This window comes from Eschscholzia californica, unplaced genomic scaffold, assembly GCF_041429995.1.
Source record: "Eschscholzia californica isolate CP2 unplaced genomic scaffold, dmEscCali1.0.p SCAF_2, whole genome shotgun sequence".
Classification (NCBI taxonomy): Eukaryota; Viridiplantae; Streptophyta; class Magnoliopsida; order Ranunculales; family Papaveraceae; genus Eschscholzia; species Eschscholzia californica.
This window is the reverse complement of record NW_028238309.1, coordinates 26,592,158-26,664,246: the sequence shown is the minus strand read 5'-3', so window position 1 is coordinate 26,664,246 and position 72,089 is coordinate 26,592,158. Positions and strand designations below refer to the sequence as shown.

Below are 72,089 nucleotides of genomic sequence, written 5' to 3'. Positions count from 1 at the left end.
GTTTGTTGTTTCTCAACCTTTATTTGATTAGTTTTTTTGTGTTTGTAGGTTTAAGTTGCGATTTTTTCTAGAAATTGATTTCAATTGCTCAATAGTAAATTCACTACATTCAAACTATCTGTTTATTCAAATCCATTAAAGATGCAGACAACAATATTGACCATTCATTTTATGAGTTCAAATGCTCAACAATAGAAAGTATCCTCAATTAATTTGTTTATGCAAAAAAAATTATTTCAGAAAATTATGTTGCGACTAAATATGCTAACATTACAGATTGCCTGCATAATTTTCTGGGTCAATTATAACAATCTGGGTATACACTATCACAGTGAATGGTTAATACAATTTGAAATACAATTGATCCGATTGTTGAGGTTTGTACTGGATAAAAGAACAAGTATAATAACAATTGGAAACAAAATGAGATCTCGAATGAATTTCAAAGATATAAAGTCATTCTTATTAAACATAAAAATGAGTCCACTTCTTACCGTCCATATCATAAGTTGAAACCAATGCTCTAAACAATTTCTAGAATCAACCTAAAGTTAAACTTCTTAAGGAAATTGAATTAGTTGAAAGAGAAATTCCACTAAGAATTTTGACGTAATGTGAACTTACGGAGATAACATAGCGCTACCCAAATGTAATGAACTTACTTAAATTCAATGTCGTAATATAGCTCTTGCAGGCTAAGAGCCAGACATTATATTTCTGTGCCAAACTGTAAAAGCAGAATATCGACTTAACCCCTTCCTTTTTCACCAGACGAATATAATTTTTTTAATTCCTTTACGATGTTTCTTCTTTATAAAAACAAAAGAGAGAGTACAGAACTATAGCCACAAATCAGATAACATCTTCAACAACATTCGCATGTCCATCTCATACCATGCTAAATATTTATGTACTTTCGTAATTAATTATGGAAGTACCCCTAGAAGATGGTGCAACAACTATGTCGCCTACATCCATCCTCTGTGAATGGTTGAGGTTGGCACAAAACTCCCTATATTGAATAGACCCTCAATACTCTAATACACAATAATACGCTATTGGTATAATAATAATAATCACGAAGTGTCCAATAATCTATAATCACATAAATATAAAAAAGATGTCGTAAACGGTAGATAAAGCAATTACCTTTGCATAGGATTGTCATGTTATATATCTTTAATTGTATGCACAGTCACAAAAGAATCGTTGGTTGAAATTGATTAGGGTTAGGTTATAAGGTTATAAGCTCCACAATTGTTTTTAAGATATACATAAATAATTAGAAATACATATTTGATTCAATCACATGACCGAGACAATTGTTTCTAGTATCTTTGTTTCTGAAGTTGATTAGTTTCAGTCCTTTGCTCCACTTTAGAAGAGGTTGGTTGCTGAATACATAATGAAGTTCATCATCGATGTAACAACATGTATCAAATTAATACACAAATGCTAAATAGTGATGTTACAAATTTAGAGACAGTGTAAATTACCTTTAAAGATGGGGTCGAAAGATGGAGACTAATCCATTCCACTTTGAAAGAAAAAGTGAGAGTAAAAAATTCAAAGGCACACCCAACATATAGAGTTTAATTAGTGCGAAACTGAATGATAATCTTTAGGAAACCACATATCACATATCCGTCTGCTTCGCTACCTGGACAACTCTAGACGTGATTGCTTGATTTCAAAATTCTGATAACAAATAGAAACTAAGTTAGGAACTTAAGACAGAGAAATAAACCAGGAAGTCATTGTATAAGAAATTCGAAGGAAGAAAAAATACCTAGTGCGGGAAGAGTTGAAGTGATGTTTATTGAGTTCAAATTGCTGGAATTGGGTGTTATTTTCGATTATGATTTATGTTTATTGAGAAATAATTCAGGAAGATATAGTCTTCACTTGTACTTTTTTTTTTTCAAGAATTCCATATGGAAACACCATTCCATGAGGAAAAAAAAAGAAGTTCAAAATCTTCACCATAATGTCAATGTTCGTTCAAAATCTTTCTACTCCTCTAAAGGAACCTTCGCAATTCAAGACACCTTCGCCCTCGCCTATATTATGAGTTTGATCATCCAATCACATGCAAAATACCTGGTTCTTCGTAAGAAGATGGGAAACTGTTAATTGCAATTGCAAATTATGAAAAAAATAATGATACGCACAGGCAATAATTTAGAAAAACTTTCGTTCCTAAATTTGATACTTGTTTTGAAGAGATTTGCATATTCTTCAGAAAACTTAGTTGAAATGCTAATCAGTTTATTTCAAAATCAAGATTATAAGTTTCTCCGATAACACATTGACAAACAAAATTAAATAATAATGATGCTCACCAAAAAAATAAATACATAGCGCATTATAAGAGATATAGCGAAGATTTCAATTAATTGACATCCCACTTACAGATAAGAGGTTACTTGCGATGTCTTCATGGTAAAGGAGCCACCTTATGAACCGGTATTGGCTTATTGCCCTTTGTGGAATCATCCCATCTTCTTCATCGTCAACGAACTTCAATAAGTAGCTACAAAACACAAGTTAGACTATAAAACTATCTTATTTTAGTTTGGAAAGAAAAATTATAAAAATATTTTTGATATTTATTCAAGATCTAAAATGAGATTGCTTTAAGAAGAGAAAATAAAGAAATGATGAAATTCAACATTCCAATATGCAAGGTTGTATGGAAAGGTTCATGATTGAAGGAGTGAAGCGACTCACTCTTCGTGCTTCTTCTGAAAAATCAGATACATTTTGGAGTGTCACAACAAAATAATGCAATGATGTAGACACTTTGGTTGTGGATATGCCGAGCATTACTTTGTAAATATTTTAGTTTCGGTTAAGGAGTATTCAGATATATGTATATTCCCTATAATGAGGATTACCTGCGATTGCTTTGCTTATAGGAGAGCTATCGGGGTAGAGCACAAAAACATGAGTGTCAGTTCGGAAAATCCGACGTCACAAAGATCATTTCGCTTTAGACAAGAAACAATATGCGAAAATGTTGTGTTGTGTGGCCTTAAATTAGAAACCAATGAACCATAATCTAAAACATGTATGATGTACTTAAACTGAAGAAATAAGATGGAATAAATTGGCATCGCTTTGTTCGAAATAAGCACCAACCCAAATCATCTAGTTTTTTTGTCAAAAACTATAATTTTGCAGAATAAGTTGATGATTTATTTAAAACCAGGGAGAAAGAACATAACCAAAAATGCGATTTTTTTTCATGGAACGGTAAAGAAAATTTGCTAATTTGATAGCAGAGGACTTACTGTTTTGATTTTGTACCATAAAGAATTACTTTTACGATAAACCACTCATCTTTGTCAGCATCATCAGGTGTGACCTTAGTTGATACCTGAGAATTATTTGACGAAGACGGAGAAATACATTCATCAAAAAACAATTTTGGTATTCAACAAAAAAACGAAAATGAGTTCCTAATATTGGACAATAATACACTACGAAAATCAAAACATGTTCACCTATCAATTTAGTAGCAGCAACTTCTAGGTGGGTTTGTATAGAAGAACTTGGGGATGTCTTTTGAATTTTGATATCTAAACAATTACCCTATTAGAACTTAGGGGATGCCTTTTGAATTTTATACCTTCCCTTACAACACATATTTTGATCGACATGAACATTCAGTTTTAGTAGTGTCAAACCAGATCAGGCAAAAATCACTTAATTAAACGATATATTATAGCTTCGAAAATGGAGTACCTGTCTTTTGTGGTTGTTTTGCATTTAGTTTAGTTTTATCTAGAATATCCACTTGAACCATCAATGTGTTTGAAAGACTGATACAAAAGTACAACTACGTTAAAGGTGAGAAAGATTAAAGAGTCTAGTGGAAGCATAATGCCTCGAAGCAAATATGAATACCTCTATGCATTCTCCAAAAGCTCATTTTCTTCTCTAAATACTGAGGGAGGGCTTCAAAATCATAATAATTCTTTTCTGTTGTACTGCACTTTCTTTGTATTATTAATTATACAAACTATTTATATTACAAATTTGATCCAAAAACAAATTTATACTATTACCTATATTCGATGATTTTGTTCCAATAGAGAAACTATACAAGTTTACATATATAAATTCTATGAATATGTTTTATTAAAGATTTGTTCATTGAATACACCAGATGCAAATCTATTATATGCGCATATATATACAATACTACAGGCTTTATAAATTAAGAGTAAAAAGGGGAAATAAGTACCTTGAGTTAGAGGATTGATCGACTCCAACCTAAGTTGTAGAACAGAAATATAAACAAACTTAAAGGAAAACAGGAAATAGGATATTGTGTCATGAATACGATATTCTGTGATGAAGATGGTAACAGGAAGAGATGATATTCTGAAGTATTTTTAAATAAACTGAAATGAGAACAAACTCGTAAAAGCCAGACCCATGAAGTAAAATTTTGCACTATATGTAACTAAACAAAGAAATGTACCTCTATATAGCTGCCAAAAATCTATATTACAAAACTTTTTTCATGCTTTCAAAAACAGTAGCTACTTCATCACTTTTAATTTCATTTCCCTGGAGATCATCACTAGTTAATTCAGTGTGCTCAAAACATAACTACATAAGTCTATGAAAGAGAATTCCAAAGAAATCACAAGCAAATACATTTACTAACTAATAATTTTCATGGTAGATTAGTGTTGTTAAGCTTCTAAATTTGGATTTCAGCACGGCCATAAAAGAGTATAGCAGTAAAGGTAATAAGGAAACAAAATTTCAGAAAATTAAAATACAATTGTGTGAGGAATTTTCACAAACAGGTTGTGTGAGAAATATGAAAATACCCTGGATTATTAATGGGTGATAGTCTTCAGTCAATAATAACAATTTCAGCTTTGCAAGGACATAAAGATTAGGAGAAAACTTCGTAGAATTGTAATGAAATAAAAAAACTAAGGGATTAGTAAGTTCATAGAATTGAAACGGAAAAACTTTACAGAGACTGAAACATATACATTAAAAAAACGACATCAATGATCAAACTTTACCTTCTTACGTAAATCGTGCAATAAAGTAAATGGGTGTGTCCATGTTTGATTCGACAACACAATGTTGAACAATTCCCTAATAGCAACCTTGTCCAGATTTGTACCTAACTCATCTGAAAATTTAAAAAAGATAACAAAAGGATAGTGACATTAACAAAAAATAGCAATTCCCTAATACCCATATGAGAGTAAACGAAGAAAGATAAATCATGAATCAATCACTTAAAATCAATCAAACTAACATGTTTCTAACCCACAATTGTGATTTTGGAACTACAATTATAACACTTAAAATCAATCAAACTAACATGTTTCAATTTCACTAATTGTTGATGCAAATAATTTTTTCCTCCTTATTTTGATAAATTTCTTATAAGATAAACAAAAACAATTATAGAAGTCAGAAAAAATTTAAAGGGAATAAGAAAACAGTTGACTTCATACCTCTATGAAACATTCTCTCAAACAGTTTGTGTGTAGATAAAGTTTAGTGGTCAAAATCCAATTAACATGTAGAATTTTGATACCTTTTTTTTTTTTTTTGTTGAGAGAGAATTTTGATACCTTGAGACATAAATTCAAGTTGAAGAACCGTTCTTTCAAGTTGAAGAACCGTTCTTTCTCCTGGGAAATGAGAAAAAACACTTATGAGTTTGTTTGCAATAATCAAATCTTTGACATATTATAAATTCTCAATATATCTTCCCTCTTCGTGTAACCAAAATTTTAAAATCTCCCATAAATCACGACTACAATTATTAGTTGTAACGGCAAACAATGAAATCAAATAAACATAAAAATTAAACAAATTAGATTCAAATAAAAAAAGATTAATAAAAAAAAACTCTCTAATTTGAACTACAAATTAAGGAATTCTAAGATTATTTGATTGAGCCCTTAAGAGTTTGATTTTTAATCCAAACCAAATCGACTCCTACTTTAGGGAATGTTGGAAACTATATGAAAAATCAGCCCCATAAAAACTGAAAACAATAACTCACTAAAATCTATGATTTCGTTTGGATATTCAATTGCATAAATAACACAAAAAAAATCTACAACAGAAAAAACAATTTGACCTTGAAATTATGAGATAAAAGACAATCTTACCTTCAATTTTAGAAGACATGAGACAGAAGAAATGGAGAGAGAACGAGTGAGGATGATGATAAGTTGTGTATTGCATAATAAAGAGAAGAATAAAGTTGTAGAGGGAAAGGGAAAAGGGAGGGTCTGACGTTATGAAATAATTAAAAATAGCAAGTGAAGGGACATTGAAGCATGAACGGACAGATTCAGTCTTGGAAAAGAAAATGGATGGCTGGATTTATTTTGTACAGTGGTTATCCTTCTTGGCTGGAAAATGTATTAATTTTATTGATATCTACGTGGACGTCCAGTCACCTTATTGTTGTCCTAGTCATATTTGATGTAATTATTGTGTCCTAGTCACAAGGATGTGTTTTGTATAATATATTTGATGTAATTATTGTGTCCTAGTCACAAGGATGTGTTTTGTATAATAGATATATATATATATTTATATAGTAAGTAGCCATTGCACATATGAGAATAAAATAGGCTTAACAAACCATTTTCATAAACCAAATCTCTTGGTTATCTAGCCAGTCGTTTCTGGTAGGCTAATAAATAAGAAAAATCATATTTGTAGATTCTGAAAAATTTTGTTTGGCGGTAAGTAGCTAAAATTTTTTCCTTTTGCATACAACATGTAACAAGCGGTTTTTGAGAAAACAGGAGGCGTGAGTAATAGTTTTAGAAAACCACTGCTCGGATTATCTGCCTATATAAGAGCCACACAAGGCCCTCAAGTTTAACTACTACAATTTAAGCTATTGTGATGGTTTCCGGTTGAAATTCTCAATGGCAAATTATGAAAGGAGGGACTACATCTAGGAAATAGTGGGAATGTTTGGTTGGGAACATTTAGAAAAATGTTTCTTTTCCTTTCCAACACTTCTGATGATGAAGAAGAAAAGGGACTCATAATCTTCCCATACCACACATTCCTATTATTTTCAAGATTTTCTCTCTTTTCAGATTATGCTTCGACCCCATATACTATGCATCCAATTTTATGTGCAGGTGATGGTAACCATTTCATACCTTTCAAATATTATTAATGTTTTTTTTAGACTGTTAATTAAATCTAATCATGTTCTCGAGTCATGTTTATTTTCTTGTTGGTTCAATCATTTTTTTAATATAATCGTCCCAGAGCAAAATGAGACAAAAAAAGATCCGAAATGGTGGAAAGTGCCATTACAAATTTAAAATGATGAAAGAACCTCTAGAGGTAAAGATACCGAAAGGAATTATTTTCACTACAAATCACGAGGTTTTTGTCGACACGAATCACCGTTGGTGTTCAAAAAACTCGTCAAAGAAAATCATATTGGCGTCGAGATATCTAACTTTCTCGCTAATAATTCGTTGTAGTGGCAGCGTAGTACCAGTTAAGGGTAGCTTAAAAGATAACAATATAGGTCGAATGTTAGTGGTGACAAGACTCTTTCCCATAGTTATAACATCATCAATCACAAACGAAACTAACTAGCTAGTCGCTAATGATTCGAGGACCAATTAATTTTTGGCAGAAAAAATCTAGTTGGATTTGGAGTGAAATTTAACGAAATATATTCAATTTATGTAGTTTCCCTTTTTTGTTGATCTATTCCCCCATACTCGTTGTATATGATATAAGTCGTCTTAAGATTGTTGGTTACCACTTACCTACTAAGTGTCGAACAAAGAAATCTTTCCAATACATAAAAACAAGGAAAAGACGAGGCGAGATACCCTTAACTTAAGACGAACTACGCCCATTGTGTACTCACAGATCAACGACGTTTCGCCTCTAGAATACAACGGCTTCGTTTTCCTTCCATGTACGTTAAAGAAGAACAGGCGAAGATTGACTAGTATCATGAACTTCGGGATTTTGAAATAATCATAGAGCGAGTGGAATTTATGGGTAAACTTTTCAAGAGTAATTTGGCAATTTTGGTGTAATATCATTACTCTAAAAATTCATTCTATCTACGCTTTAAACACAAGAAAAAACGAGACTGACATCGGATTTGATTTGAGATATTTATAAGAATCGAATAGGTGGGACATATTGGGACGTGTCTGATCATTTTGGGGCAGATTTGTGACCATTGGGGTCAAGAGGCGCGACGCCTAGGTGTTGCAAATGTCGGTTGCCTTTTGGGCAATTAGACTTAAAGGAACTCGTGAGACCACCATACCTTGGATATTTTCACGTGCTCGAAAGAGATCCCAAATCGGGACCAATCTTGTCTGTCAAAATGGGGCGCTAGGGGCCTTTTAGAAGGTTGCCGAAGTGCGCCCAACATATAGAACGTGAGCCGTCAGATTAGTTCATCTGCGTGCAACAAGATCCGTCTGATTTGGACGTCGGATTATTGCGATTTCGACTAGACGAATGCGATTGCGTATTTATCTCTTAAGTTTGACAAGTAGAACTATTCCTAAATTTGTTCCGTTGTAATAAGTCGAAGAAAAAAATTAGATAGTCAAGAAACGAGCAGAGAAAAAGAAAAAAAACTATTTTGCCATCTTTTTAGGGCTTTTTAAGTTTACTGCCGAAAACACCGAACAACCGTTAGTAGTAGATTTTTGCGAAAAGTTTTCCTGTTTCAATGAGAAACTAAAACTTCTGGTTTTGATATTAGAATTATTTTCACGGAGCACAAATTTGTCTACAAAAAATATTCACGCCGATTCATTACCGAAAATATTGAAACACTATCGGCAAAAGAGTCACTTACGACGGTAATCAAAGTTGTTGGCCAAGCTACCCTTAAAGTAAAACATGGTTTGTTCACCACGACAAGATATGTTGATTGCTTGCCAAAGAGCCGTCGGGCATATAATTACTATTGACGGTTCTCGCTAAAGTCATCGACAGTAACCCATGTTTTTGTAGGGATTTTGTTACGAAAAACTTTAAATGTATAGAATCCATAAGGTTTCCTTCGTTATCGTGCCGATCTTTTCTACTTATATATATATAAATATATAGTATGTAGCGATTGCACATATGAGAATAAAATAGGCTTACCAAGTCATTTTCTTAAACCAAATCTATTTGTTATCTATCCAGTCGTTTCTGGTAGGCTAATAAATAAGAAAAATCATATTTGTAGATTCTGAAAAATTTTGTTTGGCGGTAAGTAGCTAGAAATTTTTCCTTTTGCATACAACATGTAACAAGCGGTTTTTGAGAAAACAGGAGGCGTGAGTAATAGTTTTAGAAAACCACTGCTCGGATTATCTGCCTATATAAGAGCCACACAAGGCCCTCAAGTTTAACTACTACAATTTAAGCTATTGTGATGGTTTCCGGTTGAAATTCTCAATGGCAAATTATGAAAGGAGGGACTACATCTAGGAAATAGTGGGAATGTTTGGTTGGGAACATTTAGAAAAATGTTTCTTTTCCTTTCCAACACTTCTGATGATGAAGAAGAAAAGGGACTCATAATCTTCCCATACCACACATTCCTATTATTTTCAAGATTTTCTCTCTTTTCAGATTATGCTTCGACCCCATATACTATGCATCCAATTTTATGTGCAGGTGATGGTAACCATTTCATACCTTTCAAATATTATTAATGTTTTTTTTAGACTGTTAATTAAATCTAATCATGTTCTCGAGTCATGTTTATTTTCTTGTTGGTTCAATCATTTTTTTAATATAATCGTCCCAGAGCAAAATGAGACAAAAAAAGATCCGAAATGGTGGAAAGTGCCATTACAAATTTAAAATGATGAAAGAACCTCTAGAGGTAAAGATACCGAAAGGAATTATTTTCACTACAAATCACGAGGTTTTTGTCGACACGAATCACCGTTGGTGTTCAAAAAACTCGTCAAAGAAAATCATATTGGCGTCGAGATATCTAACTTTCTCGCTAATAATTCGTTGTAGTGGCAGCGTAGTACCAGTTAAGGGTAGCTTAAAAGATAACAATATAGGTCGAATGTTAGTGGTGACAAGACTCTTTCCCATAGTTATAACATCATCAATCACAAACGAAACTAACTAGCTAGTCGCTAATGATTCGAGGACCAATTAATTTTTGGCAGAAAAAATCTAGTTGGATTTGGAGTGAAATTTAACGAAATATATTCAATTTATGTAGTTTCCCTTTTTTGTTGATCTATTCCCCCATACTCGTTGTATATGATATAAGTCGTCTTAAGATTGTTGGTTACCACTTACCTACTAAGTGTCGAACAAAGAAATCTTTCCAATACATAAAAACAAGGAAAAGACGAGGCGAGATACCCTTAACTTAAGACGAACTACGCCCATTGTGTACTCACAGATCAACGACGTTTCGCCTCTAGAATACAACGGCTTCGTTTTCCTTCCATGTACGTTAAAGAAGAACAGGCGAAGATTGACTAGTATCATGAACTTCGGGATTTTGAAATAATCATAGAGCGAGTGGAATTTATGGGTAAACTTTTCAAGAGTAATTTGGCAATTTTGGTGTAATATCATTACTCTAAAAATTCATTCTATCTACGCTTTAAACACAAGAAAAAACGAGACTGACATCGGATTTGATTTGAGATATTTATAAGAATCGAATAGGTGGGACATATTGGGACGTGTCTGATCATTTTGGGGCAGATTTGTGACCATTGGGGTCAAGAGGCGCGACGCCTAGGTGTTGCAAATGTCGGTTGCCTTTTGGGCAATTAGACTTAAAGGAACTCGTGAGACCACCATACCTTGGATATTTTCACGTGCTCGAAAGAGATCCCAAATCGGGACCAATCTTGTCTGTCAAAATGGGGCGCTAGGGGCCTTTTAGAAGGTTGCCGAAGTGCGCCCAACATATAGAACGTGAGCCGTCAGATTAGTTCATCTGCGTGCAACAAGATCCGTCTGATTTGGACGTCGGATTATTGCGATTTCGACTAGACGAATGCGATTGCGTATTTATCTCTTAAGTTTGACAAGTAGAACTATTCCTAAATTTGTTCCGTTGTAATAAGTCGAAGAAAAAAATTAGATAGTCAAGAAACGAGCAGAGAAAAAGAAAAAAAACTATTTTGCCATCTTTTTAGGGCTTTTTAAGTTTACTGCCGAAAACACCGAACAACCGTTAGTAGTAGATTTTTGCGAAAAGTTTTCCTGTTTCAATGAGAAACTAAAACTTCTGGTTTTGATATTAGAATTATTTTCACGGAGCACAAATTTGTCTACAAAAAATATTCACGCCGATTCATTACCGAAAATATTGAAACACTATCGGCAAAAGAGTCACTTACGACGGTAATCAAAGTTGTTGGCCAAGCTACCCTTAAAGTAAAACATGGTTTGTTCACCACGACAAGATATGTTGATTGCTTGCCAAAGAGCCGTCGGGCATATAATTACTATTGACGGTTCTCGCTAAAGTCATCGACAGTAACCCATGTTTTTGTAGGGATTTTGTTACGAAAAACTTTAAATGTATAGAATCCATAAGGTTTCCTTCGTTATCGTGCCGATCTTTTCTACTTATATATATATAAATATATAGTATGTAGCGATTGCACATATGAGAATAAAATAGGCTTACCAAGTCATTTTCTTAAACCAAATCTATTTGTTATCTATCCAGTCGTTTCTGGTAGGCTAATAAATAAGAAAAATCATATTTGTAGATTCTGAAAAATTTTATTTCGCGGTAAGTAGCTAGAAATTTTTCCTTTTGCATACAACATGTAACAAGCGGTTTTTGAGAAAACAGGAGGCGTGAGTAATAGTTTTAGAAAACCACTGCTCGGATTATCTGCCTATATAAGAGCCACACAAGGCCCTCAAGTTTAACTACTACAATTTAAGCTATTGTGATGGTTTCCGGTTGAAATTCTCAATGGCAAATTATGAAAGGAGGGACTACATCTAGGAAATAGTGGGAATGTTTGGTTGGGAACATTTAGAAAAATGTTTCTTTTCCTTTCCAACACTTCTGATGATGAAGAAGAAAAGGGACTCATAATCTTCCCATACCACACATTCCTATTATTTTCAAGATTTTCTCTCTTTTCAGATTATGCTTCGACCCCATATACTATGCATCCAATTTTATGTGCTGGTGATGGTAACCATTTCATACCTTTCAAATATTATTAATGTTTTTTTTAGACTGTTAATTAAATCTAATCATGTTCTCGAGTCATGTTTATTTTCTTGTTGGTTCAATCATTTTTTTAATATAATCGTCCCAGAGCAAAATGAGACAAAAAAAGATCCGAAATGGTGGAAAGTGCCATTACAAATTTAAAATGATGAAAGAACCTCTAGAGGTAAAGATACCGAAAGGAATTATTTTCACTACAAATCACGAGGTTTTTGTCGACACGAATCACCGTTGGTGTTCAAAAAACTCGTCAAAGAAAATCATATTGGCGTCGAGATATCTAACTTTCTCGCTAATAATTCGTTGTAGTGGCAGCGTAGTACCAGTTAAGGGTAGCTTAAAAGATAACAATATAGGTCGAATGTTAGTGGTGACAAGACTCTTTCCCATAGTTATAACATCATCAATCACAAACGAAACTAACTAGCTAGTCGCTAATGATTCGAGGACCAATTAATTTTTGGCAGAAAAAATCTAGTTGGATTTGGAGTGAAATTTAACGAAATATATTCAATTTATGTAGTTTCCCTTTTTTGTTGATCTATTCCCCCATACTCGTTGTATATGATATAAGTCGTCTTAAGATTGTTGGTTACCACTTACCTACTAAGTGTCGAACAAAGAAATCTTTCCAATACATAAAAACAAGGAAAAGACGAGGCGAGATACCCTTAACTTAAGACGAACTACGCCCATTGTGTACTCACAGATCAACGACGTTTCGCCTCTAGAATACAACGGCTTCGTTTTCCTTCCATGTACGTTAAAGAAGAACAGGCGAAGATTGACTAGTATCATGAACTTCGGGATTTTGAAATAATCATAGAGCGAGTGGAATTTATGGGTAAACTTTTCAAGAGTAATTTGGCAATTTTGGTGTAATATCATTACTCTAAAAATTCATTCTATCTACGCTTTAAACACAAGAAAAAACGAGACTGACATCGGATTTGATTTGAGATATTTATAAGAATCGAATAGGTGGGACATATTGGGACGTGTCTGATCATTTTGGGGCAGATTTGTGACCGTTGGGGTCAAGAGGCGCGACGCCTAGGTGTTGCAAATGTCGGTTGCCTTTTGGGCAATTAGACTTAAAGGAACTCGTGAGACCACCATACCTTGGATATTTTCACGTGCTCGAAAGAGATCCCAAATCGGGACCAATCTTGTCTGTCAAAATGGGGCGCTAGGGGCCTTTTAGAAGGTTGCCGAAGTGCGCCCAACATATAGAACGTGAGCCGTCAGATTAGTTCATCTGCGTGCAACAAGATCCGTCTGATTTGGACGTCGGATTATTGCGATTTCGACTAGACGAATGCGATTGCGTATTTATCTCTTAAGTTTGACAAGTAGAACTATTCCTAAATTTGTTCCGTTGTAATAAGTCGAAGAAAAAAATTAGATAGTCAAGAAACGAGCAGAGAAAAAGAAAAAAACTATTTTGCCATCTTTTTAGGGCTTTTTAAGTTTACTGCCGAAAACACCGAACAACCGTTAGTAGTAGATTTTTGCGAAAAGTTTTCCTGTTTCAATGAGAAACTAAAACTTCTGGTTTTGATATTAGAATTATTTTCACGGAGCACAAATTTGTCTACAAAAAATATTCACGCCGATTCATTACCGAAAATATTGGAACACTATCGGCAAAAGAGTCACTTTCGACGGTAATCAAAGTTGTTGGCCAAGCTACCCTTAAAGTAAAACATGGTTTGTTCACCACGACAAGATATGTTGATTGCTTGCCAAAGAGCCGTCGGGCATATAATTACTATTGACGGTTCTCGCTAAAGTCATCGACAGTAACCCATGTTTTTGTAGGGATTTTGTTACGAAAAACTTTAAATGTATAGAATCCATAAGGTTTCCTTCGTTATCGTGCCGATCTTTTCTACTTATATACATATATAAATATATAGTATGTAGCGATTGCACATATGAGAATAAAATAGGCTTACCAAGTCATTTTCTTAAACCAAATCTATTTGTTATCTATCCAGTCGTTTCTGGTAGGCTAATAAATAAGAAAAATCATATTTGTAGATTCTGAAAAATTTTATTTCGCGGTAAGTAGCTAGAAATTTTTCCTTTTGCATACAACATGTAACAAGCGGTTTTTGAGAAAACAGGAGGCGTGAGTAATAGTTTTAGAAAACCACTGCTCGGATTATCTGCCTACATAAGAAAACTCGTCAAAGAAAATCATATTGGCGTCGAGATATCTAACTTTCTCGCTAATAGTTCGTTGTAGTTGCAGCGTAATACCAGTTATGGGTAGCTTAAAAGATAACAATATAGGTCGAATGTTAGTGGTGACAAGACTCTTTCCCATAGTTATAACATCATCAATCACAAACGAAACTAACTCGCTAGTCGCTAATGATTCGGGGACCAATTAATTTTTGGCAGAAAAAATCTAGTTGGATTTGGAGTGAAATTTAACGAAATATATTCAATTTATGTAGTTTCCGTTTTTTGTTGATCTATTCCCCCATACTCGTTGTATATGATATAAGTCGTCTAAAGATTGTTGGTTACCACTTACCTACTAAGTGTCGAACAAAGAAATGTTTCCAATACATAAAAACAAGGAAAAGACGAGGCGAGATACCCTTAACTTAAGACGAACTACGCCCATTTTGTACTCACAGATCAACGACATTTCGCCTCTAGAATACAACGCCTTCGTTCTTCTTCCATGTACGTTAAAGAAGAACACGACGAAGATTGACTAGTATCATGAACTTCTGGAGTTTGACATAATCATAGAACGAATGGAATTTATGGGTATACTTTTCTAGAGTAATTTGAAAATTTTGGTGTAATATCACTACTCTAAAAAGTCATTCTATCTACGCTTTAAACACTAGAAAAAACAAGACTGACATCAGATTCGATTTGAGATATTTATAAGAATCTAATAGGTGCGACATATTGAGACGTGTCTGTTCATTTTGGGGCAGATTTGTGACCGTTGGGGCCAAGAGGCCCAACGCCTAGGTGTTGCAAATGTCGGTTGCCTTTTGGGCAATTAGACTAAAAGGAACTCGTGAGACCACCATACCCTGGATATTTTCACGTGCCCGAAAGAGATCCCAAATCGGGACCAATCTTGTCTGTCAGATTGGGGCACTAGGGACCTTTTAGAACGTTGCCCGAAGTGCGCCCGACATATAGAACGTGAGCCGTCAGATTAGTTCATCTGCGTGCAACAAGAACCGTCTGATTTGGACGTTGTATTATTGCATAAAAGCCCCTAAATTAACTTTTCTTCCTTTCGATTTTGTCCCCCAGTTAACAGAATTTTCGTCCAAATTTTCAAATGAGAATATCACATTCATTCGAAATCGGATTTAAGTGATTCTTGGCTCTAAACTTAAGATTTCGAGTTGACGAATGCAATGGCTTATTTATCTTTAAGTTTGACAAGTAGAACTATTCCTAAATTTGTTCCGTTGTAATAAGTCGAAGAAAAAAATTAGATAGTCAAGAAACGAGTAGAGAAAAAGAAAAAAAAACTATTTTGCCATCTTTTTATGGTTTTTAAATTTACTGCGGAAAACATCGAACAACCGTTAGTAGTAGATTTTTGCTAAAAGTTTTCCTGTTTCAATGAAAAACTAAAACTTTTGGTTTGGATATTAGAATTATTTCCACGGAGCACAAATTTGTCTACCAAAAATATTCACGCCGATTCATTACCGAAAATATTGAAACACTATCGGCAAAAGAGTCACTTTCGACGGTAATCAAAGTTGTTGGCCAAGCTACCCTTAAACTAAAACATGGTTTGTTCACCACGGCAAGATATGTTGATTGCTTGCCAAAGAGCCGTCGGGCATATAATTACTATTGACGGTTCTCGCTAAAGTCATCGACAGTAACCCATGTTTTTGTAGGGATTTTGTTACGAAAAACTTTAAATGTATAGAATCCATAAGGTTTCCTTCGTTATCGTACCGATCTTTTCTACTTATATATATATATAGTATGTAGCCATTGCACATATGAGAATAAAATAGGCTTAACAAATCATTTTCATAAACCAAATCTCTTTGTTATCTATCCAGTCGTTCTGGTAGGCTAATAAATAAGAAAAATCATATTTGTAGATTCAGAAAAAATTTATTTGGCAGTAAGTAGCTAGAAGTTTTTCATTTTGCATAAAGCATGTAACTAGCGGTTTATGAGAAAACAGAGGGCGTGAGAAATAGTTTTAGAAAACCACTGCTCGGATTATCTGCCTATATAAAAGACACAGAAGGCCCTCAAGTTTAATCACTACAATTTAAGCTATTGTGATGGTTTCCGGTTCAAATTCTCAATGGCAAATTATAAAAGGGGGGACTATATCTAGGAAATAATTGGAATGTTTGGTAGGAAAAATTTAGAAATATGTTTATGTTCGTTTCCAACATTTCTGATGATGAAGAAGAAAAGGGACTCATAATTTTCCCATACCACACATTCCTATATTTTTCAAGATTTTCTCTCTTTTCAGATTATGCTTCGATCCCATATACTATGCATCCAATTTTATGTGCAGGTGATGGTAACAATTTCATACCTATCAATGAAAAATTAAAACTTCTCCTTTGCAATCGGAATTTTTTCCGCAGACCACAAATTTGTCTGCCATAATATATTCACACTGATTCATTACTGAGGATATTGAAACACTATCGGCAAAAGAGCCACTTCCGACAGTAATCGAAGTTGTTGGCCAAGCTAGCCGTAAAGTGAAACATGGGTTGTTAACCACGACAAGATATGTTGATGGCTTGCCAAAGAGCCATCGGGCATATAATTAGTATTGACGATTCTCGCTAAAGTCATCGGCAGTAACCCGTGTTTTTGTAGTAATTTTGTTAAGAATAACTCGTAATTTATAGAATCCATGAGTTTTCCTTTGGTTTCGGGCCGATCTTTTCAACTTATATATATATATATATATATATATATATATATATATATATATATATATATAGTATGTAGAAAATTCACATATGAGAATAAAATAGGCTTAACAAATCTTTTTTGTAAACCAAATCTCTTTTGTATCTAGCCAGTCGTTTCCGGTAGGCTAATAAATAAGAAAAATCATATTTGTAGATTCTGAAAATTTTTATTTGGCGGGAAGTACCTAGAAGTTTTTCCTTTTGCATTCAATATGCAACAACTGGTTTATAAGAAAACAGGGAGTGTGAGAAATAGTTTTAGAAACCCACTGCTAGGATTATCTGCTTATATAAGAGACAAATAAGGCCCTCATGTTTAATCACTACAAATTAAGCTTTTGTGATGGTTTCCGGTTGAAATTCTCAATGTAAAATTATGAAAGGGGAGACTATATCTAGGAAATAGTTGGAATGTTTAGAAATATGTTTCTCTTCGTTTCTAACACTTCTTATGATGAAGAAGATAACGGACATAATTTTCCCATACCACACATTCCTATTATTTTCAAGATTTTCTCTCTTTGCAGATTATGCTTCGATCCCATATACTATGCATCCAATTTTATATGCAGGTGACCGTAACCATTTCATGCCTTTCAAGTATTACTAATATTTTTTTTAGATTGTTAATTAAATCTAATCATGTTCTCGAGTCATGTTTATTTTCTTGTTGGTTCAATCATTTTTTTAATTTAATAATCCCATACCCAAATGAGCCAAAAAAAAAAGTTCAGAAATTGTGGGAAGTGCCATTACAAATTTAAAATAGCAAAATAACCTCTAGAGGTAAAAATACCTAAAGAGATTATTTTCACTACAAATCACGAGGTTTTTGTCGACGGGAATCACTGTTGGTGTTACAAAAACTCGAAAGAGAAAATCATATTGGGGTCGAGATATCTAACTTTCTTGCTAATAATTCGTTGTAGTAGCAGCGTAGTACCAGTGATGGGTAACTTAAAAGATAACAATATAGGTCGGATGCTTGTGGTGACAAGACTCTTTTCCATAGTTATAACATCATCAATCACAAACGAATCTAACTAGCTAGTCGCTAATGATTCGGGGAAAATTTAATTTTTGGCAGAAAATCTAGTTGGTTTTGGAGTGAAATTTTACGAAATCTATTGAATTTATGTAGTTTCCGTTTTTTGGGTGAGGTATTGGGGAGCTAAGTAATCGATTTATTAGGTTTTACCTAGAAAGAAAAACTCCACGAATTCATGGATTAGTCTAGTATTTATTAGATAAACCATTAATGGTGTGTTTGGATGAGGGAATCATGAAATCGAGAGTTCATCCAAGTAAACTTTTTTCAAAAAATGGTCATCCGTTATATCAGCATGAAAAGGAGTTGATGCATGACAGCCTCCGTTATGTATGAATATTCTGTGATGTTGAGTCTGATTCTCTCCCCTGGTCTTTGCTCCAGCTCTGGTTCCTGCTCCTGCTCCTTGCTCCAACTCCTCCTTTTTGCTCCTGCTTCCTCGATTCTAGGGGGAAAAACCTGCAAAGGGTTCGAAAACCGCTCTGACGCTTAAGACAGATAGGGTGTTCTTTGCAGTAATAGATCGAATATATTGAACCTTCTGGGGGCGAGTATGTGTTACTCAGAGAAAGTGAAATTGTCTTGTGGAAGACGATGGGGGCTCTTTTATAGGCAATGGTAAGCCGACTTTGATTAGTGGTTATGGTGAGGCGGTGGTCGTAAAACCGTTAGAAAAGTTTCCTCTTATTCGTATCTAGGGTTTCCCTTAGAGTCTATCTCGGATCTTAGATAAATGGAAGTTCCTACGTTCAAGTATACTTCGTAGATATCTTGTCAAAGTGATAGATCTATAGGGAGATACTTTTTCTTCTAAGACTCTTGAAGCCCAAGCTTGCTTAAACACTTAAAATCTGTAACCGACTGGGATATTTTAGGGAGATTCTGGGATTGAGTCGGTAAGCTGTATGTGATGACACACATAATGTCCAGACGTTGGCTAACATTTGAAGAGTCAAGATCAGACCTGAAGCCTACTGGGTCAACCCGGCTTAAGGCAGTTGGACAGCTGAGCCCTTGATGACCCACCAAATATTCCCCTAACTGGGAGGTCGGCCAGAAGAAATCAGCCTTGCAAAACGCCCTTGGCATGGACAGACCAGCCCTGGGTCTTCAAAGGAGTAAGGGGGGTCCGCACAGGTTCGACCAGTGTCTTACGCCCAGAACTGGGAGGCAGCAGCGCCAAGTGACCTACCGACTTAATCCCGAAACTTCTAGAAAGATCTCAGTCGGCTACACATCTCGAAGTGTTTAACCCAATCTGGACTCCGAGTATCTAAAGGAGGAAACTTCTCCTTTAGAGTCTATCACACCAGCAAGATATCTACGGAGAATCCTTGAACTTAGGAACTTCCACTTATCAAAGATCCGAGATAGATTCTGAGAGAAACCCTACATACTCAAGAGAGGAAACTTTGCCTTCGGTTTGACGGCAACCGCCTCACCACCGCCACTAATCACAGTTGGCCTAACATCGCCTATAAAAAGGCCCCCCAGATCGTCCTTCATAGGACACGATCTCTTTACCCCAAAAAAGATCACAAAAAACTCAGAGTTCTCATAACTCGCCCCTCAAAAGGATCAATCAATATGCATTCTTTTACTGCAAAGAGCACCCTGACTGGCTTGAGCGTCGGAGCGGTTTTCGAACCCTTTGCAGGTTTTTCCCCCCTCGGGAACAGACGAACATGAGCAAGAGCAAGGAGCAGGAACAAGAAGCAGGAGCGAGGAGCTGGAATAAAGAGAAGTAGAGCAGAAAGCATAGCTGGAACCAGGAACAGTAGGCTTAATAACACCCAACAAAACAGAGGAATCATACATAACGGAGGCTATCATGCGTCAACTCCCTTTTTCATGTTGATCTAACGGAATGCTAATTTTTGACATTAGCATTTGGCGCTAGAAGAAGGGGATCTCTCCATAAAAATCATCAATTCGGTAACCCGAATCTTATTTATCAAACTTTTCAGACTAACTACTTCCCTGAGTCCCTCAGGCAGACATTTCTTCAGGCAAGCATACCCCACGCGGATCACCACACAGGCTCCATAACCCAGTCGAGCGCATGGCCGAGCTAAAACAAGTCAAGGCCGACTATCTCCGAAATGATGAGGAGGCAATACAATAGGAGGAAAGCCTCCGCAAAGCAGAGATGGTCAGGAAAGCCGCAACACCCGACCGATGAGAGAGAAGAAGTAATCAGGAGACACGCGCGGAGACTCTTCTCACCCGGTAATGCATTCCATTCCGGAGATCTGACTTTACAACCCGACGACCAGATCCATCTCGAGATTATCTTGGAGGAATACGTAGCATTAGACCCCAACCAACCATACATCCCTAAAAAGAAGGGGGTTGGCGAAGGTGCACGGACGACCCAACCGTCTGCGAAGTGCTCATACATCAGGTAGCAGAGCTAACTCGAGAAAGAGAGAAGGAAAGATTGTGGGGGAAAGCAATAATCCACCAACCCCCTCTCTGCCGAGAGATATTGGAATCTGAGAAGCCGAAGAACTTCAACTGCCCAACACTAGATCATTACCACGACCTGGAGGACCCAGTAGTGTTCATCAACAACTATACTGCAGCAATGAACCTACACACGACCAATCAGAATATATGTTGCGTAGTCTTCGCCACCATCCTAAAAGGACCAGCCCAAGCATGGTACCAAGTGTTGGCCCCGGGATCGATCAAGTCTTTTGAACAACTCGCTCAAGAGTCTTCTGTGACGCCTTTCGAGGAAGCACCACGATCAAGAGAAAGACCAACGAGCTGTTCAACGTGGTTCAAGGAAAAAATTAGACTTTGGCGATTTATTGGCAGAGATTCCACAACCTCATGGTGCAGGTCCCCGACCTGGAGCCAAAAGTTGCTTTCGCCGCCATGTCGAGAGGCCTCAGGCAGGACGATGCCATTTAGGACATCTCTGGCAGGGAACCAAAAACCCTTGCAGAGTTGATAGAGAGGGTGCAATAATTCATCAGGAAAGAAGAAAACTACCAACGAATGAAGTAGGTGGCCAACATCCCGTATGAAAGTGAACGAATTTGAAAGAAAGAACGAGAGGAAGTTAGTCCCCAAAGGGAACAAGAACGAAGCAGAAGACCCAGATCTGACTTTGCCACCTATACCCCGTTGGTGAAAGGTAAGGAGAAATTTTACAGATATTCAAAAAAGCAACCAAAGGCTTAGAGGAGCCAACCGGGGTCATGGGAAACATCAATACTATCTCAGGAGGACCGACTCCCGGTGGAGCTACCAAAGGAGAACAACGCAGATATGCCAACGAGGCGAAAAACCCACCAATTTTGTTTGTCAAACCCAGTGTGGAGACGCCATCCATCGTCTTCACCGACGATGACCTAGTGGGAGTAATAACCCCACACGCGGACCCACTAGTGGTAACGACAGTAGTAGCCAATTGGAGGGTAGGGCTCATCCTAGTCGACACAGGAAGTTCGACTGAAGTCATGAGCCAAACATGCTTCCAAAAACTCGAGGTAAGTCTTCATCATCTCAAATCTTCTAAGTCTTGCTTGACAGGGTTCGGCGACAATCAAGTCGAAACCGACGGGACAGCATCGCTACCCGTACTGATAGGAGAAGGAGAAACGAAGAAAGCGATCATGTTAAAATTTCCCCATAGTCGAGAAGATGCATGCTTACAACATCATACTGGGCAGGAACTTCCTGAGAGAATCAGGGGCGATAATCTCTATGAACCACCTTATGATGAAATTCTCAATCCCGGGAACGAATCTTATAGGAACGATCAGAGGGAACCAAGAAGTTGCCAGAGAATGTTACCTAATCTCCGCCCAAAGCTGTGAAGAGGAAACAACTAACCCAGCCACCGTCGGAGGAGATAAAGTGTTCTACGGAGATTCCACGGCAGACATGCAGGACTGAAAAGCAAGAACCACGTAGGTTACCATCAAACCTGAAGTCTACTGGGTCAACCCAACTTAAGACAACAAGACAGCAGAGCCCCTAATGGTCCACCGAATATTCCCCTAACAAGGAGGTCGGCCAGAGGAAACCAGCCCTGCAAAATGCCCTTGGCATGGACAGATCAGCCCTGGAGTCTTCAAAGGAGTAAGGGGGGTCCGCACAGGTTCTGCCAGTGTCTTACGCCCAGAACTGGGGAGGTAGCAGCGCCAAGAGACCTACCGACTTAATCCCGAAACTTTTAGAAAGATATCAGTAGGCTATACATCTTGAAGTGTTTAAGTCAGTTTGGACTCCGAGTATCTAAAGGGGAGGAAAGTCCTCCTTTAGAGTCTATCACACCGGCAAGATATCTACGGAGAATCCTTGAACTTACGAACTTCCACTTATCAAAGATCCGGGATAGACTCTGAGAGAAACCCTAGATACTCAAGAGAGGAAACTTTGCCTTCGGTTTGATGGCAACCGCCTCACCACCGCCACTAATCACAGTCGGCCTAACATCGCCTATAAAAGGCCCCGCACATCGTCCTTCACAAGACACGATCTCTTTACCCCAAAACAGATCCAAGAAACTCAGAGTTCTCATAACTCGCCCCAAAAGGATCAATCAGTATTCATTCTTTTACTGCAAAGAGCACCCTGACTTGCTTGAGCGTCGGAGCGGTTTTTGAACCCTTTGCAAGTTTTTCCCCCTCGAGAACAGACGAATAATAGCAAGGACCTGGAGCAAGGAGCATGAACAAGAAGCAGGAGCGAGGAGCTGGAATAAAGAGAAGCAGAGCTGAAAGCAGGAACATTAGGCTGAATGACACCCACATAACGGAGGAATCATACATAACAACGGTTGTCATGCATCAATTGCCTTAAGCGAGGTTGACCCATTGGACTCCAGGTTGAGGCTTAACTTTCTGACGTCAGTCAACGTTTCGACATTTTATGCATCATCATGAGTCCCGCACTCCTTAGTCGAAACTATTGAGACTTAGGAGTAGAAGTTGCTGATGTCAAAAAATGGCTTTCCGTTAGATCCGCATGAAATAGGGAGTTGATCCATGACAGCCTCCGTTATGTATGAATCCTTCGTTAGGTTGAGGATTGATAGGCTCTGTTTTCTTGCTTTCAGGTCTGCTTCCTCCTCTTCTTCTTTTTGTTCCAGCTCCTAGCTCCTGTTCTTCCCTCCTTGCTCATGTTCCTTGCTTCTTACTTCAGCTCTTTGCTCTTGTTCGTTTGTTCCCGATGGGGGAAAACCTGCAAAGGATTCGAAAACCGCTCCGACGCTCAAGCCAGTAAGGGTGTTCTTTGCAATAAAAGAATGAATATTGATTGATCCTTTTGGGGGGCGAATTATGAGAACTCTTGAGTTTCTTGTGATCTTTTTGGATAAAGAGATTGTGTCCTGTGAAGGACGATGTGGGGAGGCCTTTTATAGGCGATGTTAGGCCGACTGTTAGTGGCGGTGGTGAGGCGGTTGCCTTCAAACCGAAGGAGAAGTTTCCTCTCTTGAGTATCTTGGGTAAGTGGAAGTTCCTAAGTTCAAGGATTCTTCGTAGATATCTTGCCGATGTGATAGACTCTAAAGGAGAAGATTCATCCTTTAGATACGTGGAGTCCAAACTGGCTTAAACACTTTGAGATGTGTAGCCGGCTGAGATCTTTCTGGAAGTTTCTGGATTAAGTCGGTAGGTCGCTTAACGCTGCTGCCTCCCTAGTTCTGGGCGTAAGACATTGGTCGAACCTGTGCGTACCCCCCTTACTCCTTTGAAGACCCTAGTGCTGATCTGTCTATGCCAAGGGCGTGTCGCAGGGCTGGTTTCTTCTGGCCGACCTCCCAGTTAGGGGAACATTCGGTGGACCATCAGGAGCTCAGCGGTCCTCCTGCCTTAAGCCGGCCTGACTTTGTTGACTTGAGGTCTAATCTTGACTCTTCGGACGTTAGTCAACGTCTGGACATTTTATGCATCATCATGAGTTCCGCCACTCCTTAGTCGAAAGAAATGAGACTGAGGAGTAGAAGTAACTTGTGTGTTTTACACAGTGAAGACCTTGAAGTCACGGATTTTACCTGGACTAGAGCTGTTTCGCGAAGCTCGGTCTTTCTTTTTGGTTTCCCAAAGCTGCGTATTCTTGAGCTGATTTACACAGAGCTGGTAGATACTGCTGATGGTAAAACCTCTTTTCTCTGAGGTTGTTCTTGCCAGAAATGACTCAAGTTTTGATTGAAGGATCCGTGATTTGTTCTCCCAAGACACGCTTCGCCTTCTGCTCATGCAGTTAATTTCCCTTTCATGCGCAATTGTGTGGCGTCATAGATCCGATCTTCTGATCATGCGCTTTCAGCGATACACCTTTAGGTAACTGCACAGGCAGTTCCATCATCATCCGTGGATACGTGGTGTTTCCTCAGTGGGGGAGTTAACGTGTTTCCTTGAAACCCGCTGATATCTCCTTGAATCTCACTCGTCTTGAGCTGTGCATATCCTTTAGTCATTATTCCCTGTTGGGCATTCCCGAGAATCATTCGGTCTTTGCTTTAATGACCCCTTGTCTATTCCTTCCCAGTATAAATAACCTACCTTGGCTCTTTGACCTTTGACTCCTCACCATCAAAAATCAGAGAAGGTCCTTCCTTTGCAAATACTTTCCAACTTTGTTATTTTCCTTCTGTTTTCATTGAAGACCCGACATGAGGCCTCTGTTTGACTTCATACTCGCTACCTGCTCGGGGGAGGTTTTTCCATAATGACCGTGGTAAAGAGTGGACTTCTCCATAATGGTCGTGGTAACCCCATGTCCCATTTGGGTAGATTCCACAAGGAAGTAGGGTTAGCAGTGCTGCCTCCAACTAGGGTGCTCTGGGCAAGATAATGTTGACAAGAGGGTTATTTTTATCTTGGTTGTTTTCTTGCCTTGGCAGCTCTTCTGGAAAGGGGTATCTAGTAACTTCTCAGCTTTTTTTCAATCGAATTGCGCGACTGCTTTTTTGGCCGTCCACGTTCTTGGGTTTTTTCCTCGCCCTCGACTTCTTCCTGAGGGTTTTATTTTGTTTTTGCAATTTCTTCTGCAATAGACCTGAACGCCTGTTGTAGTTTCAGTGTCCTTCTCTGCAGTTTCTTCTGTAATAGGTCTTGCCTTGAAAATTAATGGAATTAAGTTTCGCTTTTATGTTGTTTCTCTTGATGTTTCCTTTTCGTGCGTCAATCTGTTGGTATTAAATTCACTTATGTCCGTCGTGACTCTTCGGTGGTCGTGCTCCTTCATAATCGCCCTTCGAGCTATAAATATGCCTTAAAGTTCAGTACGAGTATCTTACAATTCTCGCCATGGGTCTCCTAATGGTTAATGGAACTCTTCCCAGTGGCGACGTGAGGGTTTCTTTTTCATGGTTCTGAATGACAATGATTCCTCTGTTGAAAACTTGTGCATGGAGGTGGCCGGTGAAGGTTTCATTGAGATCCTTCGTCCCCGAGACCTTCTAGATGATGATAATCTTTTTGCATTAGCCGTAGCCCATCCTCTCTATCCCTTGGTTTATTCATTAATCGGCGTAACAAGTGCCTCTTAACCTGCTCTTTTTTCGACTGTCGGGTTTTTGGTTCGCCGTCGCGGGGGCGGTCGGTTACTTGCCGTGATTATCAAAGCCTTGGTGGTCGTTGGCGGTCCTCCTGCTACTCCTTTCTCTTCTTCTTATGTGCCATAGTCGTTCATGAATGATGTTTCCCTGTTTTATATATATATATATATATATATATATATATATGTGTGTGTGTGTGTGTGTATGTATGTATATACCAAAACAAGGAGTGAATTTGATTAGTTCTACGCTTACTAATGCAGTTTTCCCTAATCTTACTACGCATGCTTCAAATGATGTCCCCTGTAAAAAGAATAACTTAAATCTATTCTAGCATGACCTAGGTTTACTAATTCCTTCTGCAAAATAGAACTCGAATTAGTGTAACTGTATAGCTTTGAATGCTTTTTGGGTCCTGGTTTTCCCCCTAATCATGGTTGCTGCTCCCAGGGATGTTTTTCGTTGGTTTAACACAACTAGTTTAGCTAGGACTTCTCTTTGGACCCCTGGTCGTGGCTTTCGCTACCAGGGCTAGTTTCGTTGGCTTGAGCACAACTAGTTTAACTAGGACTTCTCCTTCGACCCCTGGTCGTGGCTTTCGCTACCAGGGCTAGTTTCATTGGCTTGAGCGCAACTAGTTTAATTAGTACTTCTCCTTGGACCCCTGGTCGTAGCTCTCGCTACCAGGGCTGGTTTCGTTGGCTTGAGCGCAACTAGTTTTCGCCGGGACTCCTCCTGCACCCTGGTCGTTGCTTCCGCTACCAAGGTTGTTTTGTCTGCTTAAGCATGACTAGTTTTGCAAGGACTTCTCCTTATACCCCCGGTCACCTTAGGCAGGGCAGTAGGTTAACTAGGACTTCCCCTTAGGATCCTCAGTGGGGACTGCGTTTCACTCGAGTAAAGTGAGTTTAACTAGGACATTTCCTTACAAGGTTTCTGGTGGTCGCCGTAGCTACCAGAGCTGCCTAATTTGCCGGCTTGAGCACGGTCAGTTTAACTAGGACTCCTCCTTAGGATCTTGAGAAGAATCAGTTGTTGCTAATGCTCAAGGTAAAACACTTCCTCGGTTTCTCTTTCTTTAATTGATACCAAAAAAATATCAAATCTCAATCAATTCAGACTTCTCATACACATTATGCAAGAATTACCTGCAGGTGCGTTTTCTCTCTCTAGCTACTTTTGGGTAGCAGGGGTTGATAAATCTTTACATTTGGAGTTTAGAGAAAGAAAAAGGAACAGGAGAACCAGCAAGATCAGCTGGGTTGATAATGTTAGGTGGTGGTGGTGGAATTTGTCTTAGTGAAAAAGATGGAATTAAACAATGAGGGAACGAAAATGAGAGATAATAAGTCACTCACAACAATTATTAGGTGCTCAGTTTAGAGAAAGAAAAAGGAACAGGAGAACCAGCAAGATCAGCTGGGTTGATAATGTTAGGTGGTGGTGGTGGAATTTGTCTTAGTGAAGAAGATGGAATTAAAAAAAGAGGGAACTGAAAAGAGAGATAATAAGTCACCCACAACAATTATTAGGTGCTCATGTTGGATGTCTTCGTGTTGCTACACCTGTTGATAATTTACCTTCAGTTGATGCTCAACTTTCCCAATCTCATTATCTTCTTCAATTTTATGCTTCTCAACAACAACTTTGTAATCCTTTATCTCCTCATCAAAGACAACAACTTGACAACTTCTTTGTTCTAATTACTACTATAAGTTCATCTAAGATTTCCCATTTTAATTACTCTTCCCATGTTAATTACTTTTAGATTTCTCTCTCAAGAATGTTTTTTTTTTCAGTCACAATATTTGCTAGTTTTGTGTTCTTTTAAAGAACAACTTCAACAACATGTAAGAGTTCATGCCGTTGAGGCAGTCATGGCTTGCCGTGAAATTCAACACTCATTTCAAGCTCTCACTGGTGCGCTTTTTTGTTTATTTGGTTCGTCCATGGTGTGTTTGGTTGTTGTTAACAGTAGCAGTCGAATGAAGAAGAGGCTAGGGTTGAAGAAGTAAAAGTGATTTAGGGTTTCTCTGATTTTAGAGATATATACATAGTTGACTGGTCAAGTCAAGCTATGTTCTGACTATTAGTCAATCCGAGAGTCAAGGCCCAACAGGAAGTCAACAAGCCAGCTCGTCTGAAGGCACTCTTGTCTGAAGGCACTCACAAGGACATCTGAAATAAATCAAGAAGATTAGTTGTTAGTTAATTCTGTATAACTAAGTCTGTTATTATAACATAGTTTGTTATAATAACAACTTTACTTTTTCTTTTATTCCTTCTCTTAGTATAAATACTAGTTGTAATAGAATTTATCAAATGATTGAAATAAAACTAGGGTTGGAGAAATTCATACATGGTATCAGATTCCAGGCTAGGTCTTCATCAAGTTTTTCTCCCAAAACTCAAGAACAATCACCAACATTTAACATCATCTCGCAAAAATTAAACATTCAACATAGCAGAAGATTAAAATCAGTTACTACAAGCACTAAAATCATCAAAATTCAGCAGTGATTAGAAAGAAAACTCACTGTTTTTTTCGTACAATTCATCAAGCACATTCATGGCTTCCGCAAATCAAAGTTATCTCCCTCCAATTTCAGCAGTCACCAGTTTCATTACTGAAAAGTTGGATGATTCCAACTATCTTATGTGGAGAGACCAAGTTGAAACAATGTTAAATACCTATGACAACAGTTTTGTTTAGAGATTGAGGGATTATGGTCTAGAATATTCTTATACTACAAAGCTAATTTGTATGGTTGAATTATATTGGTGCAACAAGATACTTCGATATTGGAGGTTATAGATTGAGAAATTGTTGGTTATCAGAGTATCTGAGGTTCTCAGGTTCTCAGGTTATTGTAGAATGATTCTCGAGGGTTGGTTTCTTTATGACTTGTATAGATGTTATAGCGGTCTTCCATTTTATTTTATCGTGTTATAGACAACGATTATATTTTTTTCGGGATTATAGTGTCAACGCCAAGATTGACTTGTATATAGTATAGATGCCTTTATTCTTTATTTTCTTATATTATGGACAGCGGTATTTTCTTATATTATCGAGAATGGTATTTTCTTAGAGGATGTCTTCATTTTTCTTTATCTCTTCATATCAGGGATAATTATTGTTAGAGAATATTATTTTCAAAGTTGGAAGAGGAAACATATGTGTCAGCTTATTCTATGGTTGCACGTATTACTGTTTAACCTCATTTTCACTTCATAACATTATAGTTCTATAGAAGAATTCGGGATATGAAGGGTTGGATCTAGTTTGTTTATAGAGTTTAGCCAGATTGATTTTTGTTAGATGCGTTGAGTTTGTGATTTCAGAAATATGTTATAGTTTCTCTCAAGTTCAAAGTTGGTACATAAACTAGACAGAAGAATAGACAAGGTTGGTTAGCTATCTTCCTAGCATATGGTCAGATTTCTGAGCATCGTAGTGGCTGATTCGAATGAGATGGCGAGATCACTTATCGAGGGTTCATGTCATTGTCCTGTACATTGTCAGATTCCTCGGATTATAGCGTAGACTTTATTCTCATCATAATGAAATGGTTTGTATTTTTCTTTGGAAGTTTGTGTTCGTCATCATTTACAGATTTGATTTATAGATCTTCTTAGATCAGATTGGCAGAGAGGATAGAGAAGTTTTGTTGTTCATTGATGAAGAATCTCCAGTTCTAGGGAGAACTTTCTTCTTATGCAGAGTGTCATGATGGAATAGTTCAGGAGATTCTGTGACGCCCCAGGCCTTAGCAGTTGTCGATATTGTCCTCCCTTTGTCCACCACCACGCACAGGTGGTAGGAGGTTTTGTTCTTGGCCAGGACTCCAAGAGTCCCCCCAAAAGGCCTCGGTACTTACTAAGCGCCAGCGTACACCTATAGCCCAGGCTCTGGACACTCTCGTGAGCGATGTGGGACTATTACAATCCCCCCACCCTCAGCGAAGAGCCGTCCTCGGCTCTGATACCAAATGTGACGCCCCAGGCCTTAGCAGTTGCCGATATTGTCCTCCCTTTGTCCACCACCACGCACAGGTGGTAGGAGGTTTTGTTCTTGGCCAGGACTCCAAGAGTCCCCCCAAAAGGCCTCGGTACTTACTAAGCGCCAGCGTACACCTATAGCCCAGGCTCTGGACACTCTCGTGAGCGATGTGGGACTATTACAATTCTGATTTCGGTGAAGTACCATTACGAATAAGGGAATCCTAAGAAATTTAAGAGTTACAGAAGTCTGGGTTCGAAACAGATTATTTTCTTGCACCAATTTTTGTGACGAGTTGTGTTGACATTGGTAATGGTCGTTTCAGTTTTTACTCTCTTCGAATTTCGAGGACGAAATTCCAATTAAGGGGGGTAGTATTGTAGCGCCCTGACTTTCGAGTCGGAGAATCGGACGAGTTGGAAAGTTGGGCAGAACTAGTCGTTTATTTTGATATTTGGCTTTGAATGGTTATTTGGTTGAGCTTGACCATTCGTCGGAGAGAGATCGAGAAATCAAGAATTTTGATTGGTCAAACGAAAAGATCGGACATGGTTTAGCTATTGTTTCGTGTTCGATAATTTTCTTCCATATCGAAATTTAGCGGGACCATATAGTTTCTTCATAGTTGCTTGTGGGATGAAAAAGAAAGAAAAAGACTAAATTAGGGGTTGAATTAGTAAGATATAAATGTAGTGAGATTTATTTATGATGGATATATAATCTAGGGGTTGGAATGCAATTATTTACATGGGCACTTTAGATGATGACACATGGCATTGTTATGGTTTTTAAAAGAAAACCAACCCCACCTGTACTCTTTTCTCACCTCCATACTTATCCACCCAACACGTCACTAACCCAAACAGCCACCTCCTTTTTATTACAATTCTCATTTTCCAAACCATTATCATTTTTCAAACCAACAGAACAACCGAGTGAATGAATGGGTTTTTGTCCGTGAGTTGGTGGTTTGATTTCAGTCGTCGATTTCTTTGCGCTCGGTTGTTGGAATTCGATGAAATTTGTTCGAGGTAATTGTATTCGACTTGTTCTACATATCTATCCGTTCAGAATTTTCAATTTCGTCAGTATCTGGTGGATTTATGATGGTTATATTGATAACTATATAGTTATACTAATTTCAATTGGGATCATAATTTGGAGCTATTTATACGATTATTATTCAATTTCTTCGAATGATTTACGTTCAGGATGATGTTTAGGATATTATAGACTATTTTGGGGTGTTCATATATAGACGGGTTGCTGCCGAATTATTTTACGGCTCAAATTTGATATTTGGATCAGTTTTTATAATGAATTGGAATAGAGATGGTTACCCGAACCTTGCCGTTAACATAAATGGATAGGTTGAGTTATGGATTCGTAACATTAGGTTCATTTTATGATTTGATAGTTCAAGATTCATAGAATTTGGTTCGTTATATAATTTGTCAGCTTATGGGGTATCGGAAATTTAAAATAGAGTTTGTGGGAAGTTGGTTGGTTTATATTCATTTCAGTTATTTGATGAGACGTCTCAGTGAATTGTATAGTGCCAATAGGACATTCCTAGTATAGTTTCATTCATTTTATGCATTCTTGCTCTGCAAGAGGACTCTTAACAGTTATGTAACTGTCAAATGACCGTTTGTCCTTTCATATTTCAGTAGGACTAATAAACTGCAATAGGGAGCTCGAGGAGAAGTGGAGCTTAGTCAGGAGCATCATTGGAAGCGCAAGAAGAGGTAGGATCCTATGAATCTTACTTGGAGCACGGGTATTCCCTGTTTCACCATTATATATATAGTTAGTCATTTTCTTCTTTTTATAGTTCTCTAGTTCAATTTATGACATGATATGGTATGATATGTATGTATGTGGTGTACTCTATGTTATGGATGTTTCTCTTTTCAAAACAAATTTCTTTTCTGAAAAATAATCACATGGAGGCAGAATCGCTTGATCTGTGTGATCGTTTTGTGTGAATTGTAAACACGTGGTGGCGGAATCGCTTGAGCTGCGTGTATAACATGGAGGCGGAATCGCTTGATCTGTGTTACGTGTAATGGTTGTTTTACCACGGGCATTGGTTGGTCACCTTGTTTATTTTATGTTATGGATTAGCCATGAATTATGTCAAGGGTTACACTCGGTGCGTGGCCAGCCGTTTGGTAACGACCATTCTAGTTTACCCGGAATGGGGTCCGGAGAGGATGGGAGTTGGGGTATTCCGACCCTTGGAGTGATTAGGGGACTGACCCAATACCATGCTTGTTTATTTATTCTGCTAAACCACTGGTGTGTGTGGTTTGAATTCTGTTGTGAATGATGCTTACAATGTTTTCACCGAAATGAAAGAGGGTGTTTACCCGAGTTTTCTTAATAAGAAAATACTAATTCCCTGAAAGTGGACACTTGTAAAAGTTTGGCTTTAAACAGGGTTTACCCTACCTTGAGACATGAGAACGCTCATCTCCTTTTGGTTGATGGGACCTTTAGGAGGGCTCTGTTCTTGTAGCTTTGGGAGCCTATCAGATCATTTAATACTATTATAGGTTCATGCATATGTTTGGGTATTCTTCGAATGGTCAATGAGTTACCTTGCGAGGAAGCGTCAGATCTGGCCGGAGATAGGACGCGCCTCAAGATGAGATAATTGTATCGCCGTGTGTATATGGCTCTGCTACACGACGATGCTCTTATAGTCGTCTGGGTAAGTCATGACATATTCTAAGCGTATCATTGTTTGGGTGAGATTTACTATTCGATGCGTATTGAGATCACAAGCCAGCCCGATGGGCGATGATGACGAAGGGAGGGTTACGGAAGCTCTTACCGGGGTATTACGTGGATCCATGTGTACACTGCAGTAGTCAAACGTTCGATAAGGTGCCGCCTGCCTACGCACTGACAAAGGCCGAACGGTTCTTCCTAGCCGAATAGTAGGTGACCCCGACTGAGGGCGTATTCAGCCGTGATCTTGGTAAGCTAGAAGAATTATCTTACTATATTGCTTTGCTTCGTGTGCATATTGATATCTCTGTATATGTATGTATATATGTAAGACTTATAACTATTAATATATTAAAATGTTGATGTGTGTGGTGCGGGTAGGATGTCTAGGTATCCTACTGAGCTGACCTTCGGGTTATCTCATTCCTGTTTGCTGTTGTTCAGTTGCAGGTATTGGTGACCCGGAGTGACATAGTTTACTTCGACGGCTCACATTATGTAAGATTATAATTTCTATTATATTTTCAACATAATCACAACGTTAATATTATATATGTATCATCTAGAATATTTAGGATCGTTCTCTCACTCGTTTGCGATTGTACACATGTAAATAGTATGCACATTATCACTTTTTATTTGAGGCTATTGTTATTTAGAAGTTTGTGAGATATCTATGAATGTTTGACAGGTTTTTCCAGGTTTGATATGTTCAATTTATAGAGGAGACTCTGTCCAAATTCAGTCTCTTCTGTGAATTTTTCATATAAATGAAATCAAGTTGTTTTTCTCTTTATGAAAACTATGTTTGGGTTACATATATTTTCCGAGCATATTTTCAAAAGGTTTAAACTATATTTGATTTTCCGCTGTGTTTGTTCTTGATTTGTAACCCGTGATGAGAGTTTTGGCTTGGGTTTATATTTAAAACTGGTTTGAGTTAGTATTAGACCGAGTCGAGTTTCTTTTATAAACTGCCGGACAAACCGCGATTCGGAACACGGGGCGCCACAGTTGGTTCAATTGAAGAACCACCTTAGTTGAAATTTATCAATGGAGTTGAGCAAATCAATCCAGAATTTCAGCAGTGGAGGAGCAAAGAGAGTACTTTATCAAAATCAATTTACTTTGATATATATGGTCTTCAATCAGCAAGAGAGATATGGAATTATCTTGATCTAACCAATAATGAAGGTCTCGAATCAAAGAAAGATCAACTTAGAAGGAAACTTCAAACAATAAAAAAAGGTGATGCTTCTATAGCAGAATATCTAAGGGAAATCAAGCTTATTTCTGATTCCTTGCTATCTGTTCATGATAAGGTAAGTGAATCTGAACTAGTTAGAATTGCTATTCATGGATTATCACTCGGATTGGTGGTTAAACCTAGACTCTTTTGTTAGTTGAGTGATGAACAAATCACTCGGATTGATGGTTCCGAATAAAAGAATGGCCGTCGGTAGGTGTCGGTGCCGTTGTCGTCACCGGAGAATGTTGCACTCTTTTTTAGGGTTTTGTTTTGGAAGAAAAATTAATTGAGATTCTTTTTGTTTTGGAAGAAGAAGATGAAAGAAGCAAACGGAGGTGAACGTCACCCACATTAAAAAACCGATGCTTATAGAGAACTCGGGTCAATGGTCATTGACCCGAGTCAATAAAATTTCTGGATGCTAACAGCTTTTTGGGCCGGTGCCTTTAGAAGCACCCTCAACTTATTCACAGAATTGCAACCGTACCAATTAAATGTCCAAATTACATCCTTCTTCATGTTTTAAGGCTACTAAATGTGACCAGCTATTTTATGAATAAGTTGACATACCCTTCTTCATGTTTTAAGGCTACTAAATGTGATCAACTATCCGAAGTATTTCTTTTTTAGCCACCAATATCAATAAACGCCCAATTTTCTTGACAATTTGTTTGTTTCTTAAATTTCGAATTGTTTTGGTCATAATCTATTAAGACCAAATTGTTTATGTAATTCTCTTTTTTTTTTTTACGAAGTATTTATGTAATTTCTATTCAACTAATTTTATGTCTCACTTTTTATTTTCCTAAGAAAAACGCGTATAATTTTTATAATATTGAGATTTTATTTTCTCTTTAATTATTCTTTCATTTTCATTTTTTCAGAGAATTTTTTTAACCTAAAAATCATAATACGTTTGATTACAATACAATTTTAAACTTTACTATTTATGCGGTCAACTACAAGATATGAACAAATTAGAAAAAAACCACAGAAATTGGTGATAAAAAAGTTAACAATGTGGGACAACAATCATATAGTCTATAAATTACAATTAGTTTAAAAGGGAACTCATAATTTAACAAAGTATTGGCAAGTTTTTTGAGAAAACTAATTAGCTACTAGAGAATTTCATGCCTCACTTTTGGACCCAATCCAATGTGTCCATTCAAATGCACAAGGTAGACAATACCGATTCCAACCTTTATATATTTTTGGAATTGAAGTATTTTCTTTTAGAATATTTTTGACAAAGTGATTTTTCTTCTCGGATATTACAATTGCAATAATCTTTGGTTCTTCTGGAACACCCCCCCCCCCTAAGCGTTAGATGCGTTACATTTTGGGTTTCTGATAGCATACACAAAGCACGATTGACAATAGTAGCAATAAGCAACCCATATCAGGTAAATTAAACCAATGTCCCTTACTACAATGTTCTTCATAATATCAAAGTACTTTTCTGATACGTATATATATATATATATATATATATATATATATATATATATATATATATATATATATACTAATCAATACCCAAATACTCAGAGAATATAACTTCATCTTCTTCCAGTGTCTTTGATGTGTTTTAACAATTTTAAAATTAATTTCATTTTGACCCCCTATTTTGTTCAAAAAATGTTGGAACTTTTTGGGAATTAACCAAATTTAAAAGGGGGCAATTCGAATTTACATAATCACTTTTATTAGAAGGGCGATTATGGAAACAAAAAAAATGAACCATTGAAGTTAACCGACAGTGTTAACAAAAAGAGACCAAATATAAATTTACGTAAAATAGAGGACAAAAAAAAAGTTAATCACAAAGTAGGGGGCCAAAAAGGAAATACCTCTTTTTGCTTAAGAGATCGACTACGATTCACATTCATCGTTACAAAACACTGATACATTATGAAAATGTGATAAACACGATAACCACCTAAGTTAAACTAATGATGAAAGAGATCTAAAATCTAACAACATAAAAGAGGTCGAGAAAATAAGCAACAAACGAATTGTCAAAGGAGTTGGAAGTTTCACTAATGTTGGTGGCAATTCTGTTGATAAGTTGAGCCTAAATGTGTTATATTTAGGCTGACTTGTATTTAATAACCTTTAAATTTGGAGAAGGATGTGATTCGAACGTTTCATTGGAGCGGTGACAATTCTGTGAATAAGTTGATTTTTGATGGATTATATGTAGAAGTCTTCAAAGAAGGAGAAATTTAAGGATGTGAAGATCTCACAGGAATCTCATCAATTCCTCACCGTTGATGACTCGAGCTCATACCTCCGGGTATGAGCTCGAGCTCATCCAATCACCCCCTCAATTTCTATTAGAGCATCTCCAATGGGACACTCTAACAAACACTATAAATCCTAATTGTCAAGTGTCAATAGAAATTCTTTTTCCTAAATGTCAATATAGAGACACTCTAATTTTTGTTGGTCTCTAATGGAGATCTCTAAAGTCTCTATACTTAATACACATGTCCCTCTTCAATCCAATAGATAAAAAATAGTTGAAAAATAAAGTTTTCTATTGGTTGGAATTTTAAAGTAACACTTAGAGAGTCTCAAGTAGACACTCTCATTTTGGAGTTTCTTTCTCCAGAAACTCTATAATAAATGTGTTCACCTCATATTAGAGTGTCTAACAAAGTGTTCTGTTGGAGATAGTTTTTTAACAAAAACTCTAAAAAGTCATATGTGGCACTCTAAGTGTTAGAAATTGAGTGCCCCATTGGAGATGTTCTTAGTTTAAAATTTTAGAGTGTCAGTAGGTGGCACTTAGAAAACTCAAGAAGACACTCTAGCGTCTCTATTGAGATTTTTTATAATAATTGCATCCACCTCATAATAGAATGTCTAACAAATTATTTCATTAAAAATTTTTTTTTTTACAGAAGTTCTAAAATTTCTCATGGGACACTCTAAGCTTTAAAGAGTTTGAATTCCGGGTATACTTACTAGTTACATTTAATCGGAATGTGTAGAGGCTCTTTTGATTTATGTATTGGCATCTCGGAGTATAAATACAAAAGCTGTCAGTAAATCTAGCTTGAGCATTGAATGGGAAAATCATAAATGCCAATAGTTGGACAAGTTGGACAACTTGGACAAAATGATTGTGGCTATCCGATAAGGTTATCCACTGGTAGACACCGGATTTGACCAAAGTTAAACTTGACAAGCTAGTTGACCACCCCAAATTCAAAGTTGTTTCTTTTTGGTACACCACCAAATTCAAATCTACTGGCCATTAATTGGTATCTAATTAAGATATGCCGTTTCTCAACAAAAAAAAAAAAAAAATTAAGATATGCCGTTGAGGTGTGCCTAACTCGCCAATTTGAGGCTTGTATTTGACTAGTTCATAATTTGAATCCCCCTTCTAGTAATAAAAAGGTTTGCCTAACTCAGCCAGTTTGGGACTTTTATTTGATTAGTTTCTAATTTGAACCCCGCTTCTATTAACAAAAGGTTGAGTGTATCCTTCATTTTCACTATAACCCTTTTTGCTCTCTTTTTTCCAGTCTTTCATTTTATACCCTGCATTGAACGGAGGTGTTCCAGACAAGAAAAACAAAAATAAAAAATTGAAAGAGAAAACGACAATTGTTGATGTCAGAAAATGGTCTTCCGTTAGATCAGCATGAACCAGGGAGTTGATGCATGACAACCTCTGTTATGCTGAATGTTCTGTTAAGTCGAGCCAGATTCAGCCGAGTGCTTCTGCCTCCGGTTTTGGTTCTCTGCTCCTTTGCTCCTCGCTCTTTGCTCCTGCTTCCACCTCCTTGTTCATGCTTACTACACTTGTTTGTCTGTTCCTAAAGGGGAAAAACCTGCAAAGGGTTAGAAAATCGCTCCGACGCTGAAGACAGTCAGGGTGTTCTTTGCAATAAAAGAATGAATATTGATTGATCCTTTTGGGGGCGAGTTGTGAGAACTCAGAATTTCTTGTTTCTATGGTTTAGAGATCGTGTCCTTTGAAGGACGATTTGGGGGCCTTTTATAGGCTTAGAGGCGGCGATGATTGTTGTGGAGGGAAGTTTTCCCTTTGTGTTTATCTCGCATCCAGGATAGATGAAAGTTCCTAAATCAAGGATTTTTCGTAGATATCCTGCCGATGTGATAGATCTTTGGGGAGAAGCTTCCTCCCTTGGACGCGTGAAGTCCAAACTTGCTTAAACACTTAGAGATCTGTAGCAGACTGAGATCTCTGTGGAGATTCTAGGATTAAGTCGGTCGATTGCTGGTGCGCTTTGCCGTCCCAGTTCTGGGTGTAAGGCATCGACCGAACCTACGTGGACCCCCTTATTCCTTTAGAAACCCCAGGGGTGATTCGTTCATGCCAAGGACGTTACAGGACTGGTTTCCCTAACCGACCTCCCAGTTAGGGGAGTACGTGACGGATCATCAAGGGATCAGCTGACCTGTTACCTTAAGCCGTGTTGACCCATTGGACTTCAGGTTTGATCTTGACTCTTCAGACGTTAGTCAACGTCTGGACATTTTATGCATCATCAACAATGTTTCATTTGTCATTCCATCTGTAACAATCGAGGGAGAGAGTTTCTTATTCTGCTTCTTCTTTTACGCTAGTATATATGTCTCTATTCAAGGAGAACATGTGAAAGTCTGTTGTAGAACGAGAGACAAAGAGAGAGAGAGAAGAAAACAAAGATAACGTCGACAATGTTACTCTAGTCAGAGACTTCAATAATCCTATTTTCCTTTTTCATTTTTTAGTTTTTTTTTGTTTCCGGTTCTTTTCCCAGAGTACCTTTGACGATGGAGATCCTCCATGTAAGTGATGACAAAATATAGAGGAAGCGTAAAACAAAAAAGTGTGTAACTAATAAAGAAAAATAAAAAAGTGTGTAACTAGAAAAGAAAAATAAAATCAATTTCTCTGAACAGAATAATGAAAAATGGGATCAACTAGGATCTGATAAAATGTTGAAGGTCAATATCTTAGCGTTAAGCGAAAATTACTCGTAATTTGTAGAGGTGATGCCATGCCAGATACATTCCGACCAGATTATAAATTTATAAACCTAACTCATTTAGACGGAACAAATCTACTAATTCTTTGATTCGAGTTAGTAAGAGGGATCTTAAAGAAAGAAATAGAGGCTAATAACTAAAAGAAAAAGACCAATTGGCCTAATTTAAAGGGAAGACCATCACTTTTTCTTGGAGGGACCCAGTCTACTTTATTTCTGAAGAAAAATCTATGGATATTACCAATCAAATCTCATTACATCCAGCTGGTTGCCTGCATCATAGTCATCTTGCCAGATTTAAAAGAAATTTGTGTTTCTTTTTGGAATATAGAAAACGTTTCCACTTCAAACTCATGTGAACAAGGGGGTAACTTTGTAGTTCAACACACAAAAAGGGGGTAACTTTGCCTCTTATGACCTAGTTAAGTGGAGCTTAATACTCGTTATTTTCGTGTATTTACGAAAATTTGTACTATTATTTAAAACTATACTCAATATTACATTAAATTAGTGGACACCCATCCTAAGAAATGATTCCGGATTTACATCTTCTACATTTAATCATAATACTATGACCAGAGCGAGACTATACTCACAGATATCTGTAGAGATATAACTAGTCAGCACGAAAAAGGATAGGCAAACAGGGAACATGCATACATGATACATCCCAAAATAGTGGGTACCACCCTCTTTATTTGACATTATCCTTAGAGGAATCCTGGTTTTGTTCCCAAAGTAAATCAATATAAGTACCACACTTTGGCAACCAAAGATGATACCCCAACTAGTAGAATTAAGCTATATACTCCAATCTTAATGGCTCTTCTTCCTCTCCCTCCAGCCACTCTTCATTTCCTCCTCCCCCTTCTCCTCCTGTTATCGGTCTCCGTTGTTGTTCACTCTCAAGTTCCTGCAAGCAAAACATTTACGGTCTTGAATCAAGGAGAATTCGGAGATTATATAACCGAGTATGATGCAAGTTACCGTTTTTTAAATATCGCGGATCGTTCAGATTTTGCATATCCATACAGACTATGTTTTTATAACACTACTCCTAATGCGTTTGTATTGGGCATGCGTGCCGGTCTCCCAAGAGATGAGGACTTGATGCGTTGGGTTTGGGATGCTAATAGAAACAACCCGGTTCGCGAAAACGCTACTCTCAAGTTTGGGAGGGACGGGAACTTAGTCCTAGCCGATGTAGATGGCCGAATCGCTTGGCAAACCAATACAGCCAATAAAGGTGTTACTGGAATGGCTTTGAGACCAAATGGAAATTTAGTCCTTCATGGCAAGGGAGGAAGAATTATATGGCAGAGTTTTGATTACCCCGTCGATACCCTCTTAGTGGGCCAGTCACTTAAATTGGGCGGTCGAAATAAGCTCGTTAGTCGAACATCGGATAGCAATGGTTTTGATGGGCCTTACAGTATCATTTTAGATAAAAAGGGGTTCACCATGTATGTTAGTAATTCAGGTAAGCTTCTTCAATATGGAGGTTGGGGAGGTAAAGGGCTCTTCAATGTTACATTTGATGCAGTCCCTGAAGATCGGAGTATTACTGCTTATGAGTTAACCCTTGCTTTTGCCGAAGCACAAACACCTAACTCTGTTCCAACGTCGAGACACTTACTTCAATCACGACCATCAACCAATTCAAGGGGTATTATACTGAAGAAAGTCAATTATAATGCAACTTTATCATTCCTAAGGTTGGAATCAGATGGAAATCTCAAAGTCTTTACTTACTACACCAACACAAGTTATCAAAAATGGGCTGAAACCTATGCATTTTTTGGAGATGATGTGAGAGAGTGTGGGTTGCCATCTAAGTGTGGTTCATTTGGGTATTGTGATAAGAAAATGTGTATTGCTTGCCCAAGCCCGAAAGGTCTTTTGGGTTGGAGTGAGAATTGTAAGCCACCACCACCGCCGACGGTGGCGGCTTGCAAGAGTACTACCGCTCCGAACTATTATAAGATTGTTGGGGTTGAACATTTCTTGAGTCCATATGAAGAAGGTCAAGGGCCTATGAGGGTGGATGCTTGTAAGGAGAAGTGTAGTAAAGATTGCAAGTGTCTTGGGTTCTTCTATAAGGAGGAATCGTCCAAGTGTTTGACTGTGCCAGTGCTTGGTACTCTCATTAGAGATGTTAATACTTCTCATATTGGTTTCATTAAGTACTAAAATTAAACGGATTATTTTGAGAATATAATATATATATATATGGTTTGTATAATTAATAATGTTGCAATAATGTCTTCAATTTGGAGACTTTATTATCAATAAAAACTTTTCAAGTGTTATATGTTCTTGATTGTGTTATTTGTTTTCTCCAACTATGAAATCTGACTCATTTAAGTTTAAATCTTTTGAGTTAAAAGCCTAAAAGAAACCTAGTCAGATTTATTTATCCCAATTCAAAAATAAGTAGAAGTTAGTTTGAATTCTAACAAAAAGAGCTGCAACTCAAACTCTTCTACAACAAAGATCGACGAGTAAAAGAATAAGAAACAAAACTTATAATATATCTGACTTCGACTAGCATTTTATTCCTACACTTCCACAAAAAAAAATCTTTGAAGTATGTGGTGCAAGAAATGTTATGTGGAACACAAAATAAATGCCCACCCGCACTACTTGATTATAGGGTGGGACCTGAGTTAATGGCTTGCTCTGTTCTGGAAAAATTTGGTGTCTTTTTAATTAAGAGGTTTTGTTTTTTGGACAAATGAAGTAAGGATTGGGAAGGGGGAGGGAGTAATCCTCCCTTACACTTTTTAGCTGATTTCAAGTCGGGTGAAATTTCACACAAAGATTACAAACCAACATTGATCTCTCATGGTCTATATGGAGAGAGGTGACATGGTTTGTACATATAGCGACAGCTGACGCTAGCCGGATATTGTTGGTCGAGGATGCTCAAGGACTGTATCAAGCATACGAAGTACTGCTTACCTTGTCAGAAATACGCGAAGGAACACAAAATGCATCCGACCGCAAGAAACCATGCGGGACCTAGGATTTTGCAGCGACAGCTAACACCAGTCGAGTATTCCTCTAGGTTCTCCACACACCTCTTCAACTAACTCATGGAAGCTTGAGTCATCAACCCAAGCATTAAAGAAATGAAAGGGGCAATGCGACTTAGTATTCAGAGGCTCTAAAGGTAAAGTAACAGGGGAGTGGTCAGAAATTCCTGCCGTAAGGAATTTATCTTTAGCCAGTGGAAACCGGTCTAACCATAACGAGTCGATGAGGGCCCTATCCAGTTTAGAACTAATCTGGGTGTGGCCTGATTGTTTGTTAGACAAAGTAAAGAAACAACTTCTATATGGACAGTCAAGGAGGCCCAATTGGGTGACACAATCAAACATATCAAGATAATTTGGCTGTGTGTATGATTTTCTCTTTGTTTTTCATGTGTCGCTAGTATAGAGTTATAGTCCCCCATTAGGAGCTAAGGCTCGTCACTATGAGCAAGTAATAAAGTCATTTCATGCCACAGGTCCTTCCTTTAACGTGAGAATTACTACCATAAACAATTGCAAACAAAAATACCTCCTGCTTGAGTGCTTACTTGGCCAGCTATAAGTTGTTTTCCCACATTAGATACTCGGAAATCGAGACGACTTAGATCCCATCTTATCTGGAAAATTTAGAATTTTTTGAAGTAAAAAACTCTTATTAACATAACCCAATATTCAGGGCCGGCCCTGACAATTTGGTGGCCCGAAGCGGACATAACAAATGTGGCCCTCTAACTTACACATGCATATAAATCGAGTGGAACTATAGTTGGGCTAACCCAGACTGCAACCTGCTTCTGCCGACCTATGTTTTCTTGAAATTTATTCAATTTATACAAAAATTTGGTAGGAAATATTCCGCCTATGGCAAGGGTTCGAGTCCCTTGGGACACTTTTAAATTTTATCTCCAACTGCTTCTCTTTCAAATGATTTTTTTTTGTTGAAAGTACTTCTGTTTTAAATGATGGTTTTAGTTTTTGTTTGAACCGCAACTAACATTTAATTTGTAAGAAAAGTTTTTCAAATTCACATTTAAGTACGAAAATAGATATAGAGTTGATTTTACAAAAAAACAGTACCTCTATATTCGTTAAGTAGGATCCGACAATAAGTTTTGAGTTAGTGATTCGAAGACTTCTTTACTAGATTTTGAGTTGCATAGACATTCAAGAATTATGATATTAGTTGAATATGAGAGACCAGAACTCTCAAGAGTATCACATAAATATGTAGCTTAGGTACCCTATGAGTAGCAAAAGCCTTATATGGCTTATTCGGTTTCTCGATAAAACTAAATATGATAATAATGGTTGGAATGTGGGATGAGAAAATTAAGATTTAAATGATTCAATTGTAATTTTATCACAAAAATAGATAGATTCGTCACATTAGCCCATTTTTTAGTTGATAAATACCATCTAAGGATATAAAATTAATCACAATGGATTAAATTTAGTTAAGAAATCAACTATTAGATTGAAATTTATTCTCTTCCCCTCTAAACAAAAAGAAATATTTTTCATTTGTCTAAATTACATATATGAAAATATCTTTTATTTATATCCGTCCAAACTATGATAACAAACACATAGTTGTATGTATTTAAATAGATTTAAAGAAAGAGGTAATTTCTAGAAAGGTCAAAATAATATTGAAAATGAGTAGAAAAGCACAAAACATTTGAAAATTATTATTCAGGTCAAAAAGTGTGCAAATACCAAAATACCATTTTTTGTCATTTTGTGTAACTAAATTATTTTATTTTTCTTTAAATTTTAAATCGATATAACTTTTGTTTGAGATGTCGGATTTCTATAAAAATTGTATATTTAGAAATGATTTTTCATTAGCTTTCTAACAAGATCCACTTTCAATACTTTTTTTTAAAAAAAAAACCTAAAAAAAACGCCGTTTTTTTCCTTCACGTTTTTCTGCAAACGTGTTTGCAACAGTCTGTTGTGCAAACGTGTTTGCAACAGTCTAATCTGCAAACGTGTTTGCAACAGTCTGATCTGCAAACATGTGTTTGCAAAATATAGGTTGCAAACAAGAGATGACCAACATAGTAGGCATTGAGTGGTTTTCGCCCACCCCCTCAATGTTTCATGTAACAAAACCATGGCCCTGTATGAGGAAGAAAATCATATATATTCATGAAATAATAATATACGAAATAAATTCACACATTCTGAAATGATGTTTTTATTTATCTCACGCAAGTCACAACCATAATCACATTTATACATTCAGTAACACTTCAATACACAATATACTTCCCGACTAAATAACAGAACGAGTAACATCTGTTAAGGGTGTGAAGATGTAAATCTTACAATCATGAGATTCGGCTTCTCCTTTGAATGCTCCCACCACATTTTCACCTACATTTTCTCGCTGATACCAACCATATCATACAACACCCACCCGTTAGTTTCAAATTCATCTATTTTTTTTATAATTATCTTTTCTGACAGTATTCTCACCTTCCATAGGGATCTCACAGAAAAGCTAGATCTCGAATCAAGGCCTAGCACTTCCCATTTGGTTGTGATGGTAACTGTATCTGAACATCGGTTACCGATCGCTTTTTAGATAGAGGACCTACCCACACCTGTAACCAAAATCATCGTGCGTTAATGGTGAAGGGTGGAAATCAGAATATCCACCATCAAAGAGTTGTTTGTTCATTGACCCACATCTCTCAGCAACTCTCCCATTCATATCTACTTCGGATAGTACAGTTGTTGCTGCATCAACAATTTACCTCCATTGTTCAGTTTGCACTGTGAATTTCTGCATCATCATACTCAAAGACTTTAGACACTGCCGAATTAGAATAGACGAGACTAAGATAGACGCATAAACAATTACCTTTGTAGTCATATTTGACATCACTCATCAATAATAAAAGATTCTTTTTTTTGAGAAGTAGATAGGATATTTAGTTGATCATTTCAATTTACAATTACTAGCACATTCATGAACAATAACAAAAATCAATAATGAGACTGAATAATGATTCAATACTCACTTGATTGAAGCTCGTGTTCCATTTTGAGAAGGCTCGAAGGTTAGTTCATTGGAGCTTTATATATGTCGACATACTTCCTGCAAACAACCAAAAAATGAGATTAATGGATATGACATTGAAAGAGATATACGAAACTCCAAAATAGCGAGGGGAAAGTGATGAGACGTGAAAATGTCTCATTTGAATCTCTTAACTCCGGTTAGTTAGTCCAATTCGAGTTGTTACTCTGATTATTTGCTTGATTTTCTTTCTCAGGTGTCTTTTACGGAGTTCAGGGTGAAAAACGGATAAAAGTCGGAGAAATGCAGCCTAGGGGTATTTTGGTCATTTTGTGATTCTGATCTCATGATCAGTATTAGTGCTCGGATGGAAAGTAGAGTCCAAGACGAACCCATAGGCGAAAACGGAAGTCAAATCGGAGTCCGGATGAATAAATTAGAGCAAGTCAAAGTTCGGGTCAAATTTGGTATACTAAAAGTCAAGAGGGACACGTGGCATGCATCCGGCAAGGAATCGAATGAACCAGGGGATACGCGGGCTACTGTCTGTCACGTCCAGGGGTACACCAAGCTGTACGCGTGACCCGGCCCAACCCGACTCGATGACGTCAGCTGACGTCATCATCTTCTTTCATCCTTTTATAACCGAGAGCTGTTTTGAAAAGGAGATATTTTGAATTTTCATAATTGAAACAGAAATGGAAAGAAGATAAGAGAAGAAATGGAAAGAAGATAAGAGGCTGAAGAAGGAAAGTGAGATAAAGATGAAACCGAGAATGGAAGGAAATTTGTTGTTTAACCGGGAAGGAAAGAAATGGTGGAAAGAGGAGTTGGGACGTTTTATTCTCGGCTATAAGAACAGAGAGCTCGAAACAGAAGAGGCATCTCTCCACGGCTAAAACATAACAGAGAAAGAATTTTAGAGAGAGAAACCGACGGCCAGAAAACAGAGGTTAGAGAGAGAGAGACCGAGATCAACATCATCCATCTTTCATCTTCATCTCCTTTTCTTTTAGTGACAGAGAGAAAAAGTTGAAGAAAGATTAGACAGAAACCAGGGTTTAAGAGAGAGAAAGAAACAGAGACAGATTTCTCATCATCATCACCTTTTCTTTTTCTTGTTTTTTTTCTTTTATGTAATTTTTTTCTTAGTGAGAGAGAAAGAGGTTACAGAGAGAGATAGAAACAGGGAGTTGTGGAGAGATTGTGTAGAGAGAGAAATTACAAAACAAAGAAAGAAAAAAAAGAAGTTCTCGGATTTTGGTTATTTATTGTTATTGATTTACTGTATTCTTAGTGAGAAAGATAATACAGAAAGTTCTAATAGAGAGAGAGAGAGAGAAATAGAAACAGTAGGGTGAAGAAAGTTAGAGAAATTGATTGGAGAAGACGAGAAAATAGGTGAGAAAATAATTTTCTCACAGGGAAAATAATTCCGGGAAGACGAGAAAATCGTTTTCCCAGAGGGTGTGTTTGGCAGAACAGTGGAAAATCAACAGGAAATCCTTTCCCTAAGGTCCTGTTTGGTTTTAAAATAGCGAAAAAAGTTAAGTTTTCTTCTCCCTCTCTTTACTTTATTTTCCAATATATTTTGATATAATGTCTATGAGTAACTAATCATTTATCTAGGGTTTTAGATGAAGTTCTTCGTACTTAATTTTATATATGATTTGTTAATAATTTTTTATTGATTTTCATGATAAAATATTCCGGATTTTTGACCATTCATGGACCAAAAATCTGAGTTATATAAAGAATATGCTAATTACATCATAATGAACCATTGTTAGAATTATTATGAGAACGGATTCGAAAAACCCTAGGTTCCCTTTATCTGAATTTTATCAACTTTAATATTATTTCAATTTCAATTATTGTTTATCTTTTTATTATTTGAAGAAAAATATTATCAATCAAACCATTTTTTTTTGAAAACCTAATAGTTTTAAGATTAGAATAGAAATTCGACTTAGTCTCTGAGGAACGAACCGGTCTTACCGGAATTTTACAACTTGACACCCGTGCACTTGCGGGTGTAGACCTATTTAGGAAACTTTCTAGGCCCATCAAGTTTTTGGCGCCGCTGCCGGGGACTTAGTTTGAATTGAATCTAATTTTATTTCTATTTTTGGTAAGTTTTTATTTTTGGACACTTTGACTTGCTTTTCCATTTTTGGTGTGTAGAACGCTAAGGAGCGAAGGAAAAGGCGCAACAAGAAGAGGAGCTCAAGAAGGAAGATTTACATTTTATTTTTAGTAATTTTTTTATTTTTGGTGAGAGAGAGACTTTTAGACTTTCTAGTTTTTATTTTTGGTATTAAAGTTTTGACCCTAAATTGGAGGGCTTTATAATTTGTAACCGAAAACCAAAATCGAAGCCTCGGGTTGGAACACTCAAGGGGAGAGTGGCCCGGATCGTCTGCAAGGGTCATCGCCCGTCTGGAACGGGAGGTAATTTCTCTAATCACCCACGAAGCCCCTGTCAGTGGGTATTTGCGTGTTTTGTGTGCTTAATTGTTTTGATCGAATTGCTTAGTGTAAGCATTCTAGTAAGGGCAATAACCCAATTGAAAGATAGGAGACGGATTTCATCACCGTTCTCTTGCCCAAATAGGTAACAACATTCACGATCCCAAACTTCACTTAAAATCTAAAATTTGATTTAGACATCAGCCCCTAAGGTGACGAGCTCATAGGATCTTTGAAACAATTCAGGGACTTGATTTTTATTTGGGCATTCCTAAAGGGAAAGTTCATTCAACTCTTTATAAGGTCGCCTCGAGAAGAGGAAACGTTACCAGGTTGGACGGCTATCACAACGTTTATCGTTGGTCGTCTCCAAGAGTTGTTTGATCGTAGTACTTGGACGGAATAACCCTCATAAACATTATAGTTCAAGTTTTGTAACGAAGTAGGAGCTGTCTAGATTTTTAAGGGAAATCTGACCAACTTGTCTTTCGTCTAGATTCTGTTTAGGTTGCTTGGTAGAGTCAGACTGATTGTGTTTGCTTTCCTCTAGGGTCTTCGTAGTGATTCCTCGGTTTTCGTTTTAAAAAAAAAAAAAAAAAAAAAAAATAAGTTTTTGAGAATATCCTTGGTCATTGGGCTCTAGTTTATGCCCGATAGATATCGTGATAAGAGAGGTCGTTTCATTAGTAGAGAAACTCATCTAAGTAATCTTCTAGCCAATCTCTCTTTGAGTGACACTATGGGTGAAAATCTAAACCAAGCCAGGAATGGAAATCCACCTATGACACTCAGGGATTATATGAACCCTACTAGAACATGTCAACCATCATGCATACAGTTACCCCACTCCACGGCTCACTTCGAGTTAAAACCGAGCATTATCCAGATGCTCCCACTCTTTCGTGGAGTTGAGAACGAGAATCCCTACCACCATGTTAGGGATTTTGAAGAAATCTGTGGGACTATAAGATTCCCTAATATGTCTGATGAAATAGTGAAGCTTAGGTTGTTCCCTTTCTCTTTGAGAGAGAAAGCAAAATCTTGGTTGTATGCCTTACAACCTCATTCCATCACCACATGGGAAGAATTAACCAGTTTATTCCTTCTGAAATTCTTTCCCAAGCACAAAACCACCGCTTTAAGGCAAAGGCTTAATAATTTTGTGCAACAAGAAGGAGAGTCTCTCTACAAATATCTTGAGAGATTTAAAGAACTGGAACTACAGTGTCCACACCATGGTTATGAAAAGAGCAGACTAGTCCAATTTCTCTATGACGGACTAGACTATCCCACTACATCCATGGTAGAGTCATTCTGTGGTGGCGGATTTACTTATAAATCCGTCGATGACTGCATGACATTTCTAGAAGATTTAGCTGAGAAATCCCATCAATGGGAAACTTCTAGAGGACCTCCTACTAGGGCAAACCCTACTCCGAATAAAGGTGGCATTTATAGAGTTGATGACTCCGAACTTAAACTTGCCGCCATGACGAGAAGGATAGAAGCCCTAGAGCTTGGTCAGCCTAAAGCAGTTAGGGAGGATCCCACTCAGGCCATGAGTGTTGGAAATGAATTCATCTCTTATCCATGCTCCGTCTGTGGAGACCCATCTCATACAGGGAATAAGTGTACCCTATTCTTTGTTTCTGACGAAAAAGAGCAAGCTAATGCTCTTTACCTAAACTCTAGGCAAGATTACCGTCAGAAATATGATCCTTACTCGAACACTTATAATCCGGGTTGGAGAAATCACCCCAATTTTGCTTGGTCCAAGGGTCAAGATCAGGGTCAGGTTAGTAGCTCCATGAACCCTCCTGGGTTTAATGCTCCTAGGAATCCTTATGCTCAAAATCAGGGTCAGCCTAATACCCAAAATACTCCTCAGGGATCTTTAGAGGAAACCATGCTTAAATTTATGCAACAAACCGCCAAGGAAATTTCTAGTCTAAAAACCGAGGTAGAAGCCCTTAGGCAAAGAGATCAGGGTATGTTTCCTAGTCAACCAGAGCCAAACCCGAAGGGTAAACAGTCAATGGACCAGGCCAATGCAATCACCACCCTTAGAAGTGGTAGGGTAATAGACAATAAGGTAGGAGTTCCCGAGGATAGTGAACCAAACTCTGAACCACCCACCTTACCAACTAGTATCCCTAGTAAAAAGCCTGAGAAGGCTTCTGAGTCTGAAAACCCACCCATTGTACCTGAGCCGTATGTTCCTAGAGCCCCATATCCTCAGCGTTTGGTAGAACTAAAGAAGAAGACTCAGTTTGAGGAGATAATGGAAATGTTCAAACAGGTTAGAATTAACATTCCATTACTAGATGCTATTAAACAAATCCCAGCTTACGCTAAGTTCCTTAAAGACCTATGTACTAGGAAGCGTAAGATGAATGTGCATAAGAAAGTCTTCTTGACTAATCAAGTCAGCTCTATTCTCCAGCAAACCCTTCCAACTAAGTATAAAGACCCAGGAAGCCCTACCTTACCATGCACCATAGGGGAACATGAGATCGAACGAGCATTGTTAGATCTAGGTGCCAGTGTTAACCTACTTCCTTACTCGGTTTACTTACAGTTAGGGTTAGGAGAAATAAAACCCACTTCTATAGTTCTCCAGTTGGCAGATCGGTCTGTTAGGCGTCCACGTGGGATAGTGGAAGATGTTTTGATAAAAGTTGGTGAATTCATCTTTCCGGTAGATTTCATCATCTTAGATACTGAACCAGTTAGTGATACCCAAAACCAAATTCCCGTCATTTTAGGACGACCATTCTTAGCTACATCTGATGCTGTCATATCCTGTAGGAGTGGAATTATAAAATTATCTTTTGGAAACATGACTGTAGAGATGAACATCTTTAAGGCTGGACTTTTCCCTGATGATGTTAATGATTTTAGTGAGATGAACCTCATAGATATGTTCGTTCAGGATTCTTTACCTGAGACTTTATCCGAGGATCCTTTAGAAACTCTATTGGCACTTTTATGTTTAGATGAGGAAGGTAGTATTAATGAGATAGATAACATATCAGAGTCTACTTCCTTATTAGTATCTGAGTCGATTAGTTTGCCAGCCTTAGAGTCACCACTTCCATCGTATGAGTCAATTGTTAGTCTTGACGAAACTTTGGAGCCACTTCTAGAGGAGGGAGAAGTCGAGGTCATGTCAAATTCGATATCAACACCTCGTTTTATCGATAATCTTATTGATAAACACGAAAGTCTTTCCAGAAACGAAGATGATGAGTCATGGGTGCTCAATCTATTAAATGAAAGTGATGACTCGTTCGACTTGGATGAAGATCCAGAATTCTTCAAGGACCCTGATTACATCATGATAAAAGAGATCACAGAAGGTTTATCTGAACCAATTTCTAGGGAATTTGAGTCAGGAAGTCGGGTTATTCCTTTGGAAGTACCCAACATACCTGTTTTGGAAACCGCTAGTCTAAGTATAGACGTCTTTGATAGTCCTCAAGATCCTCTTGCATCGTGTCCATCGGGAGCATGTTGGGAAGTTTGTGCAATCTCTCACTTGGTTTCTCCTCCATACCTAGATCCTTTCTACGAGGACTATACTCTTTCTAGTCCATGGCCAAACTTAACGACTTTATTGTCGTCTAAGTTTGGGGATTCTTACCTGATCATGATAGTCTCACGGGTACTGCAACATATTTGCACAAGTGTGAGACTATCATTCACTAATCACTTCGTGTCTTGGGTAGATCCTCAGATGTTCCGCCTATTGGTTTATGGAGATGCTACTTAAGGATTGTTGAATCATCTATATCGTCTGGCTGAAGACGTTAAACTTAGCGCTTTCTGGGAGGCAACCCATGCATAGGACTTCCGAATCTGGTAACATCTTTCCTTACATCCTATTATTTCTGCATAGTCTTCAGAACATTGAGGACAATGTTCGGTTTAAGTTTGGGGATAGGGGATTGAATTTTTAGTCCTTATTTCAAAAATTCAAAAGGGTTCAAAATTTTAATTTTTGGATTGAAAATGTCAGTCTAGTTGTTTTTGCTTGTTAATAGTTATAGAGTCTAGTTTGTCAGACTATCCGTTTGCTAAAGGTTTTTCCATGAATTTCGAGTCTTGAAGTTGTCTGTGCACTAGCCATGTGAGTGTTAGATAGGTGAAGAGTAGACTTTTCTGAGAGAACTTAATCGATCATTAGTGGAGACTTAACCTATGTGAGATTCTGAGCCTTTCTTGTTGTTTTGAGTGATCTCTTCTGAGCTAATTCCGAGTAGAGTGAAGAGCTACTCAACCTCGCAATATTCATTAAAACTCATTTGATCTCTGGAGTTCAAATTTTACAACCATTAGGGATGTCGTCAGGAAGTAAACCCTTCTCTTGTAGTCTGAGAAACTTGAAAGCAATGTCAACTAGAGGAAAATAGATCTCATCCATCATTTAGAACCCTGAGAATTAGACATGAAGCAAAGTGGAGAAAATTATACCCAAGGAAATTGTTGAGAAAGTAAGATGTGTATTTTGAGTTTCGTGATATAAAAAAAAAAAAAAAAAAAAAAAAAGAGAAAAGAAATAGAAAAAGAAAAAAAAAAAGAAAAAAGAAAATGTTTATGTAGTTTTGTTTAAGTGTTTATCCCTGGAAGTAATTCTTGAAGATTTGAAGACGTCGAGTTCTCAGGAGTTCTAGTCACATCATCATTATAGTCTATTGACCTTTAGGAAGCATTGTTAGATAGTTGATCGGGTGAGAAGAGTTGGTTAACTTCCCCATTCTGTATTAGTGGTTGTTTCCTTTCTATGAGATCAGTCGTTTACCAAAAATTTAGTCCGTCTTTTGTAATGTGTTGAGTTTTTCTTCATGCTCATACTCGCACATTGAGTGAAACATTTCTGAGTGGCTTTAATTTTTGAGTGTATGACCGTAAGGCAGCAGTCGAGGCGAAATGTATTGAGAAGGTACTCGAGGTCTTGTCTGTTTGGAACCGAAATGATACTCATATTGGCTGGTCATGTGCACTTTAGGTCTTGATTACTAGTGAAGGGATTTTTAGCCTTTGTATGGTTTGGTCAACTTTGATCTCATCTCTATTAACTTTCGAAAACTTACCGGATAACATATTTAGTCCATACCATATTTAGACCCTTCTGCATTTTTGAAATTTTTGAATTTTGTGGGTAGATTCACTGCAAACCCTCACGAGACAAAACTCGTCCTTTAGGGTAACCTAGAGGTTTAACGGCTTGTTGCACGTGCTAAGTGCAATCGTGATTCCCTACGAAAGTGGTGAACTGGGCTTGGTTGTATTTTTCTGTTTTGCTCGAGGACTAGCAAAATCTAAGTTTGGGGATGTTTGATGAGACGTGAAAATGTCTCATTTGAATCTCTTAACTCCGGTTAGTTAGTCCAATTCGAGCTGTTACTCTGATTATTTGCTTGATTTTCTTTCTCAGGTGTCTTTTACGGAGTTCAGGGTGAAAAACGGATAAAAGTCGGAGAAATGCAGACTAGGGGTATTTTGGTCATTTTGTGATTCTGATCTCATGATCAGTATTAGTGCTCGGATGGAAAGTAGAGTCCAAGACGAACCCATAGGCGAAAACGGAAGTCAAATCGGAGTCCGGATGAATAAATTAGAGCAAGTCAAAGTTCGGGTCAAATTTGGTATACTAAAAGTCAAGAGGGACACGTGGCATGCATCCGGCAAGGAATCGAATGAACCAGGGGATACGCGGGCTACTGTCTGTCACGTCCAGGGATACACCAAGCTGTACGCGTGACCCGGCCCAACCCGACTCGATGACGTCAGCTGACGTCATCATCTTCTTTCATCCTTTTATAACCGAGAGCTGTTTTGAAAAGGAGATATTTTGAATTTTCAAAATTGAAACAGAAATGGAAAGAAGATAAGAGAAGAAATGGAAAGAAGATAAGAGGCTGAAGAAGGAAAGTGAGATAAAGATGAAACCGAGAATGGAAGGAAATTTGTTGTTTAACCGGGAAGGAAAGAAATGGTGGAAAGAGGAGTTGGGACGTTTTATTCTCGGCTATAAGAACAGAGAGCTCGAAACAGAAGAGGCATCTCTCCACGGCTAAAACATAACAGAGAAAGAATTTTAGAGAGAGAAACCGACGGCCAGAAAACAGAGGTTAGAGAGAGAGAGACCGAGATCAACATCATCCATCTTTCATCTTCATCTCCTTTTCTTTTAGTGACAGAGAGAAAAAGTTGAAGAAAGATTAGACAGAAACCAGGGTTTAAGAGAGAGAAAGAAACAGAGACAGATTTCTCATCATCATCACCTTTTCTTTTTCTTGTTTTTTTTCTTTTATGTAATTTTTTTCTTAGTGAGAGAGAAAGAGGTTACAGAGAGAGATAGAAACAGGGAGTTGTGGAGAGATTGTGTAGAGAGAGAAATTACAAAACAAAGAAAGAAAAAAAAGAAGTTCTCGGATTTTGGTTATTTATTGTTATTGATTTACTGTATTCTTAGTGAGAAAGATAATACAGAAAGTTCTAATAGAGAGAGAGAGAGAGAAATAGAAACAGTAGGGTGAAGAAAGTTAGAGAAATTGATTGGAGAAGACGAGAAAATAGGTGAGAAAATAATTTTCTCACAGGGAAAATAATTCCGGGAAGACGAGAAAATCGTTTTCCCAGAGGGTGTGTTTGGCAGAACAGTGGAAAATCAACAGGAAATCCTTTCCCTAAGGTCCTGTTTGGTTTTAAAATAGCGAAAAAAGTTAAGTTTTCTTCTCCCTCTCTTTACTTTATTTTCCAATATATTTTGATATAATGTCTATGAGTAACTAATCATTTATCTAGGGTTTTAGATGAAGTTCTTCGTACTTAATTTTATATATGATTTGTTAATAATTTTTTATTGATTTTCATGATAAAATATTCCGGATTTTTGACCATTCATGGACCAAAAATCTGAGTTATATAAAGAATATGCTAATTACATCATAATGAACCATTGTTAGAATTATTATGAGAACGGATTCGAAAAACCCTAGGTTCCCTTTATCTGAATTTTATCAACTTTAATATTATTTCAATTTCAATTATTGTTTATCTTTTTATTATTTGAAGAAAAATATTATCAATCAAACCATTTTTTTTTTGAAAACCTAATAGTTTTAAGATTAGAATAGAAATTCGACTTAGTCTCTGAGGAACGAACCGGTCTTACCGGAATTTTACAACTTGACACCCGTGCACTTGCGGGTGTAGACCTATTTAGGAAACTTTCTAGGCCCATCAGAAAGCAAACATAGCAGTGGACTAATTTGCATCTTATACTTTTTAAGCAAGATAAGCTAAATCACATATTCATGTTTTATGACTGTCGGTTTCTGTTACTTCAGAACTAGGATCTAGCAACTCCACCCATCACCTACATCTGTGTACAAGTAGCAATCAATATGGTGGCAGCTTATAGGAATAGTGTGAAGAATAATAGAAAAGAAACTAATAACCAACTTCCATATCTGCAGGAAAGTCCTTCACAGGTAGAATTAGATGAAAAAATAACTTGATTATGCCAGATGATTTTGTTAAAACCTCTGACCATTAATATACCCAAACCAGAACAAGAAAGATAGGAAGAAGCCAACCTCACCAATTCCCATAAAAGCACACATCATTAGTAAGAAAGGCAGACCAAGCTTGCAGCTGTAGCCTACAGGTGTTAAAATAGTCGCAAGTGACCACCACACCGCCCCAAACCCCAGGACCAGCTTACCGCCAACTTTATCTGCCCATATGCTTCCAACAATCTATTCCCACTAAAGCACAGTGTTTAAAATTAGAAGCAATGAAGTGGAGTTGTTTCAGCAACTTTAGCACAGAGAGATCTCAATTAGAAAAGCAAATTTAGCACAGAGCGATCTCAATTTACTGAGAAGGAATTTTTGCATGACACTCACCCAATTGCAACATCTAGGTAACGATCACTTGATAAGCAATTGTTACCAGACTATTTCATCCAACATTCAAAAACTAATTTAAAGTATACCTGAGTTGTAATGAAAATTCAAACTACTTTACCAGGTAGTAAACTAAGTGAGGGTTTAGGGTTTATCCATGACTATGAGTGAATTCATAATGGAAAAACATAACCATGATCATACATGAATGCATTGACTGGATTCATCAGGCAAACAGTCATTTAGGGTTTCAGTGGAATTTCTGAAATCCGATTCTAAATGCAACAACTATCAATTACCAATATTACAAGTTTTAGGGCTAAACATAAAGCACCTAACTTTAACCATTCGGATAACAATTACTCAAAATAATCTGCAAATAGAACTACTAAAGAACACACAAGTTTCTCTAAATTTAACATAAATCAAAACATTAAATTTCAAAATAATCATTCAATCAGGGCAAAATTAAAGATGAAAATAAAGTTTCAATTAAAGCTGACCTAATTTTACTTAACCAAATTATCAGGAATAACCTTATGAAGCTTCCTCTGTTTGGATTTAGCAAGTTTCTTCAAAGTTTTAGGGTTTGTAATCTCCTGAAGCTTAGTACCTGATTTCAAATGTTATCTTTCTTCTCTCTTCATACTCTTGTCAAATCTTATTTGACCTAATTTCTTCTTTCAACTCAGTCATTCTTTCCTTGTAAGCTTTTTTGATTTCCTTTTGTTGTGATTGTTGTTCGAATGAAAGCCCATTAGACTTACTTTAATGGCGGAAGCTCTACGTTGATGAGGTTGTTCCCGTTTACGACCAGAGACTTTACCGGCGATTACACCATCGGTTCGGAAAGAGAAGTAAGGAAGAAGAAGAAGAACAAATCCTAGGATGGTTCTCGACTTTTTTTTTTAGGGAGAAAGAGTGTTTTAAAGTTAAGGGTATTTTGGTAACTAAAAAAATTGAAAATGACCTGATTGATAATATCTCATATTATTCCAAACTTTATGTATCATTACCAATAATATTATGACAACTTTTGGTTAATAAGAAAATATGATGGTTTTTTTTGGTTATTATGATAATATTTTGAACCCAAATAGTCATTTTCTCTTAAAGAAAATTGGGGACTTGGAGAAGGAACGAAGACGGAGAGATGGGAAGTGGAGTGGTGGAGAAGGAATGAAGAGAGAGAGAGATGTGGCCGGCACATGTTAGAGAAAAAAATAGGTAGTAAGTCTTCGTACATCATAATGTAATAAGGGTGGGCCACATGTTGAGAAAACAAATGAGGGAGCAAAAGGGCCCAGTTGCAACACGGTAGCTTTTGTTAGAAACTGGGTCATTATTGAGACAGATAACATTTAAGAAACTTTATAGGCGCCCCAACGAGTTGTGGCCCCCAAAATTTGGTGGCCCAAAGCGAGGCTTTGCTCGCTTTGGGCCAGGGCCGGCTCTGCCAATATTCCTACTAACTACACCCAACTGATGTGCCTCTTCTCTTGAACATATGAGTGCTTTCTCGTATAACCAAGAGTGCCTACATCCTTATGATGTTAGGTAAATCTGTTAGCTTCATCACTCTCATCTCATTCTCCTCAATCATCTCTCTAACTCTGTACACTCTCACAGCCCCCCTCAAACTAATGATTCAGCAAGGGAAGAAGCATTAGTTTGCTTCTAATATAGTCAAACTGAGAGTACAAAATGCCCTTGGTAAAAATATCAGCCAAATTCTCTTCAGAAGTCACGAAGCAAATCTCCAATGTGGAACTCAACACTAAGTCCCTAAGAAAATGATAATCAATTTCGATGTGCTTTGTGCGAGCATGGAACACTGGATTTGAAGCAAGGTATTTGGCTCACATATTATCACAAGATAAAGCCATAGGAGTGATGACCGAAACACCAAGTTCTTCAAGTAAATAGGATACCCACAACAGCTCAGAAGTTGCTAGAGAGAGAGAGCACGATTCTCAGCTTCTGTGGAAGATCTAGAAACTGTTGCCTACTTCTTTGAAGACCAAGAAATCAAAGTAGAACCCAGAAATATACAATAGCCATTGGTGGATCTACCAGTGTCAGGACATCCTCCCCAATAAGAATTTGAATATCCTCTTAACACAGACAAGTTTCCTCTTTTAATCTCAATACCAGCCCCAATTGTTGTGCCTTTCAGATATCTAAGTACCTTCTTGAGAAGTACAAGATGGCTTGTCCTAGTGTCACGTGCATATTCTTGAGCATGCATATGACGTGACGAGTGCTAGGAGAGCACGTACGAGCATATAGGCCGGAGGGCCAAAGACGAGGTCGTTGGGGCCAGAAGCTTCTTGAGCCATGCACGGAGGTGCATTCATGTCTTGCCAAGAGCGAGTATGCTTGGTTGAAAGATTGATGTTTCCTTGTGGAAATAGGCTAAACAAGAACTTTGCTACTATAGGAGGGGGTGGTCTCCCTTCCTCATATGCATCCAGCATATGCCAAGACCTCGTGGATGGGAGCTCGCCCATCTTAGCATGGTATGCACGAAAGTGAGCATCCTCGTGGCGCAACCCATGAGGCCGGTCTAACGTATGCGAGAGAAGCATATTGCACGGGTTCCCTTGTCATAGGAAATGGCTCGGGACAGTACCTGGAGATAGGTTACTGCGGGGTCCTTTGGAAGACGTGTTACATGTTCTCATGCCATGGCGAGGCGTGCGTCGTGCTAGCATATTCCATAAGGAGGATTGAGCTATTCAAGGGGCCAAGCCTTGATGTGCTATGTTGGGCATGAGGTAGCTTATTAGAGATGGATGCTCCTATGCCCAATGTCCGGATGGTAAGCCGAGATGATAGGTGCCGGATGCTTGAGACTAGATGGCAAGATCCGCATATGCGGCTTGGTGTGTTTCGCACATATGTTGGTATCCTTTATAGTGGGCGAGAGTCTATGACTCAAGGAAGTGTTATACGGGACGGCTCGAGCTATGCTCGTAGGTTGGGATACTTTGTTGTCATGCCGCATTATTGGTTGTGAACTAAGATGACTTGATAGTCGAGATGCTCCGAATATGTTCGGGAAGGCTGGTTATGTACTAGGAGGGAGTACATGACGCCGCACGACACGTTAGGATATGATATTCCGCACTATCGACCCGTGTCTTTGAGCATAATATGCCGGGTCGACCTAACGGGACAAAAAGGCCGTGACAATTGGTATCAGAGCCTGAAAGTGTACAGGCCAAGAAGTATAGCACTCTGATACCTATTTGACAATTGGTATCAGAGCCTGAAGAGGTGCAGGCTAGAAATATGCTACACTCTGATACCTGTTTGACAAATGGTATCAGATCTTGAAGAGCAAGCTAATGAATTGTGTTCTGATCCCATAAGAGAATTGTGATCAGAGCCTGAGTGACAGGCTAGAGTATTGTGCTCTGATCCTAAACGAGAAATGGATGTCAGAGCCTGAGATACAGGATGAAGATGTATAGGTTGAAAATATATTACATCCTGATACCCATTTAACAATTGGTAACATAGCCTATGTGATAGGCATACGAGTATGTTGCTCTGGTCCGAGTGATGGATGGACTTTGAGCTTGATAGCTTACGAGATATGTCCCAAGAGCCTAGTGATAGTGGCAAATGGATGTGTTTCTATGGCTTGAGAAGACAAACAAGGAGATATGCCTAAGAACATGTGGTATGTTTGGAAGCATACTTCTAGAGCCTGGATGGCAGGTTCAAGAGATGGTATCTCTGCTCGAAGAGTGTGACGAAGAGCTTAGTGATTCTCCCACTATAGTATGACGTATACTGGAGTGTGTATGAAGAGCTACGTGAGAGCATGATTCCGAAAGAGAGCTTTCAGAGTGAGATGCATTCAAGATGATATAGTCTCTGAAGCTATGGTGCTAAAAGGGGACCTTGTTAAGGGATGCATGGTGCATAAGGCAACGAGAGTTCCAATGGAAGGAATAGGCCGTGTGCACGGATGCTACGGTGGTAGCTATATTCGGGTCTATGTTCCTTTGAGACGAAGGACATATGGGAGATATGAGACGGAACCGTATTGACACAAGAAGTCATGTGCAAGCTCAGTGACAAGAGTTCAGTGTGACTTGGTTGGCAAGAAGGTACCGTATATGCTTGAGTCCTTTAGAAGTAAGGACAAGTGCAGAGATGAGATGAATCAAGAATGGCACGGTGAGTCGTGTGCGAGCTTAGTGCAGTAATGCTCAGTACGATTTGGTGCGCATTGGGTATGAAGGAGTTGAAGGAGATGTCCTTCGACCAAGGTGAAAATGTGAACAATTTGTCGGATAGGACAATTGATGTGGAAGATCATCAAGTCCGATTGATTTAGGGATCGTAGAGTTGTAGCTAGAGACCAACTACGATCGTCGAATTACGAAGTAATTCGCGGCTAACTTCGATCGGATCCTACAACGGGTTACACATAAGAGTGTCAAATTGATTTAGGATATGACTAGTGGGAGTGAGATATAATCATGGGAGTGTCCCATAAACATATCTCATAGGCCTAAAAAGGAATTAGGCAAAGATAGTACAAAAAGGCCAAAAACAGGGTTTTTGGGCCTTAGCCGATTCGGGCACTTCTAGGGCTCGGATTGGGCTGATTTTTGGAGGGACGTTTACTTATGTTATCAAAATTAAATCTGCCAATTTTGGCTGGGTTTGGACGTCATTTCCTTAGGGAATTGAGAAAATACCAATAGTTGCTATTTTCGACTATTTCCCTAAATCTTATTCTAAAGGGTGTTTTAGGAAACCTAAAAGGAGGTGGATTCTTATTAGGGTTCTATATAAACACTCTTAGGGCAGAGAATAAGGTGTGGAATTTCTCTCTAAGCCTTCTTACTCTATCACATCAAGTAGAGAGGAGAAAGTGAGCTAATTCCCATTACTATCTATCTAGTCAAAGAAGAAGGTGTTCTTCTTTCCAACCACCATTGGTGTGCTAGCTATACAACAAGGTGGGAGATCAAGTTGATTACTCGTGTCCTAAGTAGAGGAGCTACACTTGAAGCTCTTGGTCTTCTTTAATCAATTCAACTAGTTCGAGGGAAAAGCGATTAAGGTAATCTACTATCTCCGTTAGTTTAATTACTAGTTTTGCATGTGATCCTGGGAATACTAGTGTAGACATTAGATGTCTTATTTCCGCTATAAACACTAGTATAAGGGTTTAAATCCCTACAGTGGCGTCAGAGCCTCTTGCAATGAACTAGTTTTTGCTAAGAATCGAACTAGTTCATATTAGATATGATTGATAGTTTGATAAATTAAGTTTATAAAAGTATTTTAAAAGTGTTTTAAAATTATTTAAACTCACAATTTGATATTATTGAATGGGATTCAATGAATTTCAAATTGAGAATCAAATTGATGATTAAAAGTGTTTTAAAAGACTCAATTTGATTGAATTTCAAACTAATCTATGCTTGATTAAGTTGATAGTTATGTTTAAATGGTTTTAAACATAAAATTTGATTAATTTTGAATTGGATTCAAAGATTTTTCAAATTGATTTCAAAATTGTTATTTGAAAAAGTTTCAAAAACCTAGATTTAGATCCAAAATTGGTTTGATTAAGAGTTGTTTTTAAGTTTTGGAAACTTTTGAAAAACAAAAATTTGGAATTTTAGAAGTGTTCTAAAAGGAGTTATTTTGAGTTTAGGAAACTCCCAAAACAAATTTGGAAAATTTTAAAAGTTTCTAAAAGTTTTGAAAAATTTTAGAAGTGTTCTAAAAAGAATTTCAAAATTTTAGAAAAGCTTTAAAATTGGAAAATAGCAACTTAGAGTTGCATAAGAAAAAAAAAATTGGGAACTAGGGTTTTTTTTTTGAGAAACCCTAGTGTCCGGCCAGGAAGCTTCCTGGCCGGTCAGAAGCTCCTGGATGCGTCCTCTGGACGCGTCCAGAGCGGCTGCTGAGACGCGACCAGCAGCTGCAACAGAATCTTCTGGACGCGTCTTGGAGACGCGTCTAGAGCAGCTGTTGGGACGCGTCTTGGAGACGCGACCAGCAACTGCGAGGGAGCTTCCTGGACGCGTCTAGGACGCGTCCAGAGCACTCGACCAGACGCGTCTTGGAGGCGCGTCTGGGAGGTTCTGGGTGTCTCGGACTAGTCCGAGACACCTAGTGCTGGTCCGGTCCAGCACCAGACACGTGTAGGACGCGTCCGGTGCATGGACTAGCGTCCTGGATCCGGGCCAGGACGAGACCAGGCCTTGGTAGGCCTCGGCCAGGACATGCCGGCCCTATGGGCCGTGCTATGTCCGGACCTTGTCCGAGCCCTTTTGTGGGCTTGGGCCGGGACTTGTCTAGGACTTGACCCGGGCTTTTTCGAGGCTTTTCGGACCACAAAAAGGGACCATCATTCGAGTGGGAGTTTTTGCCAAAATTTCTTCCGATTCCAACCAAATAATTCCAAAAATCAATCCGGGCCATCCAGAAGGCCAAAACGGATTTCTCTTTAAATTGATTTATGAAATCATTAAGAATCGAACCAATATTTTTCCGAAATTGACCCGGGCTTTCTCGAGCCCAAAACGGAGTTTTTCTTAAAGTTGAATTTAGAAATCATAAGAGATAAAACGAGAACACACCATTAGTCGAATTCTTCGAATTTAGACTTAAGGTTCGTCATGTGACATGTGATGTCAACAAAAGTATCTCCCAAGATAATCATGCATATATAATTCTTAGCCTTGATATATTATATGATTGCATGTGATGTGAATGCGGGAAACTAGTATGGCCATAGATTTATATCTTTATTCTTGTTTTAAGCACGGATGGGTGCATGCTTTGTAATTAATTTTAATTTCAAGTTTATACGATCTGCGAATCGTTAGAGTCTTGTAATTAGAGTTTAGGGTCTATGAGTCCATTGAAGAAACTCGAGGATGAAATCCAAAGGCGAGTGGGAGAAATCAATGGAGGTTCAAAGATGGCGATCTAAGACGAACCGAAAGGCGAAACAAGAAGAAAACCAAAGGAGATTAGATCTTCTAGGTTAGGGGCCATACTAGGATCCATGTCTGCTTGATTTACTTTCTCGCGCGCATTTACTTACTTATTTACGCTTTATGTCGTGGACGTTAGTTAGGCTAAATAGTTCACTATAACAAACGCCAGACTAGCGTAAAAGTCCCCAAAACGTAATCTTGAGTAATCGCCTATCCAGATTAAGACACTCGTTGCGCCTTTGTTCGAGGAAGGTGAGTCGGCCTTCGCAGAGTACCTCCTCTACCTTGGGACAATGCGGGTAGGTCTATAGAAGAGGCCTACACGTCTAAATGGTTCTACTCAACGAGATCAGCAAGAGAGTCTTGGATACTCGAGGCAAAAGGATAGATTAGTCATTCATTAATGAAATCTATCAACCAAGAGTCATAAGGTATGATCAGTGAAGTAGTTCACTCACCCGGAACGACGGAGTCAAAGGGTAGGGCCTTCGTCCGCTTTACTCCGAAGAACTGGGGTCTTGGAATCACTTATTCAATCGGGGACGATTTTTATTGAATAATGTGGGAAAACTAAGTTTTTCAAAAACGATAACGAGTTTTAAAACTTTGCCATTTCTTTATGTAGTTTTAAGATGACACAAACGATTTCAACATTGAATCACACCTAAGGGAGGTGCTGATCCACTTCCTAGAATGGAAGAATGAATCCGAGAATAGTTCTCAGATTCAAAAGGAAGGTCACTAGAATACCCAATCCCAATGTTGACTCATACAAGAGAAGGTCAAAAGCCATTTGCAAGCAATCGTATAACATTCTCTTTGGAAGAGTAATGAATGCTAGCATAACCATTAAGACAAACTAAGGAAGAAATTCCTACAGAAGTCATAAATGGAGAGGTACGAGACCTCCAAGGCAATCTGAAAGTCATCCTAAGGGAAGACAACATAATACATCTATCACCCAATTCAATATCGATTGAACAAAGATTGATAAAGAGCTTAGATGAGTCACTCAGGTTGTTACAAACAAACTGAGCAGAACATACGGGAATATCCAGTCTAAGAAAGGTTCTTGAGATTTGGTACAAAGAATCTAAGAAAGAGATCTTGAGATTCAAAAGGGCAAAAGGATCAGTCAAGTGAGACAAACATTTGATCAAAGAAAAGCAGTTGCCGAGTACATGATCAAGAGTATTCCTCATTACTGTGAATGTTTCTAAAACAATGGCTAGACCATTTAAAAGGAAACTACCTTTAGCACCTGGAGGACAAAAGGAATGGAATTATGAATTCCGGTTCCGTATCCTTGCTAACAAAGTTAAAAACAAGTATCGTAAAATTCCTTCATCAGGTATTTAAGACCAGATGAGCGGCTCAGTGGGAGTTTAAGGGAATTACATACTTGACTAAAAGAAGTAGAGATCCAAGAGGGAGCAGAAGCAGTAATGCTAGGGATGCTGAAAGGGATCAAAGTCTTCTTTTAGACACTGATCTAGCTTAGAACTTAATAGTGATTATTTTGTTCTTCTAGAAACATATGATGTTTTAAACCAGTGGTAAAATTAACTGAAGGTTAACATTGATAATGGCTAAAATCAAGAGATTCAACTCATTAAACTTCAGCATTGTCAATTAGGTCTTAAGGATTGAATTGACAAAGTCACCCTTTTCAAAAGGCATAGACACTGGTAATCTATTAGGACTCATACAGTGTTATGCAGACCTATAAGTTTACTTGCAGAAGCTAACGAGAGAAACTTCAAATACGTACTCTGACAACTTCATGAAGTATGGAAACGTACAAATCATAAAGTATAAGTCGGAATGTTTGAAAGGTTCAAACAAAGTACAAACCGTAGTAAAAGAATCATTTTGACAAGAGAGTTTAAGTCATCCGATTAGATTGGAGTGATAAAAACTTGAGTCAAATACTAAATAACCATCAAAGGAGTTGAGAAAACGTTTCCCAACTCGCTCCATGGAACACATCTGAGGGATGGTGGATTCAGTGGGAGTAATCGAACATTGCTATGCATAATTCGATCAAAGATGGGTTTAAGCCAGTCTTCCGAATATTTTGGGACATATTCTATAAACGATTGTTTTCACACTTACCAAAGTCCGTCTAACAGCTAAGCTTGTAAAAGCATTACAAAATTAGCTAAAGTCTGACGCAATTTCTTTAGAAGAAATTTGGGCTTTTTCCACAAGCAATCAAGAGAACAAAGTGTTTGTTGCTCATGATAGTATTCTCCTACTAGTAATCTGGGAGAAAAGCACTAATTATTACCAGAATAAGTGGGAGAAAAGTACAAGTCGATTTAATTCGATCATGAGAAAAATCATGAAGAGTCATGAAGAACAATCATGAAAACTTGTACAAGACGATTAAATTCGACCAAGAGCCACAAACTGCGGCTCCTCGGAAAAGGAAAGGTTAAAGATATGATCTTGTAAACCCACCGCACAAAAGCGAATTTCATTCGCAGGAGAACTCTCAAAGCGAGTGAAAGTGTCTCTAAAGGAATATCTCAAAGTAGTTGAGAAAATTCCAAATTGTTGTTCAAAAGCCCTAGAAAGGTCAAAATAAAATCTTAAAGACTCAGAAAATAAAGGTTATTTCTGAAGAGATAAAAGACCTGCGCAGAAACGGAAACTGACTCTAGATTTTGGCTAAAAGCCAAAATCATCGTGGAATCCATATCTCATCAAGACATGAAGCTTGATAATTTAAGTCAACAGAAGACCTAAATTGGTTTTCAAAAATAGAAAACTGAGAAGGATGGAAACATTCATGTTTCCCGAAACTAGACAAGAAGAATAAGATTCTTCCAATCAAGTTATGTCCATAAGCATGCTTCAGAAATCTATCGACGGATTAAAAGCACGCAAGAGTTAGAATCTTCAAAAAGGCAATCAAAGAAGTTTGATTCCTGAGGAATGAAGAAAATCTTGAATCACGAGTTTCAAGAAGGTAAGTGGGAGAAACAAACCTTCTGGGTCCGTATGCTGAGTACATACAAAAGATTGAGTACGACATAAGATGTTGTGTAACAGTGAACACACTGACTCAATAAAAGGACCACACAAAAGGATGATAGGATTAGAGAGACTCGGTACGCTGAGATGCTTGAGATCCGAAACAGAAAATCTAAGACTCGGAAAGTCTAAAAGAATTTCGACCCAAAACTCATGACTAAGAGCGTTGCTAAATCGGAGTTTTAAAAGACACCGATGTAGCAAACAAGCATGAAAGGGAGATTTATGTTCGAATACATAAAGTCAATCATATTGGATATGATTAGCATTTGAATATCCAAATTCGGATTTGAAAACCGAAACACTACTTAGAAACATCCTAGAAGGCTAAAGGATGAAGAAGTACAAAAGTTGAACATGTCATCGTAGCAAACTTTCAGACATGGAAGGAAAGTAGGCTAAAAGTGTTTAAGCCGGAAACTGTTGCAAATACTACACAAAGAATTAATAGCCTTAACTCGAGTAAAAGTTACTAGAAATTATCAAGGTTGAAGTAAGCAATCTTCAAATTAATTGATAATTAGCAAAGTTTAAAACGGACTACATACGTAGTCAAACTAAACTGTCACCTAAGACATAGTATGAGACTCATACACAGTCTAAGGCATGAGGTAAATTTGGAATAAACCTCAACGAGTAAAACTGAGTGGGTAAAAAGAGTTTTACGGAAGAGGCTCAGATTTACAACTCTCGTTATCAGAAATAATAGAGTTATTTCACAAGTCGTCTAAATTTGGTTTAGTGTTTAAACGACAGTCCATTGATGATAAAACATTCCGAATAGGTTTGTCAGATACGTGATCTGATGAATGAAACCCTATTAAGTGAACTTGGAATATTTATTATCAAAAACCCTGGTCCAGGTCATTGCATGGACAACAATGACTCACGAAGACTAGCACGGGAGTCGACGGGATAGCGCAGTTTCATGGGCTATAGGAATAGTATATTCTATTCGACTACGTGGGTGTGTAAAAGGTTTATACACTGGATAACCCTCAAATGAGAAGTACATCACTCGTGATGAACGTCAATACTTCTCATAAAGACAATTGGAGAGATTCCTCAAAACATGAGTGCTCCACTCATCTTATGTAAGGAATGCCCGACTTTGGTTCCGTCAAACGCCGCGCCGTAAAAGGAGGTTATAAAGACGGATACTGGGAAGGACAGGATAGACATGAAGTTAAGTGGGAGCGCAAGAATGGATTGTGTCACCCTAATCACATTAGGTACAAAGTGTCTCAAGGCCACTTGATGAGTAGCAACTGAAAATGCGTGGCCGCGCTCAAACGGATTAAAAGTTAATCGTTTGTCTTTTACAGTTGTACTCGGATATCAAGAAAGTCTGAATGACGTGACGTATCAGATGGGATACTAAATTGACACGGGAATCGAGGCATTGCACTTGTTCTAAGTCCAAGTGGGAGTCTGAAGGAGTTGAAGGAGATGTCCTTCGACCAAGGTGACAATGCGAACAATTTGTCGGATAGGACAATTGATGTGGAAGATCATCAAGTCCGATTGATTTAGGGATCGTAGAGTTGTAGCTAGAGACCAACTACGATCGTCGAATTACGAAGTAATTCGCGGCTAACTTCGATCGGATCCTACAACGGGTTACACATAAGAGTGTCAAATTGATCTAGGATATGACTAGTGGGAGTGAGATATAATCATGGGAGTGTCCCATAAACATATCTCATAGGCCTAAAAAGGAATTAGGCAAAGATAGTACAAAAAGGCCAAAAACAGGGTTTTTGGGCCTTAGCCGATTCGGGCACTTCTAGGGCTCGGATTGGGCTGATTTTTGGAGGGACGTTTCCTTATTTTATGAAAATTAAATATGCCAATTTTGGCTGGGTTTGGACGTCATATCCTTAGGGAATTGAGAAAATACCAATAGTTGCTATTTTCGACTATTTTCCTAAATCTTATTCTAAAGGGTGTTTTAGGAAACCTAAAAGGAGGTGGATTCTTATTAGGGTTCTATATAAACACTCTTAGGGCAGAGAATAAGGTGTGGAATTTCTCTCTAAGCTTTCTTACTCTACCACATCAAGTAGAGAGGAGAAAGTAAGCTAATTCCCATTACTATCTATCTAGTCAAAGAAGAAGGTGTTCTTCTTTCCAACCACCATTGGTGTGCTAGCTATACAACAAGGTGGGAGATCAAGTTGATTACTCGTGTCCCAAGTAGAGGAGCTACACTTGAAGCTCTTGGTCTTCTTTAATCAATTCAACTAGTTCGAGGGAAAAGCGATTAAGGTAATCTACTATCTCCGTTAGTTTAATTACTAGTTTTGCATGTGATCCTGGGAATACTAGTGTAGACATTAGATGTCTTATTTCCGCTATAAACACTAGTATAAGGGTTTAAATCCCTACAGGGTACATCATATGTTAGAGTCCTTTAAAGTAGACAACATGCTTGGTATGAAGTGTACCAAGATGGCAAGTAGAGTCAGGCTGAGAGCTTGTGGTAAGCTAGTCTGAGTAAGCTTGTTGGATTGGCATCCAAGAGTGGAGCTATGTTGATCCAAGTGATACTTGAGTGTTAGAGTAAGGTATGGCAACAAGGTGTTGAAGGATACTCTCTTATGCTTAAGCTGAAGGTAGCATCGAGTGACTTGTGATGTTGTGAGTTCAAGCTACTTACAGAAGACAGAGGTCAAGGGTAAGATAGATGGACAAAGTACATCGTTGGGCAAGTTGGTGCTAGATCAAGTTGTGCTTATGTGGTATGGTGCACGATAGAGTTCGGCACGGTATATTGTAAGCGCATTTGAGTTCTGAAGAGAATGGACTCACTTGAGATGAGACATGGATATGCTAGCATGGTTGTGTTTGGTATGTCGCATGAGTGCTATAAGCTGAAACCAACATTAGAGCTTATGGACATATTGGTGTGAAGTCTAGATGACAGATTCACGAGACCAAGTACAGAACTGATGGTAGTTGGAACCGAGTTCAAGCCGTCAAGTAATATGAGGGTCGTTGTATCTGAAGTGGATCGGCCCATGTTTGAGTTATGCATTGGAGGTAAGTTGGAACCGAGTTCAAGCCTACAGTGTGCAATGAGTACGTAGTGACTGAGAAGAGATCAGCTCACGTTATGGGATTTCAGGATGGTGTGTCGTGGTGACATTAAGCATCGTCCAATTCTGGTGATAGTTGGAACCAAGTTCAGATCGTCAGAGATATATGACAACGTCGAGTTTGCAAGTTGAGTTGTAAGCCGTATGGTGCTGCATGAGATGTGTTGGAACTTATGCGGTGGTACGTTCGGATGTGTTCAAGAGGGACACGAGCCTACCAAGATGCTCGAGTTAAGGAGCATCGCCAAAGATTAAATGGCAAGTGTGTGTCTGGATGTAGTCAAGAGGATGTTCCCAAGAGTATGCCAGTGATGGATGGTTTGGTACCATATAGTTCTCGCGGGGAGAAGCTACTGTGCTCGTTTCAGTGGACATCGAAGGCAACACGATAATTTCCCGAGGAAGGGATGGCATGGAGGATGTCGAACGCACGAGGCGCAAGCGCGGAGGCGCACAAGCAGAGGCTTGTTTGAGTTGCACAGAAGTGCAGGTGCAGAGGCACAATCGAGGCAAGGGTCGTCGAGAGAGGGGCGGCATTGCGGTGAGATTCAAGTGATATACACTCAAGGGTACAAGTAGTGGATACTTAGGTACTAGAGTGCAATTGATGTGAGAAGTCGGTGGGCGTAGTGAGGGTCTCAATGAACAAGCAAACCAAGGAGTCAGAACGTGGAGTACATGGGTACATAGGGTCTGATCCAGAGGTGAGTGACATTGAAGACGAGTTGCTTCGCGATGGTAACATTGCGAGCACATGGCAAGACGCAGTGGCGTCGAGATGCTAACTCGGGTGAAGGCAATGGTTGCTGAGGTACCAGGGTGATGAGTTGTGTCGCAGTTTACTGCGATACGCATGGCAAGATTGGTCACGAAAGCAGAGGCGTAAGGTGACAATCGAGATGCTAACTCGAGGTGAAGCCGAGGAGGTGAGGTACCTGAGTTCGAGGAGCGGCAAAGGCTGCAACGGAGAGGCGAACCAGAGGGGGAGCCGACATTTGAGGCCAGAGGGCAACATTGAGCATGGATGAATGGTAGAGAAGACCATTATCCTAACGCATCGGAGGATGCATTGCAGAGGATTGAGTTAACCCAGAGGGGGAACCTGCGCGACGAGACTGCGTAGTTGGGTTTGCACGGAGGTGCGGTGTGCCGAAGACATGAAGGTGCAGTGGTAGCATCGGAGTTGAGGCAGAAGATTGAAGTACTCCAAACTTAGTCGACGAGGACGTCGACATTACAAGTGGGGGAGTATGTCACGTGCATATTCTTGAGCATGCATATGACGTGACGAGTGCTAGGAGAGCACGTACGAGCATATAGGCCGGAGGGCCAAAGACGAGGTCATTGGGGCCAGAAGCTTCTTGAGCCATGCACGGAGGTGCATTCATGTCTTGCCAAGAGCGAGTATGCTTGGTTGAAAGATTGATGTTTCCTTGTGGAAATAGGCTAAACAAGAACTTTGCTACTATAGGAGGGGGTGGTCTCCCTTCCTCATATGCATCCAGCATAGGCCAAGACCTCGTGGATGGGAGCTCGCCCATCTTAGCATGGTATGCACGAAAGTGAGCATCCTCGTGGCGCAACCCATGAGGCCGGCCTAGCGTATGCGAGAGAAGCATATTGCACGGGTTCCCTTGTCATAGGAAATGGCTCGGGACAGTACCTGGAGATAGGTTACTGCGGGTTCCTTTGGAAGACGTGTTACATGTTCTCATGCCATGGCGAGGCGTGCGTCGTGCTAGCATATTCCATAAGGAGGATTGAGCTATTCAGGGGGCCAAGCCTTGATGTGCTATGTTGGGCATGAGGCAGCTTATTAGAGATGGATGCTCCTATGCCCAATGTCCGGATGGTAAGCCGAGATGATAGGTGCCGGATGCTTAAGACTAGATGGCAAGATCTGCATATGCGGCTTGGTGTGCTCCGCACATATGTTGGTATCCTTTATAGTAGGCGAGAGTCTATGACTCAAGGAAGCGTTATACGGGACGGCTCGAGCTATGCTCGTAGGTTGGGAAACGTTGTTGTCATGCCGCATTATTGGTTGGGAACCAAGATGACTTGATAGTCGAGATGCTCCGAATATGTTCGGGAAGGCTGGTTATGTACTAGGAGGGACTACATGACGCCGCACGGCACGTTAGGATATGATATTCCGCACTATCGACCCGTGTCTTTGAGCATAATATGCCGGGTCGACCTAACGGGACAAAAAGGCCGTGACACTAGGCTCATGCATGAATTGGGATAAGTAATTTACACTAAAGGTGAGATCTGGTCGAGTCATTGTTGCATATTGTAAACTCCCTACCATGCTCCTATAAAACACACCATTATCAATTAGATCACCATCCAATTTGGAAAGTCTCTTGCCCACATATACTTGCACCACACTGGGCTTAGAATCATATAGACCTGCTCTATCAAGAAATTCATGAATATATTTAGTTTGGGTGAGAACCAAAGAAGAGTCATGTCTCTGAACTTCAATACCCAAAAAATAGTGAAGGTCCCCCAACCTCTTCATAGAAAATTCCTTGGTGAGATCAGTTATGAGGTGATCAAGGAGAGACACAGTGGTTCCAGTGAGGATTATATCATCCACATAAAGGGGGAGAACCCTCATTTGCTCATCACACTGAAAAAGAAACATTGATGTATCTGAACTACTCTTAATAAAACCCCAACTTTGAAGATATGTAGCTATTCTGATAAACCATGCTCTAGGAGCCTGCTTGAGCCCATAAATAGCTTTGTGTAAGTGACATACAAAATCAGAGCACTGTGGATCAGCATAGCCTTAAGGTTGTTTCATATATACTATTTCAGTTAGGTGCCCATGGAGAAAGGCATTAGACACATCCAACTGATCAATAGGCCAGTTGTGAGTAATTGCTAAAGTAAGGACAACTCTAACTGTCTGAATTTTAACAACTGGACTTAGGTAGAGAATTAGGGCAGACTGTTTTAAAGTTGGAAGGAGATTGCAAAGTGATTGTCGAAGATATCATCAACGGCGGAGATGCATCCCCGTGGCGGTTGAAACCCTATATCATTGAAGCCAAAAATAGGTTGGCGAACAACCCTCAGTGGGCACTCCAATTTGTTAATCGTGAGGCAAATACTAAAGCCCATGAACTAGCCCATATTCAGTTAACTGATTTAGGGACGTCCACACTTTAGTTGTTTGTGTTTGCTTTGTTTTTTTGTCTCTTTTAACTTCTGATGTATGATACTCATTGCATTTGGCTTTATGAAGTTAATTGTTCCAAAAAAAAAACAACTGGACTAAAAGTCTCCATATAATCTATGCCTTCTTGTTGATTATACCCTTGAGCAACAAGCCTAGCCTTATACCTTTGTAAGGAACCATCAGAGTTGTATTTAACCTTGAATACCCACTTACAACCCAGCACATTTATATGTGGTTCTCTAGGAATCAAAGACCATGTCTCATTTTTAACAAGAGCATGGAACTCCTCTTCCATTCCAATGCCTGTTTCCAATGCTCATTCTTTCTAGCCTCTTTGTAACTTGTAGGTTTTATGATAGAGGGTAAAGGGACACTTGAGATGAGAGCATGATGAACAGTAAAGTGAGCCACATGGTCAGGAATGGTTTTAGGCCTAACAATACCACTCTTTAGTCGAGTTCTCATAGGATGGACATTAGAATCTGGCATATGAGAGACATTAGGATGGACATTAGAGTCTGGCATGTTAGGGACATTAGATGGATTGGAAATAGAAGAC

The 72,089-nt window shown here is 38.3% G+C and overlaps 2 protein-coding genes and 1 long non-coding RNA gene across 3 annotated transcripts; 1 reads left to right on the top strand and 2 right to left on the bottom strand.

Annotated features, from left to right (window-relative positions):
• Nucleotides 1–1,209: 1,209 nt before the first annotated feature.
• Nucleotides 1,210–6,260, bottom strand: LOC147557174 (uncharacterized). The gene is made up of 9 exons (XM_086663678.1): nt 6,162–6,260; nt 5,616–5,675; nt 5,052–5,164; nt 4,250–4,278; nt 3,294–3,379; nt 2,413–2,533; nt 1,790–2,100; nt 1,497–1,698; nt 1,210–1,394 (listed from the first exon to the last, which is right to left on the bottom strand). The coding sequence occupies exons 1-5, from the start codon at nt 6,235–6,237 to the stop codon at nt 3,325–3,327; spliced, it is 333 nt and encodes a 110-aa protein (XP_086519804.1). The 5' UTR covers nt 6,238–6,260; the 3' UTR covers nt 1,210–1,394; nt 1,497–1,698; nt 1,790–2,100; nt 2,413–2,533; nt 3,294–3,324.
• Nucleotides 6,261–39,506: 33,246 nt separating this feature from the next.
• LOC147557173 (EP1-like glycoprotein 2) lies at nt 39,507–41,087 on the top strand. Its single transcript, XM_086658156.1, has one exon. The coding sequence runs from the start codon at nt 39,592–39,594 to the stop codon at nt 40,960–40,962; it is 1,371 nt and encodes a 456-aa protein (XP_086514282.1). The 5' UTR covers nt 39,507–39,591; the 3' UTR covers nt 40,963–41,087.
• Nucleotides 41,088–43,997: 2,910 nt separating this feature from the next.
• Nucleotides 43,998–55,168, bottom strand: LOC147557172 (uncharacterized). The gene is made up of 4 exons (XR_015233882.1): nt 54,956–55,168; nt 44,837–44,913; nt 44,289–44,598; nt 43,998–44,199 (listed from the first exon to the last, which is right to left on the bottom strand). It is a non-coding gene; the product is annotated as an uncharacterized LOC147557172 (long non-coding RNA).
• Between the last annotated feature and the right edge of the window lie 16,921 nt (nt 55,169–72,089).

Bases quoted from the DNA above. Each gene is read 5' to 3' on its own strand.
- LOC147557173 (XM_086658156.1), top strand. From the start codon at position 39,592: ATGGCTCTTCTTCCTCTCCCTCCAGCCACTCTTCATTTCCTCCTCCCC.
- LOC147557174 (XM_086663678.1), bottom strand. From the start codon at position 6,237: ATGCAATACACAACTTATCATCATCCTCACTCGTTCTCTCTCCATTTC. The intron at 5,676-6,161 runs GTAAGATTGTCT...CTCATTTCCCAG, and splicing joins CATGTCTTCTAAAATTGAAG to GAGAAAGAACGGTTCTTCAA. The intron at 4,279-5,051 runs GTAAAGTTTGAT...TCTACAACTTAG, and splicing joins TGCACGATTTACGTAAGAAG to GTTGGAGTCGATCAATCCTC.